Below are 68,416 nucleotides of genomic sequence, written 5' to 3'. Positions count from 1 at the left end.
TTTGTTGCTCCTAGATTGATTTTGATGATTACAAAGCAGATTGAAGGGATACAATCAATTGAAAAAGTCCTTATGCTCTTCAAGGGCAAAATCGTAATTTCACTAAAATCCTGATTTGATAGTACCATTTGGTAGAACAAATGATTTGAAATCTATTGGTGAAAATTTCATTGTGTTTGGACTAATATTTTTGAAGTTATGAAGGTTTGAAGTGCATGAGTCGACTCATGAGTCAACTCATGGCACTATGAGCTGAATGGCACGAAAAAATTCCCATGGCACGCTGGATTTTTGGCTTGGCACGACCTGTGAGTCGACTCATGAGTCGACCCACAAGGCATGAGTCGACTCATGAGTCGACCTCTGCTGATTTGAGCCGAAAAATCCAGAAATCAGATCTTCTGGTCTGTTGCAACAGAAGTCGACTCATGAGTCGACTCCTGAAGCATGAGTCGACTCATGAGTCGACCCCTGCGACGGGAAATGTCAGCAACGGCTATTTTTTTGCCCGTTTTAATTGCCATTTATGCTTCCTAAAAATCCTCTAACGGCTCTTTATCTGCCTAAATTGTTTTCTCTTGCTTCTAATGCTACAAAATGCTTTAAATGATGAAAGAAATTGCAGATTAAATAGCGGATCAAACGTGAAATCAAATGAGAAGAGAAAAAGAAGAAAAAGAGAAGAACAGAAGAGAGGATCCGAAATTTGCAAGAAAAAGCCTGAGATCAAGAAATATCCATAGAAAAAGAGAGAGGATCCACAATATACCAGAGAGATTGTGAAAGAGAAAAGAAAGATCTTTCAAGGAGAGAATTCTTCACGCCTATCGTTTCAACCTTGATCTAGAGATCGTTCAAAGCTTTCAAAGATCTTCAATCAACAATCAACCTCTTCTCAAGCGTTCAACCGTTCATTCATCTTGAGAAAATCTGAAAAAGGGGTTCTTCATTTGAGTAAAGTTTTTATTGTTATATTTGCTCATTTAAGGAGCTGTTTTTGTATTCATCTGTGCTCTAAATATTCTTACTCTTTGTGAGTTTTTGCTCTTGTTTTTGGAGGATTTCCAAAACAAGGAAAGGTTGATCCGAACCTGAAATCGGAGTGTTTTGGGTTGGCTTGTACCCGGGAAACAAGTGTTCTAGCTTGGGATAGCTAGGGTCGGAGTTTCCGACGTCCTGTATTCTAGCTTGGGATAGCTAGTGTCGGAGTTTCCGACGTTTTGTATTCGGGTTGAATACAAAGGATAGTGGATTAAAATTCCCAAGTGGGATCTTGGGGAGTGGACGTAGGTGCAAGGTTAGCACCGAACCACTATAAATCCTTGTGTTTGTGGTGTGCTTTATCGCTTTATCTTATTTCTTTATTATATCCTTGCAATACTGCTTTAGTTAATTAATATTGATTTAAAGCCATTGTTTTGTTCTTCATAAGTCATTTGTTGGGCTTAAAATTTTTAGAAACCCAATTCACCCCCCCTCTTGGGTTGCATAGCTGGGCAACAAGTGGTATCAGAGCCAGTGCTCTAGCCCTTCTTTGATCTAACAATCAAAGAGCCAAAGATCTATGGCAACCCATGTTGGAACTTCTCAAGCTGAGGGGCAATCAACAAACCGACCTCCACTTTTCAATGGGTCTAATTACACCTATTGGAAAGCTCGGATGAAGATTTTCATACAAGCACTCGACTATGATATGTGGAGTATCATAGTGAATGGTCCTCACACACCCACCAAGATTATAGATGGTGAGGAGTCAACCAAACCCGAGAAAGAATGGGATGAGGTTGACAAGAAATTGGCACAATTAAATGCCAAAGCTATGAACGTTCTTTATTGTGCACTAGATGCTAGTGAATTTAATCGCATTTCTACTTGTGCATCTGCTAAAGAAATATGGAATAGGTTAGAAGTCACCCATGAGGGAACAAATCAAGTAAAAGAGTCTAAAATAAACATGCTTGTACATAAATATGAATTGTTCAAAATAGAGCATGATGAGTCCATAACTGCTATGTTTACTCGTTTTACTGATATAATCAATGGTTTAAAGAGTCTTGGCAAATCTTATACTAACAGTGAACTTGTAAGGAAGATTCTCAGGTCACTGCCAAGAACTTGGGAAGCCAAGGTGACTGCCATCCAAGAAGCAAAGGACTTGAACACTCTACCTCTAGAAGAGCTTCTTGGATCCTTGATGACTCATGAACTTAGCATGATGCAACATCAAGAGGATGAAATCAAAAAGAAAAGAACCATTGCCCTCAAATCCACAACTTCACCTGATTATGAAACAGATGACTCTGAAGATGAAGATCAGGATAAGGAGATGACTCTCATCACCCGGAAATTCAAGAAGTTTCTAAGAAAAAGGAAACAGGGGATGAGAAAGAAATTTACAAAAGGGGATCAAAGCATAGAAAAGGAGAAAGATCAAACCCCTATATGCTACGAGTGCAAGAAGCCAGGACATTTCAGATCCGAATGTCCTCTATTGAAGAAAGGTCCAAAGAAATTCAAAAAGAAGGCAATGATGGCGACCTGGAGTGCGAGTGATGACTCAAGCTCCGACGAGGAAACCTCAACCGAACAAGCCAATCTGTGCCTGATGGCACATGAAAATGAGGTAACTTCTGAATCCACTAGTGAATTTACTTTTGAAGAATTGCATGAAGCTTTCTATGATTCAATTGATGAATTAAAGAAACTAGGGAAGAAAAACAAAGAGCTGAAATTGAAAAATCAGTCCTTAGTGAAACAAGCTGAAATTCTTTCAATTGAAAAATTCACATTGATTCAAGAAAATCAAAACTTTAAGGATGAAATTAACAGACTGAAATCTATAGTAGATAAGTTCACCTTAAGTTCAAACAAGCTAAATATGATCCTTGATAATCAGAAAGCTATATATGATAAGGCTGGACTTGGTTACAAACCCCTGAAGAAACAAAAATTTTTGAAGGATATTTATGCAAATTATTCATACAAAAAACCTACAAATATTACTTGTTTTAAATGTGGAAGAATAGGACATAAATCATACACATGTCTTATTAACAAATATGCAAACACAAAGAAAATATGGGTTCCAAAAGGAACCATTCTGACTAACCTGAAAGGACCCAAGAAAGCTTGGGTACCTAAGACAGAAACTTGATCTGTGCTTGCAGGTGTGTCTAGCATCCCAAGAAGGAAACAGGAAATGGTATCTTGACAGCGGATGCTCGAGACACATGACTGGTGATGAATCACAATTCATCACGTTTGATGCTAAGGATGGAGGGATGGTCACCTTTGGAGATAATGGCAAAGGAAAGATCATCGGGATAGGTAACATTGGTATCACTCCCTCCAAATACATTGAGAATGTTTTACTTGTTAAAGGTTTAAAGCATAACTTACTTAGCATTAGTCAATTCTGTGATAAAGGGTATAAAGTAAGTTTTGAATCATCTGTATGCATTGTGACGAGTCCTATTAACGATGGCATTAAATTTATAGGACATAGGCATGGCAATGTTTATATGGTAGACTTGAATAATTTAACTAAATTAGACATGCAATGCCTAGTTTCCTTAAATGCTAAAATAAATGAGACTAGTTGGCTGTGGCATCGTAGACTTGCACATATTAGCATGCATTCTCTTTCAAAATTAATCAAAAAGGATTTAGTTCTCGGTTTGCCAAAATTGAATTTTGAAAAGGATAGAATCTGTGATGCATGCCAATTAGGTAAACAAACTAGAGTATCATTCAAATCCAAAAACACTATTTCAACTTCTAGACCTTTAGAGCTCTTACATATGGATTTATTTGGACCAACTAAAACCACTAGTCTAGGAGGAAAACGATATGGATTTGTAATAATTGATGATTACTCTCGTTTTACTTGGGTTTTCTTTTTAGCTCACAAAAATGAAACTTTTCAAATTTTCACGAAATTTCATCGAAAAGTCACTAATGAAAAAGGGTTTTCAATTCAAAATATTAGAAGTGATCATGGAACAGAATTTGAAAATCATGAGTTTGAAAATTTTTGTGATGAAAATGGAATTGGCCACAACTTCTCTGCTCCTAGGACACCCCAACAAAATGGGGTAGTTGAAAGGAAAAATAGAACCTTAGAAGAAATGGCCCGTACCATGCTCTGTGAAAGCAACCTTCCAAAATATTTTTGGGCAGAAGCTATTAACACAGCATGTTACATTTTAAATCGTGCTTTAATAAGACAATTTTTAAAGAAAACCCCCTATGAACTTTGGAAAGGAAGAAAACCAAATATTGCCTATTTTCATGTTTTTGGTTGCCGATGTTTTGTATTAAATAATGGCAAAGAAAAACTTGGTAAATTTGATGCAAAATCAGATGAAGCAATCCTTCTAGGTTACTCCTCCACTAGTAAAGCATTTAGAGTGTTCAACAAAAGAACCTTAGTAGTTGAGGAGTCCATACATGTTGTCTTTGATGAATCTAACGATCTTCCTTCAAGGAAGAATAAGGGTGTTGATGATGCAGATCCACTAATAGAAGGTATGAAGGAGATCACTCTAAAAGATTCAGCAACTCCAGAAGACAAGGATCAAGAAGATGAACAAAATGAGAAAGGTGAAGAAATTCAAGAACAACCTCAAGGTACAAATGACTTACCCAAGGAATGGAGGTATGTTCACAACCACCCTAAGGAATTAATTATCGGTGATCCTATGCATGGGGTAAAAACACGTTCTTCACTTAGAGATGTACTTAATCATTGTGCTTTTGTATCTCAACTTGAACCTAAAACTTTTGAAGAAGCTGAAAATGATCATAACTGGATTAATGCTATGCAAGAAGAACTCAGTCAATTTGAAAGAAATAATGTTTGGACCTTAGTGAAAAGACCTAAAGATTATTCAATAATTGGCACAAAATGGGTCTTTAGAAACAAATTAGATGAGCATGGAAATGTAATTAGAAATAAAGCAAGACTGGTTGCTAAGGGATATAATCAAGAAGAAGGAATTGATTTTGATGAAACCTTTGCACCTGTTGCTAGATTAGAAGCCATTAGACTTCTACTTGCTTATGCTTGCTTTATGAAATTCAAACTATTTCAAATGGATGTTAAAAGTGCATTTTTAAATGGATATATTTCTGAAGAAGTATATGTAGAACAACCCCCTGGATTTGAAAATCATGCTTTTCCCAATCATGTCTTCAGATTAAATAAAGCTTTATATGGTCTAAAACAAGCACCTAGAGCATGGTATGAAAGGCTAAGCAAATTTCTACTAAATAATGGTTTCTCAAGAGGCAATGTGGATACAACTCTATTTATTAAAAGAAACCAAAATGATATGCTAATTATACAAATTTATGTTGATGACATAATTTTTGGGTCTACTAATGAATCCCTTTGTCAAGACTTTGCTAAGCTTATGCAGGGAGAGTTCGAGATGAGCATGATGGAAGAACTCACCTTCTTCCTCGGACTCCAAATCAAACAATCAAAAGAGGGAATCTCCATCACCCAAAGCAAGTACACCAAGGAACTACTCAAAAGATTTGGAATGGAGAACTGCAAACCAATTGGCACACCAATGAGTCCCTCATGTAAGCTTGACAAGGATGATGAAGGTAAAAGCGTAGACTTAAAATACTATAGAGGTATGATTGGCTCATTATTATATTTAACTGCAAGTAGGCCTGATATCATGTTTAGTGTTTGCTTATGTGCAAGATACCAATCTAATCCTAAGGAATCTCATTTGAATGCTGTTAAAAGAATCCTTAGATACTTAAATGGTACACAAACTATAGGGTTATGGTACTCTAAGGACTCACAAATTAATTTGTTAGGATATTCTGATGCTGATTTTGCTGGATGTAAATTAGATAGAAAAAGCACAAGTGGAACTTGCCAATTTCTTGGAGTTAACCTAATCTCATGGTTTAGCAAGAAACAAAATTCGGTGGCACTGTCTACGGCTGAGGCCGAATACATTGCAGCCGGAAGTTGTTGTGCTCAAATCTTGTGGATTAAGCAACAACTCGAAGATTTTGGAATCAAACTTAATGAAACACCAATAAAATGTGATAATACAAGTGCTATAAATCTATCTAAAAATCCAATACAACATTCAAGATCTAAACATATTGAGATAAGACATCATTTTATAAGAGAACATGTTCAAAACAAAAATATAATTCTTGAATATGTTTGCACTGAAAATCAATTAGCTGATATCTTTACAAAGGCCCTTAGTGAGGAAAGATTCTGTGAAATTAGGAGAAATCTAGGAATTCTAGATCCATTTGTCTGAAATTTCTCAATTTCCAAAGAATAGATGTCAAAAACTCTTAGAGCTCAATTTTCAACATCTATCCTGGTTCCAAAAGCTTAGTTTTATCACTCTAAAAACTTATCATTGAGCAAAATTCTTTCTCCCAAAATTTTGAATTTTTCTGGAATTTATTTGCATTTTTCCTGATTTTCTGAACTTCATGAGTCGACCCCCATGAGTCGACTCAATGGCAAACTTGTAAATCCCACCAACTTCCATCGGGTTCATTGTTTTTAAAACGGAAAACCTTGTTTATGAGACGACTCATCTTCTCGTCGTCTTCCTTCCGAAAGCCGTCCCCTCCAAACTTCTGTTTTGCTCCAAATCCAAGGAACAATTCTGAGGCAATTCTCCCTCATCCTCTCCACCAAAAATCGCCTCCTTGAAAAGGATTTTTCTGTGCTTTCTCGCAGTGTTAGGCGCGGGTGGAACGTGCCCTAGAACTTCACCGTTCATTCAAAATCTACTTCTTTTCTCCACCAAAATTCTTCTTTACTCTTTTGTGATCCCTCCTCCACTGAATTCAAGTCTTCTTGTCTGCTACCTTATTGGATATGGCTCCAAAGATGAAACTTCCCCAAAGAAGGAAATCAATCCGAGAGCCTGAGGAAATTGTCCGAAAGAAAAGGCATGCTCAGTCTTCCACTGTTCCCAATCCAGTTTCAGTACCTGCTCAAGGTCCCTCTCAACCCTCCATAAGCCCCAGTGTAAATCTTCTTTCTGATAGAAAAGTAGAAACCGGGAAAAATATAGATTTTCGGTTCTTTGAGAAAGAAGGCTTTACTTTTGCTACCAAGATCAAAAATCAAGGATGGGAACTTTATTGCTCTCTTAAGGAAGTCACCTATGTTGATCTAGTCAGAGAGTTCTACCAGAACCTAAATTATGGAAACGGGTCTGTGACTTCAACTGTAAAGGAGATTGACATCTGTTTGGATTCTAGGATATTGGGAGAGATACTTCAGTTGCCTAGTGAAGGATACTCATATATGGAACTCCCAATTAAAGAAGAAGGGATCAGAATTATCTTAGGAGAAGATTTTTCAGGAAGTTTAAACAGATTGGAAGCAAAGCTACTGTCCATTGAGATGAGGGTCCTGCATCAGATTGTGACAAAACTATTCTTTCCTAGGAGTGGTAGACATGACTTACTATCTGGCAGAGATGTATGTGTCATGTTTCATATCATCACTCAGACCCCCCTAAACCTCCCTACACATATGATAGAGGCCATGAGAGAAACTTTGAACAGATCCAAGGCACACTTGCCTTATGGTATGGCCCTTACTAGAGTTTTTAGGAGGTTTGGAGTTAGCTGTGAGGGGGAGACACCTACCAAGCTCTCACATGTGGACACTTTCAACCAACACAGCCTACACCGAATGGGAATTACAAAGACTGTTGGTGGTTGGATCAAGGGCTCTGAAGAAAGAGCTGAGGAGAGAGCTGAGGAAAGAGCTGAAGACAGAACTGAAGGCAGAGTAGAAGAAGAAGGTCCATCTTCTCCTGTACATGATTTCAGGGCAGCTTCACCAGATACCCAGTTCATTCATGATACTGAGGCTGGCCCTTCTGAGTTTACTAGGATGCCCACACCAGTGTATCAGCCAGAGAGCAGAGCACCTCCATCAGAGTTCAGACTGGCTGATGATCAGATCGAGCATATATCTCAGCGTGTGGCTTCTTTGTTGTCTAGCCAGTGGAGTAGTACTTCTTTTGCACCTGGAGCTACTTCTTCTGATCAGACCATTACTCCCCACATCTCCACTATATTTCAGATGATTTCAGATCAGTCCGTCAGGATACAGCAGCTTGAGGATACAGTCTGGAGACTAACTGGCAGAGTTCTTGACTTGCAGGGGCAAGTCCTTGCATTGGCCCATCCCCAGCCACAGGAGTCTACTATTGAGGTCACAGACCTCACTGCAGAGGCTGGCAGGCTCAGAGGAGCATTAGAAGGTGGATATGAGCTACTGAGGAAAGAGATCAGAGGATCGAGTGAGCATGCTACCACTCAGTTCACTGCTCTACTTCAATCTGTTTCCAGAGCACTGAACGTACTTGATTCTATTAGACTCACCCTTTCTGTTCAGTCCCTAGCATCTCAGCGTTCTCAGCCACCCAGTTCATCTCGTTCTCCTGCTCGTGCCAGAGGCAGACGGGGTAGAGGACGCACTTCTGATCCATCATCCCCTCACCCTATATCTGATGACTCTGATCATTGACTTATCTAGATCTTAGGAGTTAGTATCTTGTTCTAGGATCTATACCTTGGGGCCATGTATTGACATTTAGCTGGTTGAATTCTATGTATTGAAACAATTATGATTTTAATGGAATCATCTTTTACCTATATTTCTACCTCTTTGTAATGATTATATTTTGGTTATATTTCAATCTCTGATACATCAATTGAAATATTATCTTCTCCTTGTTGTTGTTTGCTATTGATAATTGCTATATTAAGGGGGAGCAAACATCTGTGAAAAACTCTAAAGAGGAAGAAATTAAAGAATTTTTTTTCAGAAAAGGAAAAGAAAGAGTTAACTATGTTTGATGATGTCAAAAAGGGGGAGAAATTAAAATTAAACAAAAATTGAAATTAGACAAAAAGCAAAACCCTAAATTATGAGAAAAAGGGGGAGAAATTAAATTAAAACAAATATTGAAGAAATTAAACAAATATTAGAGAAATTAGACAAAAACAAGGATTGAAAGATTAAACAAAACTTTGAGAAATTTTGGTATCGAAATTTGGTATCAGACAGAGAAATTTGGTATCAGACAGAACTTTAATCCATCAAAAGCAAAATCATGAGTACAATGCAAATAAGTATTTTTTTATATATGCTCTGATATTCAAACTTGCTTTTGAAATTTTACTCACCTTGAGACATCAATAAGAAATTTGTTTTACTCTAATTCATCCTACAATTTCTTTCAACTTGATCTGATACATGATAACATTTGATCCGATACAGTGTGAAGGTTTCTCTAAAATATTATAACATTTGCTCGGATACTGAATGAAATTTTCTCTGATACATTAAAAAAAAATTTTTTTTTGCTCTGATACATTATAAAATCTTTTCTGATATCATTGTAAAAATTATTTTTGCTCTGATACATAGAAAAAGTTATTTATCTTCTCTTGCTCTGAAATATCTTGAACTCAAAATGATCTAATACCCTTTTCAAATCTTTAAGAAAATGGACAAACTATTTTTGCATTTATATTACATGCCAAAAGAATCATACTCTTTTCAAGCATATACACCCATAATGGATTCTTTTGAAATTAATGCATTAACATAAATATTTTTGTTCATATGTTTTGTCATCATCAAAAAGGGGGAGATTGTTGCTCCTAGATTGATTTTGATGATTACAAAGCAGATTGAAGGGATACAATCAATTGAAAAAGTCCTTATGCTCTTCAAGGGCAAAATCGTAATTTCACTAAAATCCTGATTTGATAGTATCATTTGGTAGAACAAATGATTTGAAATCTATTGGTGAAAATTTCATTGTGTTTGGACTAATATTTTTGAAGTTATGAAGGTTTGAAGTGCATGAGTCGACTCATGAGTCAACTCATGGCACTATGAGCTGAATGGCACGAAAAAATTCCCATGGCACGCTGGATTTTTGGCTTGGCACGACCTGTGAGTCGACTCATGAGTCGACCCACAAGGCATGAGTCGACTCATGAGTCGACCTCTGCTGATTTGAGCCGAAAAATCCAGAAATCAGATCTTCTGGTCTGTTGCAACAGAAGTCGACTCATGAGTCGACTCCTGAAGTATGAGTCGACTCATGAGTCGACCCCTGCGACGGGAAATGTCAGCAACGGCTATTTTTTTGCCCGTTTTAATTGTCATTTATGCTTCCTAAAAATCCTCTAACGGCTCTTTATCTGCCTAAATTGTTTTCTCTTGCTTCTAATGCTACAAAATGCTTTAAATGATGAAAGAAATTGCAGATTAAATAGCGGATCAAACGTGAAATCAAATGAGAAGAGAAAAAGAAGAAAAAGAGAAGAACAGAAGAGAGGATCCGAAATTTGCAAGAAAAAGCCTGAGATCAAAGAAATATCCATAGAAAAAGAGAGAGGATCCACAATATACCAGAGAGATTGTGAAAGAGAAAAGAAAGATCTTTCAAGGAGAGAATTCTTCACGCCTATCGTTTCAACCTTGATCTAGAGATCGTTCAAAGCTTTCAAAAGATCTTCAATCAACAATCAACCTCTTCTCAAGCGTTCAACCGTTCATTCATCTTGAGAAAATCTGAAAAAGGGGTTCTTCATTTGAGTAAAGTTTTTATTGTTATATTTGCTCATTTAAGGAGCTGTTTTTGTATTCATCTGTGCTCTAAATATTCTTACTCTTTGTGAGTTTTTGCTCTTGTTTTTGGAGGATTTCCAAAACAAGGAAAGGTTGATCCGAACCTGAAATCGGAGTGTTTTGGGTTGGCTTGTACCCGGGAAACAAGTGTTCTAGCTTGGGATAGCTAGGGTCGGAGTTTCCGACGTCCTGTATTCTAGCTTGGGATAGCTAGTGTCGGAGTTTCCGACGTTTTGTATTCGGGTTGAATACAAAGGATAGTGGATTAAAATTCCCAAGTGGGATCTTGGGGAGTGGACGTAGGTGCAAGGTTAGCACCGAACCACTATAAATCCTTGTGTTTGTGGTGTGCTTTATCGCTTTATCTTATTTCTTTATTATATCCTTGCAATACTGCTTTAGTTAATTAATATTGATTTAAAGCCATTGTTTTGTTCTTCATAAGTCATTTGTTGGGCTTAAAATTTTTAGAAACCCAATTCACCCCCCCTCTTGGGTTGCATAGCTGGGCAACAGTCTTCTTCTTTCATCACAAGATACACCTCTAGTTGTATATTGTTGTGGGTTAAACATTTACACATTACAATATTTATTAACTGATTGTTGCATTATCCTGTACTTCTGCATTTACTAGAATGGCAACAATAGAAACAGGAATGAAAAGGCAATGAACCACTAGAAAACCTTTAAGGGTGCACTTGGTTAGTGACCAAAATTGGAATTGGAATTGGAATTAGAATCCGAATGGATTGGAATGGGAATCGGAATGGCTATATTCCTTTACACATTTGGTTTATAACCAAAATTAAAATCGGAATCAGAATGGGATTTCAACACCAAAGTAAAGTAAGGATTGGGTTTTGGAGGATTGGGGTATCCTATTCCCTCCTAGAATCAAAATGGGAATCAGATAGCCCCCAACCAAATGGCTTAAATAGGAGTCACTCATTCCCATTGCCGTTTCAAAGTCCAAGTTGCCCCAACTAAATATGCCCTAAAAGTAATGCTACAGGACTAATTCTTGTACCAAAAATCTTCCCTTCACTGCTGTAATGCCACATGGTTCAGTAGAGGTTTGTGGTATAAGACACCAATCTTCTCGTATCACATGGCATATCAGAAGTTTAAGGGAAATTTTTGGTAGGAGGATTGGAACCATATATCAACTTTTAATATTCAGCTCCCCATTAAACAATTTTTTCTCAGTTCCTATCATTAGTGAAGAATTTTCCTGGTAAGATCAAGGAGATCAGCTGCAATGATCAAAAAGGTTATTGATATCCTAAATTGGAAGAAATATATACATCAACATTTTTCATTTAACAATTCAAACAAATTTCATCACTTCCCAAAAAAGACATCAATGTGGTGTACTATCACTTTAAGGAACCATGAGAAGTTAATTGCGATAATGACAGCACTAAATCCTTAAATAACATATACTGCCTTAAAATTATAGATGGCTAGAACAAGGTCAATATTTTTGTGGTCTAATAACAATCCGTTTTTTGTAACTAGCCTTTGAATATTTCCTTGATTATTTTACGCAATATGCTGCAATGGGTTAAATCAAGGATATAATACAATTTATAAAGCAAACTTTAAGTTTCACATGCACAAAATGTGCTCATAAGTATGCAAAGACAATCTATTAGCCATAGAGTAGAACTACTAGTTTGAAATTTTTTTATTGAACTCAAGTACTATGAATATCATACATTTCTCATACAAAGCACAACATAGTACATCCATATCAAAATGCAACAAGAGCTAATTTATCAGTCTAGTTGATGTAATGCCGCACCTTCCTAACTGGATGACAGCATGGTGCAGTTGAATCCATCATGAACAAGTTTGTTGATCGCATCCCTGAGTCTAATGTAATCATCTTCCACATTATAGACCTGATGAGAAATTCTCACATACCCAGTCACAGAACTGCTCTGATCCGGATTGTCGTTCTCACCATCCTTTGGAGACTGATGATATACAGGAACCTCAACATGGAATTGATCCCTCAAGAGGCTCCTAAACTTCTGAGCATCCTTCTCACTTGAAATTCCCAAGCATCCTGGTAGACCAACCATGATCATACTTGGGCACATATCCGGGGGTGACCCAAGACAAGTGCCCCATGACTTGGCCAGCAACTTCCCCATCTCCACTACCTTATCATGATTCCTCTTCCAAATTCCTTCAATTCCTCCTTCAAACCTACTAATGAAATCCATCACTGATGGCACTACGAGCTGGGCGCTGTAATCCCGGGTGCCAATCCACCCGCTCTCCATTGGGAGTCCATTCCCATACTCATGTGAGACCACCGGGTGGTGCAAGTCAGACGAGGCCAAGCACTTCTTGGAGTACAAGAATGCAACCGATGGCGGGCAAAAGAACCACTTGTGGAGGTTGCTGGTGTAGAAATCAGCCCCAATGTCCTTCATGTCGACCTCGACGCTCCCAATTGCATGCGCAGCATCGACAAACACCTTGTCTACACCTTCCTCCCGGCAAATCTTGATCAATTCTTTAACAGGGATGAGGACGCTCGGCATCGCGGTAATGTGGTCGATTACAGCCAGCCGGACGTTCCGACCGTTGAACTTCCCAAGCTCCAACGCCTTCCGGAATTCTTGAACGATCTCTTCGTTGGAGGTCACAGGGAAGGGGAGGGGAGCCTCGATAACATGGCCGCCGGCACGGGTAACGTAGGCCTGGATGGACTTCTTGACGGCGCCGTAGGCGTAGTGGAGCATGACGACGGCGTCGCCCTTCTTGAAATGGCCCTCAGTGAAGGCCCACGAAACGTGCTGGAGGACGATGGAGGCGGCAGTGGTGGCGTTGTCCACGAGGGAGACCTCCTCGACGTCGTCGGCGTTGATGAGGTCTTTGATGATGGCGCGGGAGCGGAGGAGAGAGGGCTGGAGGCGGTTGAAGTAGAAGTCGTCGGGCTGGCAGAGGAAAAGACGCTGCCATCGGAGCTGGGCGTCGAGGACGGAGGCCGGGCAGCTGCCGAAGCTGCCGTTATTGATGCGGGCGACGGCGGGGTCGTGATGGGAAAACTCGTCGCGGATCTCGGCGGCGGAGATGTGGGATGGCGACGGCCGCGGCCGCTTCGGGAGGGGGCCGTTGGTGTCGTCGCCGCAGCCGTCGCCGTCATGACGGCCGTTCTCGGCGTGATGATCATGGTGGGGATCCATCGGTTGGGGGAAGAGGTTTAGGTTTTCCGGGTGGTGAAAATAGCAATGAAGCAACTAGGGTTAGAGTTACAGTCAGGGTTCTTGGGGCAAGCCGGGTGGAGGGAAAGGCAAGCGGTGACGGGACTCCGGCAATTAGTTATCAAGACGGTGAACTTTCCCTATGTATTAGATAATGGTATTATCAGATAACGGTATTATTGTTTTACTTCTGCGTTTTTACTGTTACATTTACAGTATTACACTGCATCTGGTCTTTTTCATTGGTAGAATGTTGCTGGTCAACAGGCTCAGGGTTACAGTTTCTTGTCTTCTTGCTGGCAAAAAGATTTTTCTGAGGAAAAAGATAATGTCCATTATGGTACCACATTATAACAGTTTTAATGGTCATTATGCTATCACGTGCTATGCAATTTATATTTATTTAACAATATTAATAAATGGCAGGAAATAACAGCTTTTTATGTCCGAGCCATTGTTCATTTAAATAAAAATTATATCTTAAATGGTATATTTTTCAGAAAAATCTAAAATTGGTATTTGATAATGTTTTATCTAAATGCCAAGTGAAGATCAAATTTTTAAATAATGAAATTATAAAAACCGTTCAAATGGTTTTGAGGGACGAGGTCCGGCTCCCGTAGGAGTCCGGGCGAAGCCTGCAGGTGAAGTCGTGGGTGGAGTCCGACTTCCGTAGGAGTCCAGACGAAGTCCTCCTGCAATTAAAGTCAGGAGCGAAGTCCAGCTCCCGTAGGAGTCCGGACGGAGTTTACCTACAACCGGAGTTGGAGACGAGGTCCGGCTCCCGTAGGAGCTCGAGCGAAGCCTGCAGGTGAAGTCGTGGGCGGAGTCCGGCTCCCGTAGGAGTCTGGACGAAGTCCTCCTGCAATTAAAGTCAGGGGCGAAGTCTGGCTCCCGTAGGAGTCCGGACGGAGTTTACCTACAGCAGGAGTTGGGGGCGAGGTCCGGCTCCCGTAGGAGCCCGGGCGAAGCCTGCAGGTGAAGTCATGGGTGGAGTCCAAATCCCGTAGAAGTCTGGACGAAGTCCTCCTGCAATTAAAGTCAGGGGTGAAGTCCGGCTCCCGTAGGAGTCCGAACGGAGTTTACCTACAGTCGGAGTTGGGGGCGAGGTCCGACTCCCGTAGGAGTCCGGGCGAAGCCTGCAGGTGAAGTCGTGGGTAGAGTCCGGCTCCCGTAGGAGTCCGGACGAAGTCCTCCTGCAATTAAAGTCAGGGGCGAAGTTCGGCTCCCGTAGGAGTCCGGACGGAGTTTACCTACAACCGGAGTTAGGGGTGAGGTCCGGCTCCCGTAGGAGCCCGGGCAAAGCCTGCAGGTGAAGTCGTGGGCGGAGTCCGGCTCCCGTAGGAGTCTGGACGAAGTCCTCCTGCAATTAAAGTCAGGGGCGAAGTCTGGCTCCCGTAGGAGTCCGGATGGAGTTTACCTACAGCCGGAGTTGGGGGCGAGGTCCGGCTCCCGTAGGAGTCCGGGCGAAGCCTGCAGGTGAAGTCGTGGGCGGAGTCTGACTCCCGTAGGAGTCTGGGCGAAGTCTGCTCGTAGTTGGAGTCGTGGGCGGAGTCCGGCTCCTGTAGGAGTCCAGACGAAGTCCTCCTGCAATTAAAGTCAGGCGAAGTCCGGCTCCCGTAGGAGTTCGGACGGAGTTTACCTACAGCCGGAGTTGGGGACGAGGTCCGACTTCTGTAGGAGTCCGGGAGAAGCCTGCAGGTGAAGTCGTGGGTGGAGTCCAGCTTCCGTAGGTGTCCGAACGAAGTCTGCCTGCAGTTGGAGTCGTGGGCGGAGTTCGGCTCCCGTAGGAGTCCGAACGGAGTTTACCTACAGCCGGAGTTGGGGACGAGGTTCGGCTCCCATAGGAGTCCGGATGACACAAAGAATCCGATCGATGCTGGAGCCCTGTCCGTCGGCAAAACTCGAGAGTGTTGCGGAGGCTCGACCGCTTGGGAGGTTTGAAGAGACGCTGCCAGAGGTCGGAAGTTGGTTGGATCCCCGGAGGGTCACTCCTGTCACGAACTTCGGCTGAGGGGGTATTTTATACCCAACACCAGTCCCCCTACTTTCGAGTTCGAATTTCGAATGAAGAAAGTACAGAGAAGTTTTTACAACCGAAGTTGTCCCCTTGAATCCTGTGCACGATCGCCCCCAGATATTTTGGCATTAAATACGCGCGTGCTGGAGTCTTTTCGAATCGGGGCGATTTGAAGGGACCTTTCAGAATTTCCGCTGGTACGTTGGCCCAGGTACGGTGCAGTAATGGCTCCGTCAGCTGTCAGCCGCTTTTAGCCGCCTGTCGTGATGAGTGGGACACGTGTCGAGCGCGAGTCGGCCTTAGGGGATTCGCGATCATTATGGCGCCGGATCCCAGGGTCTATTTAAACCCGCCCTTCCACCTTTAGGGGCCCTATTCTGCTTGAGAATTCTATCGGTGTCCGTCTTTTCTTCGAGAGCCCTGACCCTCCTTGGTGTCTTCCTTGGCCCTAGGCGTCCTTCGAGTCGTCCCTGTCCTCACCCCTCTCCGTCCTTCAGAGCGATCTAGGTTAGTCCTGGAGCGTCTGTTTTTCTTCTTGCCATTTAGGGGTCTTTTCTCCCTCATTTTTCTTCTGTCGCGTTCCTCTGATTTGGTCTCCCGCAACCTCTCGCCCCTTGTCCCGCCTGATTTCTCTGGGTTCTTTAGGGTCTTCGTTTGAAATCATTCGAGATGTCTTCTGGCACCTCCGCCCCTAGCGATTCCGGGAGTTCTTCCGCCTCAACCCCCCTGGACCCCCACTCTGTAGATGAACCCACATCTGGAGCTGGGCTTCGCCTGATTTTTGCGTCGGGTGCCATTCCCTGCTCCCTGACTCCGGATGAACTCCTATTGATAAGGGTTCAGTATGGAGTTCCTCCGGAGTACGATCTGGAGCTTCCTGGCCCCTTTGACCGGGCTAGCACTCCTCCACCCGATCGTTTCTATCTGTACCAGGAGGCCTTCCGTGCCGGACTCCGACTTCTGCTTCCGCCCTTTGTCGTCGCCCTTTTTCGCTTCTTAGATATCTCTTTAGCTTCAGTTGCTCCGAATTCCTTTAGGTTTTTGATAGGGTTCCTCTCCCTTTGCCACGTAGTTGAAGTTCAGCCATCCCTTTCTTTGTTTAGGCATTTCTACACCTTCAAGCGTCACCCTTCGATGAAGGACTGGTGGTATCTCTCCCCCTAGTTTGGCAAGAAGAGATTGCTGAAAGGTGCTCCTTCTTTAATTCACAACTGGAAGGGGAAGTACCTCTTCATCCACTGTCCGACCTTGAAGCTTGGACTACCCCCTTGGGGCTCTCTGAGGGATTCTGTTCGTCAGACTCTCAGCCTGGGGGAGGACGACCTCCAGGCCGCCCAGAAGCTCCTTGCCTATTCCGCTCCTTCCCTTCCCAGCCTTCTGAAGGAGCAATTTTTGTTCAACATTGGCCTGAGTCCCTAGGATCCTGTGAGTATTCCATCTTTTCTTTCCTCTTCTTTTCTCCCGTCCTTCTTCTTTTTCTTTCTCTTTTTTTTTTTTTTGCATGCCACTTCTTCTTCTTTTTTTACCTCATCACTGATTTTTATTATTATTATTTTTTTTTAGGAATGGACGCCGAAGCAGCACGGATGCTCGCCAGGGGCCTCAAGGCCCACAAAAGAAAAGGTGCCGCGGCCTCCGGATCAGCAAAGAAGGCCAGAGTGGAGGAGACATGCTCGGTCGTGCCTGTCCAGGTGGCCCCCGCGATCGACGTTCCTTCGGACGTCGAACCACCGGCTCTCCGGGCCTCTTCAAGGAGCTCTCCCGCTGAGGTTCCCGCCTCAGGGGACCGCATCGAGGTGGTGCCCGGGGCCGAGAGAGGGAGGAGAAGGAAGTTAGTGGCCCGCAGGGTAAGTAGCCGCCGAACCGCCGTTGAAGAGTCCCTTGGTTCCGAGGGAGAGCAGGGGGAGAATCCCTTTAATGACAGGGATCTGATAAAGCGGTTGATTGACGGCTGCATCCTGCCCGAGGTCGTCGAGAGGATTGATCGCGCCGATCCCGAACAGCGGGTTTGGGACTCTTTGGGGTCCTTTCTCGAGGTAAACTGATTCACCCTCCCCTTTCCTTCGTTTAATTAGCTTCTTGTTCCTTCGTTCTGACCTCCTAGTCGACCTTGCAGATCGGATGCCAGCTCCTTGCCAATATCGAGGCGACGAACCGGGCGAGGAGGGACGCCATCCAGGCTGAGAAGAGTCATCGGGCTGGAATCGCTCGTCTCGAGGAGAAGGCAGCCGAGGTAGTCGCCCTCCAAGAGGCCCTGGAGAGAGAAAAACAGGCCCGGGAGGAAGAGAAGCAGACCTCGGAGGAAACGGTGAGGAAGGCGAAGGCCGAGGTTGCCAACTTGGCAGAGCAGATTTCAGTCCTAGTCTCGGAGGTCAGGGCTCTTGCAGTGGAGGAGTTCAAGGCCTCTGCAGAGATGAGGGACCTGAACGTCAGGTTCGGCCAAGAAGCATTCATCAAGGGATTTGAGCTCTGCCAGGAGAAGGTGGCCAGAAAATTTTTTGAGCTCGATCTCAGCTTCTTGGGCGAGGAATCTGAAGATGAGGCCGGTCCCTCTCCTACTGCTACTGCTGCCGCAGCCCCCCTCCCAGGGACACCGAGCTCCCCAACCCTTGCATCTGAGGTCTGAGACCTCCGACCTTGTATCTTTCTTTTACTGTAATTTTTTCTTTCCTTTTTGTCTTTAAGAAACATTCGATCAATAAAGTTGAATTTCTCATCGTGGATGGCTTCTCTTGTCCTCCTTCCTCTTTCTTTTTTGTTTTTCTTTCTGTAATGAGACGCGCCTTGACGCTTTTGTCTTCCGATGGCAGTGTCCTGCCGAAGTGCTTCCCCTACCACAAGGAATTCTGCTGAAGTCCACAATCCAGCGGCTGAAGAAGGAAGTCCTTCATTTGACAAAAAGGTTGAAGAAGATGGAAGGCGAGCTTCGCAGGTTGAGGGAGAGTCACTCTGAAGCCACCCGCTTCTGGAACCTCCATGTGAAGGGGATCATGGAGTACAGTCGGAGAAAGGCGAACATCGAGAAGGAGCTTGAGGAACACAAGAAGCACGCCAGCGATCAAATTTGGGCTCAAGCTGCCAAGATCAGTGCTCTTAGAGTGGAGCTGTCGACTGCCCAGGAGAAGATTGGTCAGTTGGAAGGAAGTTCATCCCGGCTTTTGACTCGGGCCGACAGCGATCGGGAGTGGTCGAAGAAGGTCTCCGACCTTCAGCAACAGCTCCAAGATGTCGAGGTGAGCTATGATGCGTACCGGGCCGACTGGCAAGCAGGTAGACAAGTACAAGGGGAGGCTCAGGATGGCGTCCGACGAGGTGGCCTGCCTTTGAAGGCAGCTAGCTGAGGGGGCTCAATCTGCTTCCGCTCGGGATTCCGACGAACTCCAATCCCTGAGGAGGACCGCAGAAGAACTATTCGTCACTCTTGGGGAGGGGAAGGTCGAGCTGCAACAATTGAAGATCCAACTGGTATGCGAGCAGCAGGCCGTCAAGGATACGGAGGCGGAATCTGAGGTCCTGAGAAAAAGGCGTCGAGAGGCGAAGAGCGAAAGCCAGCGATTTCATTGAAGATATATGGAGATATTAATGAGAGAGAGAAAATTGGAAGCAGAAGTCGAACGTTTAAGGCGTTCCCTGGCAAGGGTCGAAGCCGAAAGTCCGAGGTCGGAGGAAGCCGGGTCCCCTTAGGGCTCTTTTTGTCCTTTGTTCCTCTAAGTGTCTTCTTTTGTCGCTTGTCTGTTTGTCGTCGCCGTTGTTGCCATCGTTGTTGTTTTTGTTGTTTTGTTTTTGTTCTTTTAGCCTTCTGGGCTTTGTAGTATATATTTCGTGAATGAAATGAAAAGGAGATTTTATATTACCTCATCCACGTATTGTATTAAATTATCGTTCGTCGAACTTCTCTTGTCTTTTGACTTGTTCGACGTCGATGTCGTTTGGAGGTGCCCAGTCATCACCACGCTGATTTGCTTTTCTTGTCATCCATGGTCGTAGGCTCGAGCTCGGTGGTCCGAACTTCGTATTACCTCGAAGGAGTCATTATTTTCTTGACCTGTATCGAGAGCCTTCTTAGAGATCGGGAATGTTTGGCAGAAATTTTTCATCTTTGTTGAGATGAGGTTTCCTAAGTCCTTGGCGTGGTTTGTTTTTCATCTGTTGCCGATGTAATTCGTCGCTTTCCTTTTTAATTTTTCTCCTTTTTTCTGAGTGAGGGTCCTCCCCTTGCTTTTCGTGGGGTTGTGTAGAAGCGTAGAGGTGCCACTGAGGGGACTTTCCCCTTCATCCGATCTTATTGGGCAACTGGGTTTTTGTCATCGTCAGGATGAGGTTCTCCTTCTGTTCCTGACGTAGTCGATCTCAGCTCAGGTTAGGATGAGGTTCTCTTCCTGTTCCTAATGAGGCTGTGGGGGCACATAAGGGTCGTTGCAAGGGCCTCTCCCCCCATCCGGTCTAAAAGAATCGGGCCTTCGACTTTGCTCATGTTAGGACGAGGTTCTCCTCCTGTTCCTAACATGGCTGTGGGGGCACATTAGGGCATTGTAGGGCCTCTCTCCCCATCCGGTCTAAAAGAATCGGGCCTTTGACTTTGCTCATGTTAGGACGAGGTTCTCCTCCTATTCCTAACATGGCTGTGGGGGCACATTAGGACGTTGTAGGGCCTCTCCCCCCATTCGATCTAAAAGAACTGGACCTTTGACTTTGCTCATGTTAGGATGAGGTTCTCCTCCTGTTCCTAACATGGCTGTGGGGGCACATTTGGGCGTTGTAGGGCCTCTCCCCCCATATGGTCTAAAAGAACCAGGCCTTCATTTTGCCCATGTTAGGATGAGGTTCTCCTCCTGTTCCTAACATGGCCATGGGGGCACCTAAAGGCCGTTATATGGGCCTATCCCCCAATCCGATCTTAAAATAATCGGATTTTCATTTTGCCCATATTAGGACAGGTTCTCTTCCTGTTCCTAACATGGCCATGGGGGCACCTAAGGGCCGTTATATGGGCCTCTCCTCCAATCCGATCTTAAAATAATCGGACTTTCATTTTGCCCATGTTAGGACGAGGTTCTCCTCTTGTTCCTAACATGACTTTGTTTTGATTGTTTGAAGGGGTTATCCCCAGTCGTAACAAGTCCATGCAAAAAGGGAAAGACATGCAAAGTCGAAAGGAATTTTGATTCAAAGCAAAGTCGTTAGTAATACATTTACAGATTTTTCAAGTCCTATGATCGTGAAAGGTCTGCTCCTCCTCGAGGTCCTCGGTGACGAAGTTGATGATCCCGATTGGAGGCCGATCTCCGGGCTGCTCTTCCCTTCTCGACGGTTCAGGTGGCGGCAGGGCCCTTGGCCGATCTTCTCTACCCTCAGACCGGTGCCGAATGAACCTATCGAGTCGACCTTGCCGGATGAGCTCCTCGATCTCGTCTCGAAGCTGGATGCATTCCTTTGTGTCGTGGCTGTGGTCGCAAGGTAGAGGCAGAACTTGTTAGGATTGCGCTTCCCGGGGTGTGTGCGCATCCTCTCTAGCCTAGGGAGCTGCTCTCTGACCTCCATCAGTACCTGGGCTTTCGATGCGTTGAGGGGGGCATAGTTGCGGAACCTTCTTGGGGGAGAGCCCCACCGAGCTCGGCGTTCCGGGCTTCCCTGCCTGCGCGCTCGTGGAGGAGTCTGGGCGCGCTTGTGCCCGGGAGGAGTTCAAGAACGGGGCCAAGCTTCTCTCGCCCCTTTTTCGACTGCGGGCTTACTCGAGTCTCCCGCCTGCCGCTCTCTCACGGTCTTCTTATCCTTCATCTTGAAGGCTTCTTTCGCTCGGGCATATCCTTCGGCCCGAGCCAACAGGTCAACAAAATCTCTGGGGTACTTCTCCTCCAGGGAGAACAAAAGGTCATTCTTCTGAAGGCCGCCCTTCAGAGCAGCCATTGCTACCGACTGGTCCAAGTTCCGGACCTCCAGCGTGGCGACATTGAAACAGTTGATGTAGGCCCGAATGGACTCCCCCTTCCTCTGCTTGATGTTGATAAGGGACTCCGAGCCCTTTCGGGGACGCCGGCTGCTAACGAAATGAGCCATAAACTGGTGGCTCATCTGATCAAAGGAAAAGATGGTACTCGGCTTCAGTGCTGAGTACCAATTTCTCGCCGCTCCCTTCAAGGTGGATGGGAAGGCTCGGCATAAGTGGCGTCGGGCGTGCCATGAAGCAGCATCATTATCCGGAAGGCCTTCAGGTGGTCAACTGGGTCCGAAGTCCCGTCGTAGCTTTCGAATTGAGAGAGCTTGAAGTTTGGCGGGATTGGCTCCTACATGATCATTTGAGAAAAGGGAGGGTCAGTACAAATGTCCTCACCATAAGCGGGGGGAGCGTGGCGGAGTTCTTCGATCCGCCGGTTCATCTCCTGAAGCCTCCGGTCCAGGAAATCCTCTCGACTACGGGTCTCGAGGGTCTTCTAGCAGGATGGAGGTAGAGATCTTCCAGGGGTGGAATCGTGGTCCGATTGAGGGCTCTCCACCCTTGGGTTCGTCATTCCGGGAAAGACTGGGCGGCTGGCCCAAGTGGCCCATCCCACCATCGGATTTTGGAGTTCTGGCGATGCTCTTTCCGGTCGCACTGATGCCTGCGGCTGCTGCTGCTGTTGCATGGCCTGCACAACTTTAGTGAGGCCTCTGACCTGCTGCACCAGTAGGTCGAATTGCTTCGTGCCAACCATCGTTGTCGGAGGATCGGGTAGAGGCTGGGAGACTGGAGGTGAGGTCGGAGCCTGAGATCTGGCCGCGGAGGCCGTGGATCACCGTGTGGATGCTTTGTGGGGTGGCATCGGGCGAAGATCAAGTAGGGGAAGGAGGAGTGGATGTCGGAGAAGATGACCAGAGATGGTCCCATTGAGCGCTCCTTTAAGAACAAGGATACTGCAAAGGTTCAGCCCCTTCCTCTAGCATCAATCCTGTTGGTGCAAAAATCCACCTGCGTCGGAGAAACTGGAGTCGAGGGAGTCGCGGTCGCCGTCGGGACCTGCAAAAGAAGTCTAAACCGGAGGTGGGGTTGCTTCGGCAAGACCCTCTGATGCTCAAGTCAGTTCTTTGCCTCAACAAGAATGGAGTGCTCGAACGAAAATTTTAGCAAAGTTTTGGGATGGAAAATAGAGCTTAGAGAATAACGTATCTGAGGTCCCCCCTTTTATAGGCGGAGGGAGCAATAGACTGATAGCGATGTCTGTAACCGTCTAACAGTGGGCTGCTTAGAGTCAGGAGGAGTTTGTTGTGAAGAGTAGTGGAGTGGAATCGTGGCTACCACCGGGACATGCCACGTGGAGTCTGTCGTAAGGAGTGGAGCGGCGTCCGTTGTCGCGACTTGCCAGAGGATGGAAGAATCGCACGGTATTCATCGCAGAAAGTGGAGCAGGATCGTGGCCATCATTGCGGTCGGCCAGAGAGTGATGGAGCCATGCGGAATCCGTTGCAGGGAGTGGAGCAGAGTCGTGGCCGTTACTGCAGTCCGCTAGGGAGTGATGGGGCCGCGTGGAATCCATCGCAGGAAGTGGAGCAGGGTCGTGGCCGTTGCTGCAGCCCGCCAGGGGGTCCAGGCCTGTCGGCCGAAGTTCGGCGGGGGTGTCGGGCGGAGAGAGGTGGTTAGCTACCCGTTTGGGAGGAGCTCGGAGTTCGGCTCCCGTAGGAGCCCGGACGAAGTCTTCCTTCAATCGAAGTCGGGGATGAGGTCCGGCTCTCGTAGGAGTCCGGGCGAAGCCTGCAGGTGAAGTCATGGGCGGAGTCCGGCTCTCGTAGGAGTCCGGATGAAGTCCTCCTGCAATTAAAGTCAGGGACGAAGTCTGGCTCCCGTAGGAGTCCGGACGGAGTTTACCTACAGCCAGAGTTGGGGACGAGGTCTGGCTCCCATAGGAGCCTGGGCGAAGCTTGCAGGTGAAGTCGTGGGCGAAGTCCGGCTCCCGTTGGAGTCCGGATGAAGTCCTCCTGCAATTAAAGTCAGGGGCGAAGTCCAGCTCCCGTAGGAGTTCGGACGGAGTTTACCAACAGCCGGAGTTGGGGGCGAGGTCCGGCTCTCGTAGGAGCCCGGACGAAGCCTGCAGGTGAAGTCGTGGGCGGAGTCCGACTCCTGTAGGAGTCCGGACGAAGTCCTCCTGCAATTAAAGTCAGGGGCGAAGTCCGGCTCCCGTAGGAGTCCGGACGAAGTTTACCTACAGCCGAAGTTGGGGGTGAGGTCCGGCTCCCGTAGGAGTCCGAGCGAAGCCTGTAGGTGAAGTCGTGGGCGGAGTCCGATTCCCGTAGGAGTCCGGACGAAGTCCTCCTGCAATTAAAGTCAGGGGCGAAGTCCGACTCCCGTAGAAGTCCGGACGGAGTTTACCTACAGCCAGAGTTGGGGGCGAGGTCTGGCTCCCATAAGAGCCCGGGCGAAGCCTGCAGGTGAAGTCGTGGGTGGAGTCCGACTCCCGTAGGAGTCTGGATAAGGTATTCCTGCAATTAAAGTCAGGGGCGAAGTCCGGCTCCCATAGGAGTCTGGACGAAGTTTACCTACAGCCGGAGTTGGGGGCGAGGTCCGGCTCCCGTAGGAGTCCGGGCGAAGCCTGCAGGTGAAGTTGTGGGTGGAGTCCAGCTCCCGTAGGAGTCTGGGCGAAGTTTGCCTGTAGTTGGAGTCATGGGTGGAGTCCGGCTCCCGTAGGAGTCCGGACGAAGTCCTCCTGCAATTAAAGTCAGGCGAAGTCCGGCTCCCGTAGGAGTCCGGGCGAAGCCTGCAGGTGAAGTCGTAGGCGGAGTCCGGCTCCCGTAGGAGTCCGGACGAAGTCTGCCTGTAGTTGGAGTCGTGGGCGGAGTCCGGCTCCCGTAGGAGTTCGGATGGAGTTTACCTACAGCCGGAGTTGGGGATGAGGTCTGGCTCCCGTAGGAGTCTGGACGTCGTGAAGAATCCGATCGACGCTGGAGCCCTGTCCGTCGGCAAAACTCGGGAGTGTTGCGGAGGCTCGACCATCTGGGAGGTTTGAAGATATTGCTCCTAGATTGATTTTGATGATTACAAAGCAGATTGAAGGGATACAAATATTTTTATTTGAAAAAGTCTTTATGCTCTTCAGAGGCAAAATCGTAATTTTACTAAAATCCTGATTTGATAGTATCATTTGGTAGAACAAATGATTTGTAATCTATTGGTGAAAATTTCATTATTTTTGGACTTATATTTTTGAAGTTATGAATGTTTGAAGTGCATGAGTCGACTCATGAGTCAACTCATGGCAAAATGAGCTGCTTGGCATGCTAAAATTTCCCTTGGCACGCTGGTTTTTTGGCTTGGCACGACCTGTGAGTCGGCTCATGAGTCGACCCACAAGGCATGAGTCGACTCATGAGTCGACTTCTGCTGTTTTGGGCCAAAATATCCAGAAACCCAAATCTCTGGTCTTTGCAATAGAGGTCGACTCATGAGTCGACCCCTGAAGCATGAGTCGACTCATGAGTCGACCCCTGCGACGGGAATTGTCCGCAACGGCTAGTTTTTTGCCCGTTTTAGTTGCCTTTAATGCTCACTTTAAATGCTCTAATGGCTCTTTTTCTACCTAAAATATTTTCTCTTGTTTCTTAAAGCTATAAAAGGTTTCAAAAGGTGGAAAACAAAAAGGGGATCTACAATATACACGAGAGATACAGGGGATCCACAATATACACGAGAGATACAAGAGATCAACAATACACACAAGAGACATACGAGAGATTTTTCAAGAGGGCATTCAAGAGTATTCAAAGAGAGGGTTTCTCAAGCCAACTTTTCAACCTTGATCAAGAGCTCTTTCAAAGCCTTCAAGAAGCCTTCAATCAAAGCTTACCTATTCCTCAAGCATTCATTCAACTCTTCATGCACCTTGAGGAAATCCAAAAGGGGATTCTTCATTTGAGTAAAGTGTATTTAATGTTATATTCGCTCATTTAAGGAGCTATTCTTGTACTTATTTGTGCTCTAAACTGTCTTACTCTTTGTGAGTAATTGTTCTTGTTTTTGGAGGGTTTCCAAAATAAGGGAAGGTTGATCCGAACCTGAAATCGGAGTGTATTGGGTTGGCTTGTACCCGAAAAATAAGTGGACTAGCTTGGGATAGCTAGTGTCAGAGTTTCCGACGTTTGTATTCGGGTTGAATACAAGTATAGTGGATTGGAATTCCCAAGTAGGAGCTTGGGGAGTGGATGTAGGTGCAAGGTTGGCACCGAACCACTATAAATCCTTGTGTTTGTGGTGTACTTTATTATTTCTCTTTATTTCTTTATTATATCCTTGCATTCTTGCTTTAGGTAATTAATCTTGAACTAAAGTCTTTCTCCTCATTCATCAAGCTTTTAACAAATACTTTTCATAAGTAATTAGTTAAGCTTAAATTTTTTAAAAATCCAATTCACCCCCCCTCTTGGGTTGCATAGCTGGGCAACAAGTGGTATCAGAGCCCGGTGCTCTAGCCCTTCTTTGATCTAACAATCAAAGAGCCAAAGATCTATGGCAACCCATGTCGGTACTTCTCTAGCCGAGGGGCAATCTACCAACCGACCTCCACTTTTCAATGGGTCTAATTACACCTATTGGAAAGCTCGGATGAAGATATTCATACAAGCACTCGACTATGATATATGAAGTATCATAGTGAACGATCCTCACACACCCACCAAGATTATAGATGGTGAGGAGTCAACCAAATTCGAGAAAGAATGGGATGAGGTTGATAAGAAATTGGCACAATTAAATGCTAAAGCTATGAATATTCTTTATTGTGCACTTGATGCAAATGAATTTAATCGCATTTCTACTTGTGCATCTGCTAAAGAAATATGGGATATGTTAGAAGTAACCCATGAGGGAACAAATCAAGTAAAAGAGTCTAAAATAAACATGCTTGTGCATAAATATGAATTATTTAAAATGGAGCATGATGAGTCCATAACTGCTATGTTTATTCGTTTTACTGATATAATTAATGGTTTGAAGAGTCTTGGCAAATCTTATACTAACAGTGAGCTTGTAAGGAAGATTCTCAGGTCATTTCCAAGAACTTGGGAAGCCAAGGTGACTGCCATCCAAGAAGCAAAGGACTTGAACACTCTACCTCTAGAAGAGCTTCTTGGATCCTTGATGACTCATGAACTTAGCATGAAGCAACATCAAGAGGATGAAGTCAAAAAGAAAAGAACCATTGCCCTCAAATCCACAGCTTCGCCTGATGATGAAACGGATGACACTGAAGATGAAGAACAGGATGAAGAGATGGCACTCATCACCCGGAGATTTAAGAAGTTTCTAAGAAAAAGGAAACAGGAGATGAGAAAGAAGTCATTCACAAAAGGGGAACAAAGCAAAGAGAAAGAGAAAGATCAACCCCTTATATGCTACGAGTGCAAGAAGCCGAGACATTTCAAATCCGAATGTCCACAACTGAAGAAAGGTCCCAAAAAGTTCAAAAAGAAAGCAATGATGGCGACTTGGAGTGCGAGTGATGACTCAAGCTTCGATGAGAAAACCTCAACAGAACAAGCCAACCTGTGCCTTATGGCACACGAAAATGAGGTGTGTCTGGCATCCCAAGGAGGAAACAGGAAATGGTATCTTGACAGTGGATGCTCGAGACACATGACTGGTGATGAATCACAATTCATCACGCTTGATGCTAAGGATGGAGGGATGGTCACCTTTGGAGATAATGACAAAGAAAAGATCATCGGGATAGGTAACATTGGTATCACTCCCTCCAAATACATTGAAAATATTTTGTTAGTTAAAGGTTTAAAGCATAACTTACTTAGCATTAGTCAATTTTGTGATAAAGAGTATAAAGTTATTTTTGAATCATCTGTTTGCATTGTGACTAGTCCTATTAACGATGGCATTAAATTTATAGGACATAGGCATGGCAATATTTATATGGTAGATTTGAATGATTTAGCCAAATTAGACATGCAATGCCTAGTATCCTTGAATGATTAAGTTAATGAGACTAGTTGGCTGTGGCATCGTAGACTTGCACATATTAGCATGCATTCTCTTTCAAAATTAATTAAGAAAGAATTAGTTCTTGGTTTGCCAAAACTGAATTTTGAAAAGGATAAAATTTGTGATGCATGCCAATTAGGTAAACAAACTAGAGTTTCATTTAAATCCAAAAATATTGTTTCAACTTCTAGACCTTTAGAGCTCTTGCATATGGACTTATTTGGACCAACTAGAACCACTAGTTTAGGAGGAAAACGATATGGTTTTGTAATTATAGATGATTACTCTCGTTTTACTTGGGTTTTCTTTTTGGCACACAAAGATGAAACTTTTCATATTTTCACTAAATTTCACCGAAAAGTCACTAATGAAAAAGGGTTTTCAATTCAAAATATTAGAAGTGATCATGGAACTGAATTTGAAAATCAAGACTTTGAAAATTTTTATGATAAAAATGTAATTGACCATAACTTCTCTGCTCCTAGGACACCCCAATAGAATGGGGTAGTTGAAAGGAAAAACAGAACCTTAGAGGAAATGGCCCGTACCATGCTTTGTGAAAGCAATCTTCCAAGATATTTTTGGGCGGAAGCAATTAACACAGCATGTTACATTTTAAATCGTGCTTTGATTAGATAATTTTTAAAGAAAACCCCCTATGAACTTTGGAAAGGAAGAAAATCAAATATTGCATATTTTCATGTTTTTGGTTGTCGATGTTTTGTATTAAATAATGGCAAAGAAAGACTTGATAAATTTGATGCAAAATCAGATGAAGCAATCTTTCTAGGTTACTTCTCCACTAGTAAAGCATTTAGAGTTTTCAACAAAAGAACTTTAGTAGTTGAGGAGTCCATACATGTTGTTTTTGATGAATCTAACGATCTTCCTTCAAGGAAGAATGAGGGTGTTGATGATGCAGATCCACTAATAGAAGGTATGAAGGAGATCACTCTGAAAGATTCAGCAACTCCAGAAGACAAGGATCAAGAAGACAAACAAGATGAGAGAGGTGAAGAAATTCAAGAACAACCTCAAGGTACAAATGACCTACCCAAGGAATGGAGGTATGTTCACAACCACCCTAAGGAGTTAATTATTGGTGATCCTATGCATGGGATAAAAATCCGTTCTTCACTTAGAGATGTAGTTAATCATTGTGCTTTTGTATCTCATCTTGAACCTAAAACTTTTGAAGAAGCTGAAAATAATCATAATTGGATTAATGCAATGCAAGAGGAACTTAATCAATTTGAAAGAAATAATGTTTGGACCTTAGTATCAAGACCTAAAAATTATTCAATAATTGGCACAAAATGGGTCTTTAGAAACAAATTAGATGAGCATGGTAATGTAATTAGAAATAAAACAAGACTGGTTGCTAAGGGATATAATCAAGAAGAAGGAATTGATTTTGATGAAACTTTTGCACCTGTTGCTAGATTAGAAGCTATTAGACTTCTACTTGCATATGCTTGCTTTATGAAATTCAAATTATTTCAAATGGATGTTAAAAGTGTATTTTTAAATGGATATATTGCTGAAGAAGTATATGTAGAACAACCCCCTGGATTTGAAAATCATGCTTTTCCTAATCATGTCTTTAGATTAAATAAAACTTTATATGGATTAAAACAAGCACCTAGAGCATGGTATGATAGGCTAAGCAAATTTTTACTAAATAATGGTTTTTCAAGAGGTAATGTAGATACAACCCTCTTTATTAAAAGAAATCAAAATGATATGCTAGTTATACAAATTTATGTTGATGACATAATTTTTGGGTCTACTAATGAATCCCTTTGTCAAGACTTTGCTAAGCTTATGCAGGGGGAGTTCGAGATGAGCATGATGGGAGAACTCACCTTCTTCCTCGGATTCCAAATCAAACAATCAAAAGAGGGAATCTCCATCACCCAAAGCAAGTACACCAAGGAACTACTCAAAAGATTTGGAATGGAGAACTGCAAACCAATTGGCACACCAATGAGTCCCTCATGTAAGCTTGACAAGGATGATGAAGGTAAATGTGTAGACTTAAAATACTATAGAGGTATGATTGGCTCATTATTATATTTAACTGCAAGTAGGCCTGATATCATGTTTAGTGTTTGTTTATGTGCTAGATATCAATCTAATCCTAAAGAATCTCATTTGAATGTTATTAAAAGAATCCTTAGATACTTAAATGGTACTCAAACTCTAGGGTTATGGTACTCTAAGGACTCACAAATTGATTTATTAGGATATTCAGATGCTGATTTTGCTGGATGTAAATTAGATAGAAAAAGCACAAGTGGAACTTGCCAATTTTTTGGAGTTAACCTAATCTCATGGTTTAGCAAGAAATAAAATTCGGTGGCACTGTCTACGGCTGAGGCCGAATACATTGCAGCCGGAAGTTGTTGTGCTCAAATCTTGTGGATTAAGCAACAACTCGAAGACTTTGGAATCAAACTTAATGAAACACCAATAAGATGTGACAACACAAGTGCCATAAATCTATCTAAAAATCCAATTCAACACTCAAGATCCAAACATATTGAAATAAGACATCATTTTATAAGAGAACATGTTCAAAACAAAAATATAATTCTTGAATATGTTTGCACTGAAAATCAATTAGCTGATATCTTTACAAAGGCCCTTAGTAAGGATAGATTCTGTGAAATTAGGAAAAATCTAGGAATTCTAGATCCATATGCCTAAATTTTTTTCAATTTCCAAGAATTGATGTCAAAAATTCTTAGAGCTCAATTTTCAACATCTATCCTGGTCCCAAAAGCTTAAGTTTATCATTCTAAAAACTTATCTTTGAGCAAAACTCCTTCTCCCAAAATTTCAAATTTTTTTGGAATTTATTCACATTTTTTCTGAATTTCTGAACTTCATGAGTCGACCCCCATGAGTCGACTCAATGGCAAACTTGTTATTTCCTCAAACTTCCCACGGGCTCATTGTTTTTATAAGGGATCCTGTTCGTGAGCCGACTCATCCTTTCATCTTCCTCCTTTCAAAAGCCGACTTCTCCATTTCCTTTTGCTCCAAATCCAAGGATCTAGCTCGAGGCACTTCTCCCTCCTCCTCTCCACCAAAAATCGCCACCTTGGAAAGGGATTTTTGTGCTTTCTCCCATTGTTTGGCACGGTTGGAGCGTGCCCTAGCACTCCACCGTTCTTCCCAAATCTACCTCTTTTCTCCACCAAAATCCCTCTTCACTCTCTTGTGATCCCTCCTCCACTCATTCACTTGTTTCTCCAAGTCTCCTTGCCTGCTACTGTAGTGAATATGGCTCCGAAGATGAAGCTTCCCCAAAGAAGAAAGTCAGTCCGTGAGCTTGAAGAAAATGTTCGAAAGAAAAGGCAAGCTGCTCAGTCTTCCACTGCTCCCACTCCAGCTTCAGTATCTGCTCAAGGTCCCCCTCAATCCTCCCTAAGCCCCAGTAAGAATCCTCTATCTGATAGAAAAGTTGAAACCGGGAAGAATATAGATTTTCGATTCTTTGAAAAAGAGGGTTTTACATTTGCAACTAAGATTAAAAATCAAGGATGGGGTTTCTACTGCTCCCTTAAGGAAGTCACCTATGTTGACCTAGTTAGAGAATTCTACCAGAATCTACATTATGGAAATGGGTCAGTGACTTCAACAGTCAAGGGTATTGATATTTGCTTGGATTCTAGTATATTGAGAGAAATACTTCATTTGCCTAGTGAGGGTTACTCTTATATGGAACTCTCAGTAAAAGAAGAGGGGATCAGTGTTATTCTAGGGGGAACTTATTCAGGGAGTTTAAATAAATTGGAAGCAAAGATTTTGTCTATTGAGATGAGGATCCTACATCAGATGGTAATGAAGCTCTTCTTTCCTAGGAGTGGTAGGCATGATTTACTTTCCAGCAGAGATGTATGTATCATGTTTCATGTCATCACTCAGACCCCCCTGAACCTCCCTGCACTTATGATAGAGGCCATGAGAGAGACTTTGAACAGATCCAAGGCATACTTACCTTTTGGTATGGCCCTTACTCGAGTATTTAGGAGGTTTGAAGTTAGCTGTGAGGGGGAGGCATCTACTAAGCTCTCTCATGTGGACACTTTCAACCAACACACCCTGCACCGAATGGGATTTACAAAGACTGATGGTGGTTGGATCAAGGGATCTGAGGAGAGAGCTGAGGAGAGAGCTGGGGAGAGAACTGAAGATAGAGCTGAAGACAGAGTTGAAGACAGAGTAGAAGAAGAAGGTCCATCATCTCCTATCCATGACTTCAGGGCAGCATCACCAAATATCCAGTTCATTCCTGATACAGAGGCTGGCCCTTCAGAGTTTACTAGGATGCCCACACCAGTGTATCAGCCAGAGAGCAGAGCACCTCAATCAGAGTTCAGACTGGCTGACGATCAGATCGAGCAGATATCACAGCGTGTGGCCTCTGTGCTATCTAGTCAGTGGAGCAGTACTACTTTTGCACCAGGAACCACTTCTTCTGATCAGACCATGACTCCCCACATATCCACTGTGTTTCAGATGATATCAGATCAGTCCATCCAGATTCAGCAGCTTGAGGACACCGTCTGGAGACTGACTGGCAGAGTTCTTGACTTGCAGGGGCAAGTCCTTGCTTTGGCCCATCCTCAGCCACAGGAGTCCACTATTGAGGTCACAGACCTCACTGCAGAGGCTGGCAGGCTCAGAGGAGCACTGGAGGGTGGATATGAGTTACTGAGGAGAGAGATCCGAGGATCGAGTGAGCATGCATCCACTCAGTTCACTGCTCTACTTCAGTCTGTTTCCAGAGCACTGAACGTACTTGATTCCATCAGACTCATCCTTTCTGTTCAGTCCTTAGCCTCTCAGCGTTCTCAGCCACCCAGTTCATCTCGCTCTCCTGCTCATGCCAAAGGCAGACGGGATAGAGGACGCACTTCTGATCGAGATCCATCAGCTTCTCATCCCACATCTGATGACTCTGATCCATGACTTGTCTTGATCATTACTAGATCCTAGGTGTTAGTGTCTTGTTCTAGGATCTGTATTTTGGGGCCATGTATTGACAATTAGCTGGTTGACTTTTATATTATGAACTATGTATTGAAATAATTATGGTTTTATGGTATCATCTTTTACTTATATTTCTACCTTTTGTAATGATGTCGATCATATTTTGATTATATATATTCTCCTTGTTGAAATATGTCTTCTCTTTGTTGTTGTTTGCTGTTAATAATTGCTGTATTAAGGGGGAGCAAATATCTGTGATAAACTCTAAAGGGGGAGAAATTAAAGAATGTTTCAGAAAAAGGAGGAGTTAACCATGTTTGATGATGTCAAAAAGGAGAAGAAATTAAACAAAAAAAAAAATCCATCAAAAGCAAAACCATAAATTATGAGCAATTAAAGAAAAAGCAACCTATCAAAAGCAAAACTACAAATTATGAGAAATTAATGAATGAATTGGAGAATTTAAAGAACAATATCAAAAGTACAATGCTAAGTACAATGCAAATAAGTAACTTTTAAATTACTTCTTTACATATGCTCTGATTTGCTTTAAAAATTTAAATATGCTCTGATATACTTCAAAATTCCAACTTGCTCTGATACATCTTTTGAAATTTTATTTACCTTGATACATCTTAAGAAATTCAACTTGCCTTGATACATCTTAAGAAATTTAACTTACTCTTATACATCTTAAAATTTTTAACTTGCTCTGATACATTGTAAAATTTTTTTCTGATAACATTGTAAAATTGTTTTTCTTGCTCTGATACATTGCAAAATTTATTTTTCTCTTGCTCTGATACATCTTAAACTCAAAATGATCTAATACACTTTCCAAATCAACTCTTAAACATGCTTTGGCACACATAATTATTTTTTTATATCAAAAGCAATTAAAGCACATAATTATTTTTTGCTCTGATGCTAAAACTAAAATCAAATGAGAATGAGCAAATTTTCAAAATACAGCTTGATCTGATAACAAAAATAAGTTTTCTGCTCTAACACCAAAATCACATAATCCAATGAGCATATCTTCAAATCTTTAAGCAAATGGGCAAACTATTCTTGCATATGACCATTTATATCACATGCCAAAAGAATCATACTCTTTTCAAGCATATAAATCTATAATGCATTCACATAAATGCTTTTGTTCAAGTATTTTGTCATCATCAAAAAAGGGGAGATTGTTGCTCCTAGATTGATTTTGATGATTACAAAGCAGATTGAAGGGATACAAATATTTTTATTTGAAAAAGTCTTTATGCTCTTCAGGGGTAAAATTATAATTTTACTAAAATTCTGATTTGATAGTATCATTTGGTAGAACAAATGATTTGTAATCTATTGGTGAAAATTTTATTGTTTTTGGATTTATATTTTTGAAGTTATGAATGTTTGAAGTGCATGAGTCGACTCATGAGTCAACTCATGGCAAAATGAGCTGCTTGGCACGCTAAAATTTCCCTTGGCACGCTGGTTTTTTGGCTTGGCACGACCTGTGAGTCGGCTCATGAGTCGACCCACAAGGCATGAGTCGACTCATGAGTCGACTTCTGCTGTTTTGGGCCAAAATATCCAGAAACCCAAATCTCTGGTCTTTGCAACAGAGGTCGACTCATGAGTCGACCCCTGAAGCATGAGTCAACTCATGAGTCGACCCCTGCGACGGGAATTGTCCGCAACGGCTAGTTTTTTGCCCGTTTTAGTTGCCTTTAATGCTCACTTTAAATGCTCTAACGGCTCTTTTTCTGCCTAAAATATTTTTCCTTATTTCTTAAAGCTATAAAAGGTTTCAAAAGGTGGAAAATAAAAAGAGGATCTACAATATACACGAGAGATACAGGGGATCCACAATATACACGAGAGATACAAGAGATCAACAATACACACAAGAGACATACGAGAGATTTTTCAAGAGGGCATTCAAGAGTATTCAAAGAGAGGGTTTCTCAAGCCAACTTTTCAACCTTGATCAAGAGCTCTTTCAAAGCCTTCAAGAAGCCTTCAATCAAAGCTCACCTATTCCTCAAGCATTCATTCAACTTTTCATCCACCTTGAGAAAATCCAAAAGGGGATTCTTCATTTGAGTAAAGTGCATTTAATGTTATATTCGCTCATTTAAGGAGCTATTCTTGTACTTATTTATGCTCTAAACTGTCTTACTCTTTGTGAGTAATTATTCTTGTTTTTGGAGGGTTTCCAAAACAAAGAAAGGTTGATTTGAACCTGAAATCGGAGTGTATTGGGTTGGCTTGTACCCGAGAAACAAGTGGACTAGCTTGGGATAGCTAGTGTCGGAGTTTCCGATATTTGTATTCGGGTTGAATACAAGTATAGTGGATTGGAATTCCCAAGTAGGAGCTTGGGGAGTGGATGTAGGTGCAAGGTTGGCACCGAACCACTATAAATCTTTGTGTTTATGGTGTGCTTTATTGTTTCTCTTTATTTCTTTATTATATCCTTGCATTCTTGCTTTAGGTAATTAATCTTGAACTAAAGTCTTTCTCCTCATTCATCAAGCTTTTAACAAATACTTTTCATAAGTAATTAGTTAAGCTTAAATTTTTTAAAAACCCAATTCACCCCCCTCTTGGGTTGCATAGCTGGGCAACAGAAGAGATGCTGTCGGAGGTCGGAAGTTGGTTGGATCCCCGGAGGGTCACTCCTGTCACGAACTTTGGCTGGGGGGGTATTTTATACCCAACACCAGCAATGCAATATGAGAGGGAAGATGAATTGGGTTCTTAAGAAAAATTTATAATTATTTGCATTGAAAAAATAACTTGTAAGGTAGGAGTAAAGAGAACTAAGATAAGTATGTATAGGTATGAACTTAAAAAATATATATATAGTAGATAAGAAAGTCACAAACACAAAGTTATATAGTATTTTGGTACCAAAGTCAGTACTTATGTCCACTTCCTAAAATACCTTTTTTGAAAATTTCATGATAATATATTTTAGGATTATAGCTCGATTGTTTGTCTCAGGCTCACAATCAAATCTAGTTGATTTTCTCTGAAAATCAACCAAAACTAACTCAATCATAGCCTTTTATAGGATTGATTATCCTTTACAATCTAATTTCAAGTTTGGATAAACCTTTTCCTCATGTTTCAAGTCTCTTGAGACTTATAACATACAAAAACAAAAAACTCTAATCAATAAAATAATAGAGTACAAAGCTCCTTGATGAGTAAAAGAAATGTTGTTGAAGCACAAGAAAGCTAAGGAAGCCCTTCTTTAATGCTTGGTTGTCTTACTTGAATGCTCAATCAATTGCTTTCTCAAGATTGTGCAAATGTGTACTTGGAGTTCTCTCTTGAAAATCAATTAATAGCACTTAATATTCTTTTTCTTGTATCTTTCAATATGTCTTGAAAGCATCTATACTATAGGAGCCGTTGGAAAATTATTTCTATCCATTGAAGGGATGAGAATAGTTGTTAGAGTGAATTTTCATTCTACATCCATAGAAAACCTAGTAGTTTGAACTATCAAATTGACCTAGCTGAATCACCGACTTAATATGGATCACTTTAGCTGCTAAAGATATTCAAAAAGATTACTAGACTCAATATGGATTACTTTGGCCACTACGAGTAGAGCTAAATAAGGTCCAAGAATAAGATCTACTCCATCAAGAAGCTAAATCACATGCCAAACTTCAGGACGTCATAATTTGATCAAATAATGCCATATTGAGATAACATTTTTTCAAAGTTATATTGGGTATCCTTACGAGAATAATAACTTTAGGCAAATCTCAAGAGGATTGAATTAGACCAAAATTTTATCATTTGGGTCTCAAAATAGGTTGATCATATCAAAACTTTTCTTTTTAGAAAAAACTTTGATCGGAGGTTATCTTTCAATCCATAAAGAATTAGGTAGAGCAATAGAAAACAAAATTGATGTAGAAGTAGAGATATATCTTCTATAAAATCTTAATATTTTTTAAATTATATATATATATATATATATATATATATATATATATATATATATATATATATATATATATATATATAATTTGTTAGAGATTTAGTCTTATTCGAAGAAGGAAGAAGAGTCTGATATAAATTGTGTAAGAACTAACCTCACTATTATAAATAGGGGCTATGTATCTTACTTTGTATTGGTGGAAAATCAATGAAAGAAACTTAAGCCCTACTTTAGCAATTCTTCTCTCTTCTTTTAATTTTCTTTTGAAAGATTCGAGTTGAATATATTGAAAAAAATCTTCTTTCTTACAAATTGCATCACAGGGGTCAACTCATTATCTTCAAGGATCGACTAGTGGAATGCTTGGGCCAACTCTTGTACCGTTCGAGCGGACTTTAGAAGTGACTATTTTTCACTATATTTTGTCTTTCACCTAAGACCATTTTGGGATTCACTTAGCTGATCCTACGATCAGCTCATAAGTAGTAGAGATCAAATCAAGAAAAAACTCTTTTTCAATCTATTTTATTTCACTTCGAGATTGTTCTAGGTTTGATTTGTGCATTGCTACATCCACACAATCTTCTCCAATGTGCATTGCTGAGTCCAACTCAAGTGGTGCAGGGATCGACTCCTTAAACCATTCAAAATCATGGCTTTTGGCCTAAGGCTATGGTCATTGAAGGGTCAGCTCCACTTATCTTGGGATCGACTCTACTTAAAAACATCAATAAAACTAATAAAATCTTCTCCAACATGGGCACTTTGATTTAATTGCTCCTCTCACTAATCAAGTTATTTAGGAATTATTGTTGCCTCCTACACACATCCTTAAGTACTACAAAAGTACATGATAAATATGCCTATACTCAAGTATTTTTTATTCATCAAAATCAAACCTTTGGGACAATAGTTGGCCCAACCTAAGCTTTAGCCTGTGGCAGACATACTATCATTTTGGTTGATGGCTATAATAGATAAATCTCCTCAGATTCCAAACATCTAAGGATAGCAAAGTGTTAGAATTTCGTGTAGTGACATATATGTGTGTTTCAAATTTTTTTTTTTCTAAACAATACAGCAGAATAGAAGATTAAAATATCTTTTAATCTAAATCATACAGGCATAGAATATAGAATATAAAGATCTACTTCATATACTGAAATTGAACACATGTTGAATTTTATGCTGAAATTAAATATATGATCAAATCACATGTCTATTTCGTAATTTTTTTCTTCGAATCTAGATCTGAAAGAGAGTAAATTCTTTCTTAGCCATGTAAGTATTTGATCTTTATGGATATCCACTCAGGATTATTCTAAAATAGTCCTTTTTTATGTTGATCTTTCTTCTCCAAGAGCAATCATCCTGCAAACCTGAATGAAGTCTGGATCACGATTAGCTCTTTGATCTTTTTCTTGATTTTTTTTTCTCTTCTTTTCTTATTCTTCTTTCATTGATTATGAAGCAACCAAGGTTTAAAAATTCAGCAAGCAAGGAGGACGTCCAAACTCTTTTTGGGTATGGAGATGGAGGATGCCCAACACCTTGGGCATTGGAACTAAAAGGGAGAAGAGAGGGAGAGGCGTGGGGACTTTATAGGAGGCATGGGGTTGCTAGAATTTTGATGTTTAGAGCCTTAGAGAAGGCCCCTTTAAATAGGTAAAAGATTTAAATCCTATTCAAAACTAAATAGCCTCTTAATATAAGTTTTATTTACATTAGGAATCCTTGTATCCTTAGATATTTGACTCCCTTTAGGAGATCCATGAGGTGCCAACTATTGGAGCCTTTTCACCTATTTTTTTACACACCATATAAAGCTTAGGGGATGCCTCATGTTGGTCCCACATGCCCTCATCCAATTGGGCACACCTAACTTGATCAAATCAAGTGACGTCTTATGCAAACAATCAAAAAATTTGATTAAGAGTTTGAACCTTTAATGCATATGATCCAAAATCCTAGGCTCCCAATAATTGAAGCCCAATAAATCTAATTCATTTAGATTATTAACAAGTAATTAACTTGAATTAATCTTATCAAATAAGAAATTCAAGTATAAAAAAAAAAATTGAGTTCAACCATATACTAGCAAGGTTATCCTGAACCCATAGGATTTTTTTAAACCCAATTGAGACTTTATAAGCTCAATTATTTATTTCAGATCTAATATCTTTATTATATGATTTCATAGGTTTAATTCTATCTAGTAGTGAGATATACTATGATCTCTATCATAGTATTATTGAAACTCTTTTTAATAGATCGAAAGATTCCACTCTAACTCATCAAGGATTGTCGATTCTGAGCAACCCTAGTGGGCTCTCACAATCCACCAGTGATACCTAACAGTATGTAGTGGTAATCCAATAGAATAAAAAAAAAATCTCAAGATATAGTTCACATGTGATTCAGTTTTAGTATTGTGAGTTCCGACTAGATGGCAAGTCATGGATAAATTATCAAATCTCATCATCAGTCATATGGTAGATTCGATTAGCTTAAGTCCAATTATGATTCTTATAGAAATTTTTTTTCATCAATCATACTGCAGTAGCCACAGACTCTCAGACTAAGCCTTTTAAATTTCATAGGACTACTCATTTCTATCAAGATCGATAGATTCCATCTACATGCACATCCTACTCCTACAGTGGACCAACTATCACCAACATCCACTACAAGGACTCATCAAAATCATATTTATATATCAGTCAAACTCTAGTAGCCATGTTATGAATAATTGTACCATCATATATCGAAGGATCATTCACATAACTACAGTATCGAGATGATCACTGATGATCAAGTAGAAATTCAAGTGATCTCTCATATGATCACGCTCAGTACTAATTATTCTCTAATAACTATCTGTACTCGTCGCTCAGTGTCTCTACACTATAGATCAGAGACTTATCTATCTTGAAGGAAGCGATCTGTGCATCATCTATCTGGATCGATCACTGTCCTCATGATGATACTACGATTGAAAGTATTTAAAAATTATATACATACCTCTAATTCTCAATACTTTAAGAATATATATCGAGATATTAATTTTATGGATGATTCAAGGATACATCATCCTTGAATGAAAATTAAACTTGCTCTTTTATTGATTAAATCAATATTTTAAGTATAAAATCATATCCTAAATTTATTACAATGTGTCAGTCGTATTAGCTTCTAAGACATATATCTAATAATCTCTCACTTGGACTAAAATTAATTAGCTACTAATCTAAATCCCATCTTCTCAAGGTGGACTTTCCTCTTTGGCTGGCTCAATTGGTTTATCAGTGGGTCTATCATATTGTCCGCGGAGTCTACTCTTTATACCTCGATATATTTCTTTTCGAGGTAGTCACATATGATATAGAACCATTGCTCGATATACTTTGATTTCTAATGTGACCTTGGCTCCTTAGCAAGTGCTATGACTCTATTATTATTGCAATAAAATGGTATGGCATCCGATGTCATAACCTCAAGCTCTACAACAAACTTCTTAAACCAGAAGCCTTCTTTTGCAGCATCCGAAGCAGCAACATCTTCAGCTTCTATGGTCGAATCTGCTAGATGGATTGCTTGAAACTCTTTCAACTGACTGCACCACCATTGCATGTGAACACATATTCTGACATAGACTTTTTATCATCAAGATCAGACATAAAGCTGAATCAGTATACTCCTCGACTCACAACTCAGAACCTCCTCCAAAGATTAAGAATAAATCTTTAATTCTTCTCAAGTACTTAAAGATGTGTTTCACAGCTATCCAGTACTCCTTACCTGGATTCGATTGATACTTGCTCTTGACACTCAAAAAATATCAGGTCATGTACACAGCATGGCATACATGAGGCTCTCTATGGCCGAGGCATAAGAAATCCTACTTATGTACTGAACTTCTTCAGATGTGGCTAGACACATCATCTTGAAAAAATGAATACCATGCATAAGAGGTAAAAGTTCTCTTTTAGAGTTTTTCATGTTGAACCACTTCAGTATTTTCTCTATGTACAACTTTTATTATAGGCCTAGTATCTTTTTAGATCTATCTCTATAGATTTTTATTCCAAGAATATAGGAAGCTTTCCCTAAATCTTTCATGGAGAATTTCTTGAACAACCATCTTTTGATCAAGGTCAGTATGGGAATATCATTCTTAAGAAGGAGAATATCATCTACATATAGTATGAAGAATGTTATTGCACTCCACTGACCCTCTTATATACACAAGGTTCCTCTTCATTTTTGATGAAACCTAATGATTTGATCGCATTATTAAAATAAAGATTCTAACTCTGAGAAGCTTGCTTGAATCTGTATATAGACCTTTACAGCTTGCAGACTCGTTGATCACCATCATCAGAAGTGAAACCCAAAGACTACTCTATATAGATATCTTTTTCAAGATATTCATTCAGAAAAATATTTTTTACATCCATCTATCCGATTTTATAATCATAATAAGCTACAACAGCAAGCAGAGTGTAGATGAATTTTAGCATGGCCATGGATGAGAATATTTTCTGATAGTCAATGCCTTCACGCTGACTATAACTTTTTACCACGAGCCTAGTTTTATAGGTCTCCACCTTACCATCTACACTTATTTTTTTTTGTAGATCCATTTCAACCAATAGGTACTATACTCTCGAATGGATTCACTAAGGTCCATACTTGGTTCAAGTGTATTGAGTTAATTTCTGACTTCATTGCATCTAACTATTTTTTGAAATCAATGTCAGAAATCACCTCGTCAAAGATATTAGGATCATTACCATGATCTTTATCTCCTATAAAAAATATTTTTTTACTTCCTCTGTAAGTATGCTCATATACCTTTCAGGAGGATAGAAGATCCTACTAAATCTACGAGGTGGTGGAGGAACATCAACTACTAGCTCATGAATAATGGGTTCTTGAGGATCCATAGCTCTTGGCTCTTCAGCGACCTTTTCTTCAAACTTAACTAATCTCCCACAGCCACCATCCTAGATAAAATAATTTTTTAAAAATATAGCATTCCGACTCACAATCACGTTATGATCTTATGAAAAGTAAAAGTAGTATCCCATTAATTTTTTTGGATATCCAATAAAATGAGCTATTATAGATCTATCTTCTAATTTATCAGCCATCTATCTCTTAATATCGATCGGATATCCCTAAGTATTAAGATAATCTAGATTTGACTTCTTACTATATCATATCTCATATGGTGTGATAGAAACAAATTTTGATGGAATCCAATTCAATAAATCAATTACAGTTAATAAGGCATGTCCTCAAAGATATAAGGATAAATCAGTGAAACTCATTATGGATCTCATCATATCTAATAAAATTCTATTCCTCCTTTCAGATATCCTATTGATCTGAGATGTTCCAGGAGGAGTCCATTGAGAGACTAAGCCATTGTCCTTAAGATATCTTAAAAATTTTCGACTAAGATATTCACCTCCTTGATCAGATCGAAGAACCTTAATAAATTTATCTATTTATTTTTTTACTTCATTTCTAAATTTTTTGAACTTTTCAAATGCTTCAGACTTGTGTTTTATCAGATGCACATATCCGTACCATGATAGATCATCGATAAAAATGATAAAATAGCTATAACCACTCCTGATTTGTATATTAAATGGACTACACACATCAGTATGTACTAGAATAAGTAACTCGATGGTCCTTTCCCCATATCCTATAAAAGATAATTTGACCATTTTTTCTCGAAGGCAAAATTCAGAAGCCGGATACGACTCTGAATCAAAAAAGACAAGAATCTTATCATTTTTTAGTTTGTTTATCCTATCTTCTTCAATATGATCTAGTCTATGATGCCACAAGTACTTTTGGTTAATATTATCTTTGGGTTTCTTTTGACTTACAGCACTCACTATTTGCTTGTTTAAATTTATATTTGCATCAATATGTAAGTGATAAAGACTATCAATTAAAAGACCATATGTAACTAATTTATTTTATAAATAAATAAAATATAAGTTTTTATTGAAATTAAAATTAAAACCATCTTGTGCTAGCACAAACACGATCAAATTATGACTAGATACAGAAATAAAATAACAGTCTTTCAAATCTAATCTAAATTCTGATGGTAATCGAAGAGGATAAGTGCCAACAGTTTTTGCAGCAACTTTTACTCCATTATCGATCTGAAGGATCATATCACTTTTTTTCAACCTCCTACTTTCTATTAGATCCTACATTGAAGTACATATATGAGCACTCGATCTAGAGTCCAATATCCAATTAGAAGTAGAAAAAATCATTAGGTTAGATTCAATTACGAGCATATTTTCTAAAGATTTATCATCCTTTTTGATCTTTAAGCTCTCCAGATAAAATGGACAGTTCCTCCTCCAATGGCTTTCAACATTACAGTGGAAATACTTTTTCTTTGCTTCAGTCTTCTTCGAAATGTTCTTTTTTGGCTTGCTCTCTTTCTTCTGCTTCTTCATAGATTTACTCTTCTTCTTCTAACCAGACTTTCTCTTAAATGAAGAAGTCTACTCCAGAGCAAGAACAGTATCCCTTAAACTTTTCAAGGTTCCTTCAGCAGTGATCAATATATCGACCAGTTTGGGTATAGTGCGATCCAATTTGTTCACATAAAAATTTACAATAAATTTACTATATGAACTCGTAAGGGATTGAAGGGTCAAATCTATCTGCAATTCTTTTTGCATATCAAGTTCAAGCTTCCCAAGCTCCTCAATGTTCTTGATTACTATCATATAGTACTCATGGACTGATTGCCCTTCACGCATCTTCAGATTGAAGAGTCTCTTGGATACTTCGAAGTACAGTATGCGGCTCTACTCACTATACAACTCTTATAGGTGAGTGATCATAGCTTTGGCAGTAGGCATACGCTCATGCTGGCACTGCAACTTGTTTGGTATAGAAGCCAGCACATAGCACTTAACCTGACTGTCTTCATCCATCCACTTTTCATATGATGTTCTTTGCTTAGCAATAGGATGGTTTGGTAACACTAGGGATTTTTGATCAAGTATATAACCTAATTTTTCAAAAATCAGGACAATCCTGAGATTTTTAAGTCAATCTTTAAAATAGATTCCGATCAAATGGTTGGATTCAAGGATGTGGGCTAGAGAGTTTGAAGCTGACATGATTTAACTGTGAGAGTAGAGATTCTAGTTAGACTTTTGCACTTTAAATTTATATTTATTCTATAGACTTTAAAAAGTAAATAATGACTCTCACTATTTTTTTGGATCCCTCTACTCTCTAGATGGAAGGCGAAAATCCTAACACGATAACTAGATTTCTAGTGGATGCTGTGGTCCCACCGATGTCATGTACCTCACCTTATAGTTATTGGTAATATGCATATTGATGCATGGACAACTCTTTGCTCAGATGCTTCTCTAAGCATGTTGCAGCAGCTTAGTCTTTAAGTTATGTAGGCTCACCTAATAGTTATTGATCATACTCCTTAGTTAAATCCGATCTACTATTCACAAGCAGATGCAAAACCGTCATTGGATCTCTTACCTAATAGTTATTGAGCCCAACCTCATCCTTATCCTGAAGCAACTGTTTGCTAATAAGGTAATTGTATGTTTTCGATGTAATTGAACCACTGTAATCAGTCAAGAATAATCAAAATCAGTACATGCCTGCACATCTACAATGGTAGAAGGCCTATGGACTTAATATTTATAAAGAGAATTAGATTTAGATCTCATCTAATCAGTCATCATATGATCAATCTAATTGGTATAGACTAAACCAAATCATCAAGCAATCTTATTCAAGACTCAATCTTCTAAATTGGCCAGATAAGTGGAGATTGATGGGGGTCCCCCTGTTGCTTTTCTTAGATACCAAAAAATTGATCAGATAAATGAATAAAACTAATTAAATAATCATATCTCAATTACTTACCTTAGACACCAATAGGTTAATTGGTCCAAATAGGTTATGTTAAGTGAATCAGGCTCAAGCCATCGAATCGAATTAAGTCTTTAGGTTAATTGATTCTACATATGAAATTTAATTGATTTGATCAATAATAAGTGCATAATCTTAAACTTAATTGACCTAACCCCAATCAATACTTGACTGGATTTGATCAATTACTTAATCAAATTAGACCCATTATGTTCAAATCAAAAACTTTAGATGCATTCTAATTACATGACCTAATTTTTGATTTACCCATAATCAAAACCCTTATGTACAAATATAAATTTTAAATTTTAAAACTAAATTTTAGATCTAAATTCTTTGTATAAAATATAAGTTTTAAATCATGAAACTAATTTTTAGATTTAACATACAAGTATATATCTCATATATATATATGTAAAATTCAAATCAAAATATGATATCATATATCTCATATGAAAATCATAAATCATATTAAAACTAATTTTTAGATCTAAATATATAATCATACATCTCATATATGAATCATAAATCAATCAAAATAATTTTTAGATTTATGTATGCATCTATATATCACATATACATGAACTAGAATTCTATCTAGAATAAATTTCAGATCTATGCATGCCTTCATATATTGAATATATGAATTAAAAATTAAATTTAAAATAAATTTTAGATTTAAAATAATTATCTATATATCTCATATATCAAAAAAAATTAGATTTTGAATTTTTTTCAAAAAAATATATATCAATTTTATACATATAAAACTTATGGCTCTGATACCACTATTGGAATTTTGTATAGAGCCACACATGTGTATTTCAATTTTTTTTTTAAATAATATAGCAGAATATAAGATTAAAATATCTTTTAATCTAAATTATGCATGTATAAAATATAGAATAAAAGAATCTATTTCATATACTGAAATTGAACACGTACTAAATTTTATGCTGAAATTAAATATGTGATTGAATCACATACCTATTTTGTAATTTTTTTTTTTGAATCTTGATTTGAAAGATAGTAGGTTCTTTCTTAGCCACACAAGTATCTGACTTCTATGGGTGTCCACTCAAGATTAGCTTGAAACAGCCATCTTTGGTGTTGATCTTTCACAAAATTGATCGAACTAGAGCTTTAGCCTTTGGCAATCATGCTACCACTTTGTTTGATGGCTATGGGAGATAGATCTCTTTACACCCTAAACTCTTAGCCTTGGCCCAACTAGTTCTCTATGTTGGGTAATCATGCTGCCTTCCTAGTTGGTCATTATGGGAGATGGATCTCCTCAGCCTCCATACTCTTTAAGGCCACTTGCCCAACCAAGTATTAGTCTTAAAATTGATTTTGATGATGTCAAAAATATTTGATTATACAAATCATGATTACTAATGATACTTTTAAGAGTGATTGTAGAATTTCTCATAATGATTAATAATTGAGTTCATCCAAGAATAAGTCCTCTCAAACTTAAGTGAATTTATGTTTTCAAATCAAAGATTCATATTTGAAAGTAAAGAAATTGAGTTTAGTATGAAAAGTTTTGGATGAATAGAAAGTCTAGTCTAAAAAGACCTCTCAACAAGCTCAACTCTATCCAAATTAATTTTAAGAAAATAATCCTAGTTAGAACATGTTTGAGCAAGAAAAGCTACTCAAAATTAATTTTGGTATGTTTAGCATACCTTTGAGTCGATCAAATAAGGAGCTTAGCAGATCTAGTCTTAGTTCAAGAAAAAGATACAAAGAGCTAAAATTTAAAAGAACTCCCTTAACTAATCAAGATTTTATTTTAGCAGATCAAAATAGGATCTTAGCCGACTCAAGTATTTGGATAGCTGACTCAATCTCAAACTCAGGATGAAGATAGAAAAGTAAAGAATTTAGAAATTTTCTTGAGTTGACCAAGCAAACAACAGAGCCAATCAAGACTGGAGCTTAGCCGACTCACAAAAAAAGATAATCGAATCAATCTCAAATGTAGAAGAACACAAAAAGTAGTATAATTTTATAAATTCTCTGAGTCGATCTAAAAAGTCAGTTAGCTGATCAAGTCATAAAGTTCACTAACTAAGAAGATATTTGAGCTGACCTAATTTTAGACGGACAAAATAGATAGAAATAAAATAATTTGCATTTATTTTTTGAGCCATCTCAAAAATCCAATTAGCTAACTCAGAATTTGAGGTTAGCCAACTAAGAGTTTGGGTGATCTGACTCAGAATTCTGACAAAATAATGGCTAGCTTTTCAAATTTTTTTAAACAGCAAAAACTTATTTATAATGACCATTTTCAAGCTTCCAACTATTAGGGCATTAATTATAGGTATTTTTGAGGCTATAAATAAAGAGATTTCAAATAAAAATAAGAGGATTAAGTTTTTAGAAGCATTATTGAGCTATTATTTAAACTATTGAGAGGAACTCAAGAGAGAAAGTGGAAGAAAATTAAAGAGTGCTTTTAATCCAATCTTTCCCACATTTATTCAGCTCAAAAGAGAGGAAGAGTGCATTGATTTAAGCCAACCACTTTTAAGCAAAAGTATTGAAACCTTCATCAATGCTTGAGAATCAATCTTCTCTCAAGCATTTAAGGAAGAAGTCAAGCAATCAAAGAGCTCAACTACTTTGCCTTCTTCAAGCATTTAAAAAGTTTTATTATTTTAAACTTTAAATTCTCATATATCTTTCCTAGTTTATTGTGACAAGTTTCTTGTGGTTGATCTAAGCCTTAAGTTAGATGTTATAAGGTTTTGGATGGTAAGATAGAAAAAACTAACTAGGTTGATTGTGAGTTCAGAAAATAATTGATTATAAGATTTTAGTTGATGAGTCAAAAAAACTAACTAGATTGAATTATGAGTTCATGAAAACAATCAGACTGTAATCTTAAAGGATTATAATTAAAATTTTTAAATGGATTGACATAGAGAGTGGACGTAGGTGCTAAGTTGAGCACCAAACCACAATAAATCTTGAGTATTTGTGATTGTACATTTGTGCATACTTCTTATCTTCTGCTGCATGTTTATTTTCTGCTAAGCACTCTACAAACACTTTAAAATCTATTATTGGGCATAAATTTAATAATTAATTTTTAAGAAACTTAATTCACCAGCTCCCCCTCTTAGGTCATCTCCTTTAGGAAACACCAAGTCTTCTAGGTCAATAAATATGCAAGCTTGGTGCTCCTCAGTCCCCACACTCTATAGGGTGATGAATTTGGCCGACCATCACCACTTTGCAAATTTTGTAATGGTGTTCTATCCAGATGTTCCAACTGGTATGTCCTATGACATACATCCTTGGTGACTTTATAGGTGTTAGAAAACCACTATGATTTTGTACATATAATTTAAAAATTTTTAAACATCTATGTAGCAAAAATAAATAAATTAAAATAATTTTAATTTATACACATACCAGATCTAATCTAAAAATTGTAATAAGAATCTAGATATAAACAAATAACTATGATCTGAAATCTGAAAAAGAAAAATAATCGTTAGCCAAAAATAAATTGGAGATCAGATCTCCATACCTCAGATCCTATGGATGTCCTGGGTTTTGATCGTAGCCACACACACATCCGATCTCTGCTGGTATCCACATGGAGCCATCTGATCGAAGCACCAAGATCATCGATGTGCTAGCACCTTGCAGATCTAGCACTTCATCTTTGGATCTAGATCTCTTCTTCTAGATCTTGAAGAAGGAGATCGCTGCACGAACTCTTTCACACATATCTGATGGGATCTGAACCAGATCACCATGAAGAGAAGAAGAACCCTTTTTCTTCTCTTCTTCTTTCTCTTATTAGATCTAATCTCCTATCAGATCTGGACGTTGGATGTGAAAGGAGAAAGAAGGGAGGCATTGGGAGGAATTTTGCGGTAAGAAAGAAGACCCTAACACCTTAGCTCATGCCACCCTTTTTCTCATCTTAATTTTTGTCACACCACCACAAAACCTTCACGTCCCCTTAAAGATAAGATCAGATCTTATCTAAATAAGGAAGAATGGTGTGTAATAAAAGGAATGAAAAATTTTGTGCGCCAAAGAGAAAATGTGAGATCTCTCACGTAAACAATTTTTAGCGCATGCCCATTCCTTCCAAGAATTTTTATCGCACAAAAATTTTTCCATGCCCCAACAAAATTAGATTAGGTAGTTCTATTGATAAGGCATCTGTTCAAATCAAATTTGGATAGATTTTCAAAAAGACAGAGAGTCCCAGAAGGATGGGGTGCCAACTATTGGCGCCCCTCCTCTCTTCATGCATGCAAGGAATAAGGGGCGAGTTTCAACATGCACCCTTCTCTTCTTGAAATGAATTTTTGAGGGAGAGTTCTAGAGGACCTGGACTCTCTGAGTCATAATTCATCTGATTCAAATAGGGCCTCAATCAGGTTCAAATCAAGTTCGAAATGAGCCGAATTTGAAAAGACTGTCAAGCATGATCCAATCAAGCTTGTAATCCAAATCTGATTTGGATAATTAAATCTAATTAATATTAAATTAAATTTGATTTAAATTAATTAAAACTTAATTTATAATTTAATCAATCTAAAAAAAATTATAATATTTATAATTAAGTCTCTGTGCTAACAATTAGCAGCTGTCAAAACTGTAACGCTTACAAATTAGCAGTTTTTAAAATTTAAACTATCAATCTGATTAATAATTCAAATATGATCTAAGCTATTGATCAAATCATACTTTTTTTATGTGTGACCCCTCAAGTTTTATTCTATCTGGTAGTGAGACATACCATGATCTCCATCACAGTATCATCGAAACTCTTTTCGATGGACTGAAATGATTCCAACTCACCTCAAAAAGATTGTTGATCCAAAAATGATCTTAGTGAGTTCTCATGATCCACTAGTGATGTCTAGCAATATGTAGTGACAACCTAGCAGAATAAAAAAATAAAACTCCTAGGTGCAGTTATGTGCGATACAATCCCTCTATCATGAGTTCTGACTTGATGGAGGTCATGGAGAACTTGTTAAACCCCATCGTTAGTCATATGCTAGATTGGCTCAACTCAAGTTCATTTGTGAATCCCGTGAAAATTCTTTTTCAGTATTCACACTTATTCTGATCAGAGATTTTTTAAACTCAGTCTTATGAATCGCATAGGACTTCTTCTTCTATTCTATCTAGTAGTGAGACATACCATGATTCCATCACAGTATCATCGAAACTCTTTTCGATGGACTGAAATGATTCCAAGTCACCTCAAAAAGATCGTTGATCCAAAAATGATCTTAGTGAGTTCTCACGATCCACCAGTGACATCTAGTAACATATAGTGATAATCCAGCAGAACGAAAAAAGAATCCCTAGATGCAGTTATCATGTGATACAATCTCTCTATTGTGAGTCCCAACTTGATGGAGGTCATGGAGAACTCGTCAAATCTCATCGTTAGTCGTATACTAGATTGGCTCAACTCAAGTTCATTTGGGAATCCAATGAAAACTCTTTTTCAGTATTCACACTTACTCTAACCAGAGATTTTTTGAACTCAATCTTATGAATCGCATAGGACTTCTCATTTTCTACCAAGATCAATAAATTTCATCTAGGTGCATCCTATTTCAAACAACAAATCTGAACCTACAATAGCTAACATACACAGCAAGGATCCGAATAGCTAGAGATCAAGGAAACATATAGTCAAACTATGTAGCCTCATTGCGAATAGCCAACACATCACAGGTCAAAGGGCCAATCACACCACTATAGCATCGAGAAGATCATTGACGAGTGAGTAGATATCTAAGTGATTTCTCATGTTGGTCACGCTCAGTATAAGTTATTCTCTAACAACCACCTGCACTGTCACCCCAGTGTCTCTACACCACAGACTCGAGACTCATCTGCCCTAAAGAGAGGTGATCCATGCACCGATCTTGAATGGGTTGATCACTATTTTTCATGATGATCCTTCGATCGGAAGTATTTAAAAATTAACTACTAATAATGTATGTCTCAAATTCTTAATGCCTTAAGAATATATAAAATTATTTTTATTATTTTTTAGGATAAATCATGGACACATAAGACATGATTGATTATAAAGACTACCCATCAAGTACAAAATATGCTCTAAAGAAAGATATGTGTCAGCCAAGATTGGCTTCTAGGACACACATCAAACAAACTTCCACTTGCACTAAAGTCAATCCGCCATATATCTGAGCCCCATCTTCTAAAGATAGGCTTCGGTGTTTAGCTAGCTAAGTGACTTGGGCCTACCACTATTATGTAGAGTCTACTCTCTATACCTCTATATATTTTTACTTGAGGTAATCACGTATATCTCTGTTCTATGTGCATGGACTTCTGATGAGATCTTGGCTCCTTAGCAAAGACTATGGATCATTATCTTTACAGTACAATGTCATAGCATCTAATGGTATGACGTCTAGTTCTACAACTATCATAAGAATCATAACACATCCTACACATCAATAGCATATTCAGCTTCCTTTGGTCGATTGCCTGGAACCCTTCCAACATATTGAACCAATCATAACTTAAGAATACATGCTGATATAGATATTTTACCATCTATATCAGTGTGTCCTTCCACTCTTAGCTCTAATCCTTCTTCAAAGATGAAGAATAATCTCTTAGTGCTTTCCAAGTACTTAAAGATATTTTTACAGCAATCCAATGCTCCTAGTCTAGATTCAACTAATATCTGCTCGTGACTTTCATAGTAAGATATACCAAGTCAAGTACATAGCTTGGCATACACTTATGCCTAAGAGGATAATGGATCCCTCTCAGAGATGTCAATGCTGAACCCTTTCAGCACCTATTCTATGTACTTGTCTGTGAAAAACAAACATCCTTTTAGAATCTATCTTTATAGACTTTTATTTTCAGAATGTTTGACTTAGGTCTTTGAAAAAAAAATTCTATATGTAATCACATCATAATCGATGTCAATATGGGGCCCTCCCATTGACCTTCATGTAACTACATGATTTCTCATATCACATCATTGTAGATTTTGGGATCATCCCTATGTTCTCAATCTCTCTCGAGAAATATTTTTTCTAAATCCTTTATAAAAATATCAAGTACCTTTCTAAAGGATGAGAGATCCTACTAGATCTATGAAGTGGAGGAGGTACTACATATACTGGCTCATCTTAAATAGGTTGTATAGGTCCTGTGACTTATTGTTCTTTAGAAATTTTTTTTTGAGTTCATCCTCCCACTGTTTCTAAGAAAATAGTATGATTGCTCACAATCACATTGTGAACCACTAAAAAGAGAAAGCGGTATCCCAAACCCTTTTGGGATATCCATAAACAAGCTTTTACAGACCTATCCTCTAACTTGTCCACCATATCATATCTCATATGGTATGGTGAAACAAATTTTAGAAAAAATCTAATTTAAATTTCAAAAATTAAATCTTATTTTTAAAGAAATAATAGTTAAATTAGTGATATTCATGATGGACTAGACCATATCACATATAATGCCATTGCTCCTCGCAGATACACCGTTGAGTTCAGGTGTACAAGAAGAATTCCATCATGAAATTATCCCATTCTCTTTAGATAATCGATAAATTTTTTATTCGGTATTGCATCCTCGATCTGATCGAAGTACCTTTAGAAGTTTTTTCGATATATCTCTTCTACTTCATATCTAAATTCTTTGAACCTTTCAAAGTCTTTCAGATTTGTATCTCATATACATACCTATACCATGACAGTTCATCGATAAAGATGATAAAGTAGTGATAATCTCCTAGTCTGGCTCATCAAATGGGCTATACACATCATATGTATACTAGGATAAGTATCTCAGTAGTCCTTATCTCTTTGACCCATAAATGATAGCTTGATCATTAATCCTTAAAGAGATGATTCACACACTAGATATGACTCAACAGTCAATAAGCCCAAAGATCTATTTTCTTCAGTCGGCAAATCATTTCTTCTCATACATAACTTAGCCAAAAGAACCATTTGTATACTTCAGGTTATTTGGTTCTAGATCTCTTAGACTCCATGGTATTCACTATTTGCTCAAATAAGTTCACAAATGTATCACCATGCAAATGATAATGAACTAAATCTAAATGGTAATCATCAAGATTAGGTGCTCACGGTCTTAGTGCAATGTTTGCACCATTGCCGACTCAAAAGAGTCACTTCATCTTCTCTCAGTCCTCTTCCTTCCTTAGACCTTATATTAAAGTGCATAACATGCACTAAAGTCTAGTGAAAAAAAAAATTGTAAGATCAATTTTGAACAATTTGACATACTTTCCAAAGACATGTTAATGTTTCTTTAAGTTCTCTAGGTATATACCTTTGAACTTTTCAAGATTTCTTAATTACCAGCATATTGACCAATTTAGCTAAGGTGCTATCATATTTATTCATATGATAGTTTCATAAACTATCCATATAAATTAAAAATTATAGGATCAAATCCATTAGTAATTTTTTATGCATGGTCATGTCGAGCCTTTCAAGCTCTTCAATGTCCTTGATCATCGATCATGGATAAATTGCCCATCATGTATCTCATGCACTGTGCGACTCTGACATCTCACAACCATTATAGATGAATCAACATATCATTGGCAATCTATATGTCCTTATGCATATATTAAATTTTATTAACTATGAAGTCCAATTTATAGCACTTAACCTAATTGTCAATGTTCAACCATTTGTCAAGTATAGCTCATTGACTATGGATTAGACAAGCTACTGACATTGGGTTAATCTGATCAAGAACATGGCTTAATTTCTGAAAGCTAAAAACTATAAGCCAGAATATGTAATTTATTTCGGTTAAGTGATTGATATCTAGGATTTGAGCTAGAGAGTTGGAAGTTGAAGACTTGATCATAGAGAGTAAAGATTTAATTAGATGATTGTACTTGTAATAGTTTGTTCTAGAGATTTAAAAAATAAACAAAATGCTCTCACTAATTTTTTGAGTCTCTCACCTCCTCAGATGGAGAAACAAAAATCCTAACGTAATAATCGGTTCTAGTGGGTGCTGTGGTCTCATTGATGTACGGTACCTCATCTAATAGTTACTGATGACACGTATACTAATACGTGGATAACTTTTTATCCAGATGCTTCTCCAAGCATGTTGCAGTGACTTACACTACAACAAAACAGGTTATTAGCGATAAAAAAATTTCATCATTAATAATCTATTTTCATCGCTAATAACTATTAGCGATGAAATTTTTATCGCTAATATTTGATCATAAATAATCACATCGTTGATAATATTTTATGATAAAAAATATTTCATCACTAATAACAGTTATTTGTGATGAATAATTTTCATCCTTAAAAAATTTTTGATGAAAAATTTTAATCATAAAAAAAATATTTACGATGAATTATAACATCACTAATAAATAAAAAATTAATAATGATAAAAATATTTTTGTTGTTATTAATTTAATTAAATTTTTTTTGAAACAAAATTTTTAAAAATTTTTAGCGATAAAAAATTTTGCATCACAAATAACATCTTTTGTAATGAAATTTTTTTATCACTATTAATTTAATAACAAATTTTTTAAAAATCAAATTTAAATAATATTAATGACGTAAAACTTACATCATAAATACAATAATTTTTGATAAAAAATTCTATCACTAATAATTATTTATGATGAATAAATTTTCATCACTATTAATTTTATATAAAATTTTAATAATTTTATATTTATTAAAAAATTAAATTATCATACTAAAATATTTTTGGTAACCAATATTTTATCAAAAATAATTCCATCGCTAATAATTTAGATATATTTTTTTAAAAAACTATTTTATGAATATATATTTTTAATTTATATTTATAATATTTTTTTATAAATTAAAAATTAAAAATTAAAAAAATAAATTTACATAATAAATTTATAAATAAATTTTATTATTTTATTATATTAAATTAAAATTATAAAAAAATTGAAATAAAAATAAAAAACTACATGAAGAAGCTGTCAAGTGTCGGTATCTGGAGAACAAGCTACGAAAGGAGAGAGCTCAAAAGTGCTCAAACCGACCTGCTACTATCTCATCAGCTGTATCATTTGCTCCATCTACGCCATCTACTCTATCATCTAGATCTGGAGTTGCTAATACTCATCGACACGTGCAGCCAACTCTTGAGCTTGCTGCTCAATCTACTATTGATCCTCGACAGTCTACCTCTGCATCTCCGTCAGTCGAGCCTCGCAGGTAGAATGGATGTCAATCCTAGACAAGTGTAAGGATGAGAGAGCAGTGATCTCATATCCTAAATTTCTAACATAATAAGATCTCATACCAAGCACCTGATCACAAATCTCATCATCTGTGGGTGCGATCGAGCCTTCAGGGGTAGGCTGGGATCTCATGTCTATCATATGGTTCTGAAAATTAAAGTAATAGCTATTTTAATTTTATAATAAAAATTAGATTGTGAATAAAAAAATAATTAAAAAAACTTACAAAGAGCTCCTAGCTCTCCATCGTCCACTCGCTTGACCATCGCTGGTGGGTCTACTGGTAGATATCGATCCTACCAGGAAGCTCGCCACTCTCAGCATCTTTCTATAATTTGAAAATAATTAATTAAAAAAAATTTAAATAACTAAAGAATTATATGCTAATTAAAAATTAAAAATTACCTACCATGTGCTCTATGTGATGAGCGAATGACCTCGAACCCCCACAATACGGTACAATCTGTCTCGCCTGATTCATGGTATTCTGGGCATATCTTCTCTATACAGTTACCAGTCAAATTAGTAGATAATAAATTTAATTTAAGAATAAATGATTCAATCATTAAACTCTAAAAAAAGAAGTTTAAATGTGTAACCTGATATGTTGGATCCTCGTAATATCGATATATGACAGTCCAATCATCCATAGTGATGCTGTCATAGGGCTGCTGCCATGCTGCCTCCTTTTCATGATCCTGCACCATATGGTACCAATGCTGATGCATGTGATGGTGATAATCTTTGAAATGCAACGATAAATGAGTGTCCATGGCTCGCCGCATGCAATTCTCCTCAAAATCAATGATGTCGAATACACCATGCCAATAACAAATATTAGAAGAATACTATGCAAATTAATTATTCATAATATAATTTATTTTACCTATAAATAGGTGTAGAAAATCTCTCTCTGAGTCGGTAGAACATGATGTCAATCGAAAAGCATTACGGGGGCATAGCTATGGCATATGATGCCCAACTTAATTTGCCACGGCTCACACCATCCCCTAATGGGCCTAGTGTAGCTGGATGGTATCTCGATACGGAGGTGCTATCCCAGGTGCTCGTGTCTCCAACGCTCTAGAGCAAGGTTCTTCAATGAACCTCGCCCTCGCCTCACTACCGATGAAGACTGGTCTGAAACAATAATAAATAAATTATTAGTATAATAGCTATCCAAATAAAAGAATCAAATTTTATTATATAAAAAATATAATAATACCACTCAGACCCGTCTCACTTGGACCCACCTCATTGGGACCCACCTCACTGGGACTTGCCAGTGCAAGATCCTCTGGCAATAGAGCCGATGCGGCAACAGAGATCGGTGAAGGCACCTCAATCTCCGAGGTAGACTGTGAACGCAAATATCGTCATCTATCTCCTGATGCCATATCTATAATTTTTGATATATAAATGAATATAATATTAAATAATAATAATAATAAATAAATTATATTCTAATGAATACAATTATATCACATACCATTATTGTAAGAGAAAATTGAATAAAGAATATAGATCTACACATCAATATTCATATTTTCTTCGATGTGTAGATCCTTCTTTGAATCACAATAATCGATATATGTGTCGTCTTCTATCTCATCATTATTTATGAATTGATCATCGTCCTTCGACTCATCAAGATTAAATATAAAATTAGCTTCAACTTCGTTGGATGGTAGATCAGCCCTATTCAAAGGTACCGTTACAAGTTTTTCATCAACAAAAAGCTCAGCTAATGTTTGTTCTTCTTGCTGAAAAGCTTTCTCTTCATATAAATTCAAATTTTTATCCATCTCTAATCCAGTTGGTATGTCGTATATCCCTCTAGGTATTATTTTTTGTACAACATATCAATTACTTCGATACTTTAGATCCTTCAAATATATTACTTGTTTCGCTTGAGTTGCTAATATATATGGCTCATTTTGGTACTATATTCATACAAAATTTACACTAATAAAGTGTGGATCGATATGAATATCGATCTTTTTATTATTAATATCCCACCATTCACACTGAAACAAGAATATAGAATTACTGGACCCATACTTTAGTTCTATAATATCTACTAGTACACCATAATATTCAATCTCTTCTTCTACTTCATATCTTATTGTAGCAATCTCACTATTCTGGATCCGTCGTTGCATTTGAAGCTTTCTTGTGTGAAATCTCATTCCTCCAATGATACAGGATGCGTAGTGATTAATCCTTTGATCAGGACCACATGCTAAATCATACAACTCATCGATCGCACTAACTTCTTTATTGAAATACTTATATTTTATCTACACCATAACATAAAAAATTATGTTGGTTCAAATAATATTATTTATAATTAAATAAATAATGTATTACTAATGCAACTTACAAGATCATCAAACTATTTTATAATTTTTTTCTTATATCGATCATCAACATCCATATTATTCTCTCTACATAGTATACTCTTGTGCTCACTGTAATAAGTTATGATTTTTAATTTTATATTGACATAAAAAAATTACTTAGAACATTAAACAGTATGCTAAGATGGTACTTACTCAATGAAATCTTCAATTTCTTCACAATTATTTAGAATATAAAAGTATGCCTTGGATAGCTCGTTCACGTCCATAAATTTATATCTCCTTACACCAAGAGGTCAAACCGTTTGTTTAAATATAGACAACATCGGTTCATTATCATCCTATTCATGGTCTACATTACGATCTGTACAATTGAATCTTATTTTGATATCATCAAGATACATCGAGCAGAATATGACACACTCTGTAGCTACATATGCTTCCGCTATAGACCTTTCAGACCTTGCTTTATTGCGCACATACTTTTTTAGGATACACAAAAATCTATAAATAAAAATAAATTTAAATTTTAAAAATATATTTATATCTTATAATTGATATGATAAAATATGTATAATTTCTTTATCTTTCAATAGGATACATCCATCGATAATGTCCGATCCGACCAAACAAGCTTCCTTTGGAAGATGAACAGTCGATGCACCATAACATCAAAAAATGATGATGAATTTTTTTTTTAACTTACAAAGAATGAGTACGATATTCTTCTCAGATCTCTCAAGTAAGTTAATCTTCAATTTTTGACAACACAGTTCTTGGAAGAACACTCCCAGCTTAATCAGTGCAGTTTAAACATTACCACCCAAATAGCCACGTATGACCATAGGAAGCAAATATTGTATTATTATATGGGAGTCATAATTTTTCATACCACAAATATTACCATCGTTATTCTCAACACACCATGATATGTTTGAAGCATATGCATAAAAAATTTTTATGATTTTGAACCATCCACAAAATTTTTCTTTTCCTCACCAAACAGTGAATAACATGCAAGTGGTATAAAAAATCTCTCACCTCGATGAACTAAATGTAACTCCGATCAGATTTTTATTTTCTATAAATCAAGGCGAGCTTTTGTACCATCTTTTATTTTTTCTAAGATGTTCAATACAGTACTGATGATATTATCACAAATATTCTTCTCAATGTGCATTACATCCAGATTATGATAAAGTAGTAACTGCTTCCAATACGGTAGTTTGAAAAAGATGCTTCGTTTCATCCAATTTAGCTCAGCTTCAGTATGCTTCCGCTTGCAAGTATCCAATATTTTTTCAAATTGGACATTTTCAGTGACTTCAAGTTATTTTAAAATTTTTGCTCTACTTAACTCCTTAGGTGGTAAATACCGATCGGACTTACCATCAAAATATTAGTTATAACGGATCCTCCAAAAATAATTATCAGGGAGAAACCGTCGATGACCCACGAAGCATATTTTTCGTCCATACTTTAAATATAAGGAGGATGCATCCCTATTGCAATTGGACATGCCAGATATCTTTTGATGCTCCATCCAGATAAGTTTTCATATGTAAAAAAATTATTTATGGTCTATAGAATCGAAGCATGCAACTTAAAATTACTTCGACTCATAGAATCATATGTCTGTACCTCATTTTTCTATAGCTCCTTCAGATCATCGATTAAAGGTCGTAGATATACATCAATTTCATTACCTGATGCTTTCAGACCCAGAATCAACAGTGACATAAAAATAAATGGTTCTTTCATGCACTTTCAAAGTGACACATTATATACAATTAGCATCACAGGCCATATGCTATAAGAGGTACTTAGATTGCTAAAGGGATTAAATTCATCTGTCACTAGACCAAGTGGGATATTGTGTGGGCCAGTAGGAATCATATTTAGGGTTTCAGGGTCAGATCTTGAAACTTTTTCAAGATCATACAGCGGAAGACTAAAATAAATCAAAATTTATTTTCTAAGATCAAAAAATCCCTAGATCTAAGATTCTATTACATGATTATTATATAGCATTAAATCAGAAATTAAAATATATAAATATAGCATGAACTACATGTTGATCATATCAACATGTTTCTATACTACATCTAATGTATGTATTAAACAATAGATCAGATCTATTACCTTGCAAGTTAGACGTTCTAACCTTATTGATCTGGGCTTGAGGATGATGTTGCAAGCCGCACACGCATTCGGCCTCTAGGAGTCGTCCACACGAGCTCACGAATCTCGATCAGAAGTCCTGCTTCAGAAAATCAGCACAGTATGCTAGTACTGCGCTGATCCTTCTTTGATGGTTGATCAGGTGCCTCCTTCTTCTTGATTTGGACTCTTCCAAAGATGAAAAGTAGAAGGAGGGGTTTCAGATCTGAGATGCTCTCAGGAAACTCAAGATGGAGAGAGGAAAGATATGAAAACAAAAATCCTAGAAGAAGACCCTCTTCTTCTTCACATTTTTCTCTCTAGACACCCAAACTTGCATCTTTTATATCTCCACGAACCAAAGGTATTTCTCTTTGATTTTTGGTTGGCACAAAGGTCTTTCAAATCTCTGACTTTTTCTAAAATTTCATGAAGAAACTCATCTTATATAGAGAGATATGATAGAGTCCTTATCTAGGTCAAACACCTAGTCAAGGCTTATCCAAACATGGCAAGTTAAGGGACGCCCAACTCTTGAGCACCTCCTTCATATTTTTATGCATGGATCATTAGAAAAGGGTGCACAATGTATATCCTAAAATCCATAAAAATTCTAAAAAAAATTTGGATAAATTCGGTGCAAAATTGAAAGAGTTTTGGATTTCTAAAACTCTATCTCATAGAATTCGAAATCCAAACTTATTCCTTTTAGATTTGATCCAAACCACCTTCCATATAAGAAAGAAGAGAGGAGACCTTTTGTGAACGTGGGAGAGATCTGGGAGAGGGCTTTTGTCACACAAAATAAGTGAAGATTGGCGTTGAATAAGAGAGAGGGCGTGGAGAAGGCTTATGTGGCGCAAGGTGGAATCCTAGTCTTACTAGGATTCTATCTTATGACTTGTTTTAATTTGGTTTCCCAAACCAAATAAAACCAAAATTAGATTAACCTAATTAAAATAGGTCTTAACCCAATTAAGAACCTAATTTAATCAGATTAAATTAGATTTAAATCTGATTTAATTTTTTAATCAAATTAGAAATTAGATTGATCCAAGTCCTAGTTGAACTAGGACTAGTTTTTTCTTGCACTTGGCTTATCCAATAAACCAATTGGACTTGATCCAATCAAGCCCAAACCAAATCTAATTAAATCATATTTAATTAGACTTAATATCAGCCCATTGGCTTAATCAAATTAAGCCAATCAGCAATCGAATTGCTAATAGATCCTCCTGCAACACTTGCACTGGGTTAAATGTCAATCGTATTGATCATTTAACCCTAGAACGATTTTTAATCGTTGATCAACCATCCGATCGGATCATGAACTCTAATGTGTGTGACCTCATAGGTCCGAACCTAAGCCGATAGCATAGAAACAAATTTCTATACCAATCGAAGTGACCATCTAGCAATGGTACCCGACGATCGGATAGGTCGAATGTGTAGAACAACATCCTTAGAACCCATGTGGATATAGTTTTCATATAATTCATCCCCTTGACCAAAATGATCATAGGACACCTCAGAGTTCAACTGTCAACTCTGATCAGGTTGTCCACATTGTATTTCAAAATATCAAATCCATCTGATGGATTACCCTGGCCAAGGTTTTGCTAAATTGAAATACAGCGACTCATTCTTCTCCAACTCTTGGAGTGGTCAATCCCATCTCGATCACACTCTGACTTCGCAAGTACTTGACTGTGCCCAGAAGCCTTCCGTCCCTGAATTAGAAATTCAGTTAGTCCAGTACCAAAGCACAGTGAGTTGCTTGTAAGTCACTGAGGCGATCTCAAGTCTAAGGGACACTTATACCTATATCCCATCAGAGACATTCTCGACAGCAGAATACTCTGGAGTTGGTCACGTTCAATGATGATGTACCCTTACATCTCACCTGTATGCCATACCAGTGTCTCCACACTCTTTGGTTAAGAGGACAACCAACCCATATGGTCTACAGCGACCTATGCTCGATAGAAGCTGTTGTCCTTATTAACAGCCTATCATTTGGTCGTGAACTGTTTTAAAGACTAATCGATAAATCCTCTCTTTATCGAACTTAAATAGTCCTAAGGACTTCATCATAACAACGGAGTTCATTAGAAGATGAAAGCTTATGATGAAGATTCCAAATATATTTTATTTATTAACAAATCAATTACAATACTTGGTTGCTCAACCGTCAACAGCTTGACAATTGGCTTTTTGGGACACATTTCCCAACAACTCCCACTTGTCCTAAAGCCACTCGGCACAGTATCTAATACTCATCTTCGACTTGTGGTTGTCGAACTCCTTTATTGCCAGGGCTTTAGTGAAGGGGTCGGCTAGGTTCTCCTTTCCATCGATCTTCTGAAGGTCGACATCACCTCGATCCACGATCTCTCGGACCAGGTGGAAGCGACGCAAGATGTGCTTCGTCCACTGATGTGCTTTGGGTTCCTTCACCTAAGCTATGGCACTAGTGCTGTCACAGTAGAGCAGGACTGGACCATCGAGGGAGGGTGCTACTCTGAGCTCGGTGATGAATTTCTTTAGCCACACAGCTTCCTTCGTGGCATCCGATGCTGCGATGTACTCTGCTTCACAAACAGAGTCTGCCACAGTATGCTGTTTGGAACTCTTCCAGCAGATGGCTCCACCATTCAGAGTAAAGATATAACCCGACACACTCCTGCTGTCATCATGGTCAGATTGGAAGCTGGAGTCTGTGAACCCCACAAGTTTCAGATCTGACTCGCCATAAACCAACCATTGGTCCTTAGTATTTCTCAAATACTTAAGGATGGCTTTAACCACTTTCCAGTGGTTTTCTCCAGGATCAGATTGGTATCTACTCACTACTCCTAGTGAGTATGCCACATCTGGTCTTGTACATGTCATGGCATACATGATAGATCCCACGGCTGAAGCATATGGGACTCTACTCATACGCTTTCTCTCTTCAGGAGTTGTCGGACAATCCTTCTTAGAGAGAGAAATTTCATGGCCTATCGGTAGATAGCCCTTCTTGAAATTCTCCATGCTGAACCTCTTCAGCACAGTGTCTATGTACATGGACTGGGATAACCCAAGCATCCTTTTAGATCTATCCCTATAGATCTTCATCCCTAGGATGTAGGATGCTTCACCCAAGTCCTTCATGGAGAACTGTGATGACAACCAAACTTTTATTCCCTGTAGTGCGGGGATGTCATTCTCGATTAAGAGAATGTCATCCACGTACAAGACAAAAAATACTACAACTGGACCATTTGCTCATTTATAGATGCAGGGCTCTTCTCCATTCTTAATGAAGCCATACGTTTTGATCACCTTATCAAAATGCATGTTCCAACTCCGAGAAGCTTGCTTCAATCCATAAATGGATCTCTGAAGCTTGCACACCTTGGACTCATCTGTGGATGTAAACCCCTCAGGTTGTATCATATACACCTCTTCAGTCAACTCTCCATTCAGGAAAGCTGTCTTTACATCCATCTGCCAGATCTCATAATCCAGATGGGCAGCTATTGCAAGCATTATCCAAATGGATTTGAGCATTGCCACAGGGAAAAATGTCTCGTCATAGTCAATACCATAACGTTGACGATACCCCTTGGCGACCAGACGGGCTTTATAGGTCTCCACCTTTCCGTCTGCGCCCCTCTTCCTTTTGAAGATCCATTTACACCCAATGGGTTTAACCCCTTCAGGTGGGTCAACCAATGTCCATACATCGTTGACCTTCATGGACTCCATTTCGAATTTCATGGCTTCAAGCCATTTCTCGAAATCAGGTCTTTGCATTGCATCCATATAGGTGATCGGATCCTCATTATTCTCATCAAGTTCGATGGGATCACCGTCCCAGACCAAGAAACCGTAGTATCTGTCCGGTTGACGTGGTACTCTACCAGATCGCCTTAATAGTGCAGGTACATTGGGCTCCGGATATGATCTAATCATATCAGACTCAGGTTCAGCTATTGGTGTCGGTCCTTCTACCTGTTGAACTTCATCAAGTTCAATCTTAGAGGCAACAGTTCCTTCACCAAGGAACTCCTTTTCTAAAAAGATTGCCTTAAGGCTGACGAACACCTTTTGTTCATCAGTATGGTTGAAAAAAATATCCTTTTGTCTCTTTGGGGTACCCTATGAATGAGCATTTGTCAGACCTAGGTCCAAGTTTGTCTGTGACTAATCGTTTGACATAGGTCGGGCACCCCCAGACCCTAAGGTGTGAAAGTGCTGGCTTACGTCCCGTCCATATCTCATATGGAGTCTTAATTACAGACTTACTTGGAACCCTATTTAACAGATAACAGGCCGATTCGAGTGTATATCCCCAGAAGGATATCGGCAAGCTAGCAAAACCCATCATGGATCGGACCATGTCTAACAGAGTCCGATTCCTCCTTTCAGACACACCATTATGCTGTGGTGTTCCTGGAGGAGTCCATTAGGAGAGAATCCCATTCTCTCTTAGATATGTGAGAAACTCATTAGAAAGGTATTCTCCTCCTCGATCAGATCGAAGAGTTTTAATACTTTTCCCAGTTTGTTTTTCTACTTCACTTCGAAATCGTTTGAACATTTCAAATGAATCCGACTTATGTTTCATCAGATAGACATATCCATATCGGGATAGGTCATCCGTGAAAGTTATGAAGTAGAAATATCCACCTCTAGCACTGGTGCTCATGGGCTCGCATACATCAGTATGTACTAGGCCCAAGAGCTCAGTAGCTCTCTCACCTTTTTCAGTAAAAGGTGACTTGGTTATTTTATCAAGAAGACAGAACTCACAGGTTGGAAGTGATTCACAATCACTAACTTCGAGGATTCCCTCTTGAGTCAACCTGTTTATTCTGTTCTTGTTTATATGACCTAGCCTACAGTGCCATAAGTAGATATCTGACACACTATCTAATCTAGGGTGTTTGCCAGTTGAATAGACTCTTATCAGGCTTGATCTTTTTGGTCTGGCTCTGCACTGATGTCCCAGCCTGAACTTACACCTTCTTCATTTTCTTCTTCTTGTTCTTCTTCCCTTTCTTAAAGGGTCGAGAACCAGAAGATGAACCTCCCACTAAGTTCACCGACTCCTTATGGAGTTGGTGATCTTTCTCAAAGTTCTGAAGTAACCCCAGTAATCCGTGGTAGTTTACTTCAGGCTTTGTCATTCTATAATGAGTGAGGAATGGGAGATAAGACTTGGACAGCGAGTTCAGTATTGCATCTTTCCCAAGCTGCTCATGCAAGAGAAAGCCGAGCTTGCTCAATCATTCCATCAGCTCGATCATGTACAATACATGATCAGTGATAGAGGCACCATCCCGCATTTTGGCGTTGAAGATGGCACAACTAGTCTTGTGCCTCTCCACGTCATCGGGTGTGCCAAAGGCATCCTCCAACACTTGAAGCATGTCCTTTGGCTGAGCCGTCTCAAATCTGTGACTGAACTCGTCGCTCATAGCAGCCAGCATGATACAGCGTACCGTGGTCCGATCACTGAGCCACTTCTGGTAAGTGTCTCTGACTGTTCCATGTGCATTGACAGCTGGCTCCTCAGGTGCAGGATCCATTATCACATATAGGATCCGTTCATGCTCCAGGACTATCTTCAACTTTCGGTACCAGCTACCAAAATTGGATCCCACCAACTTATCATTGTCCAACAATGATCGGAGCGATAGGGAAGTGGCCATATCTGCACAAAAGAGAACCATAACCTAATTAGTAATTGATTCATTAAACCTAAAGATTTGGACTTTAATCAAAAGGTTTCTCCCACTATTTTATTCGAATTGGTAGCCTCTACCTCCAACTCGAGGAATTACCCTAATTCTTTAGTGGGTACTAGAATCCACTTAGACTGCACACAAGCCCAACTTTGGTTGGTCAATCCATGTACATCTAAGGGCAGGTTCATAACCAATTTTTCTCTAAATAATTTCTAGTAATTTTAATTTTGCCCCAGAAACCTAATCAGTAGGCTTTGGCCTCCACTGTAAGGATCCGGTTAGGTCCAACCATTAACATGAGCATACTTGGTGTATCTAACCAACGAATGATTAAGCCCAACTTTGGTTGGCTCACCTAACCACCATTAGAGAGACACTTCCAAGTCGTCATATGATGAGTGATAATTCTATTAGTCAACAAGCACCAGGCCTTTGGGTCTGCAATGATTATTGAGTTAATGGACTCATTATCAAACACCTTAATGGGAGGCTATGACTCAATTATCTCCATAACTTTATCATTTTAAGGACCTAATAATTTTAAAGGATTTAAATAATTTAGAGGATGAGGTCAGATGAACTAGCTTATCATGATCCTCCCACTGGCTTCACCAAGTCAGCTTAAGGGAGATCATTAAAAGGGCTGGTCTAGGAGCACCTAAATCAGTCACACTGATTTACCTAGCTGACATGGGTCAACTCGAATAGTCAAGTGATCCGATCAAAACATAATTTCACCAAGAGGCCAGGTAAGTTCGATCAGTGGGAGGGTCTGCCAAAGCTTGCCTTAGACACCATCAGAAATGGCCAGGTAAGCGGGCTCCCAATTAAAAACCACCGGTCTGGTTTACCTTAGACACCAACTAGTTTAATTAGTTTCGATTAGATCAACCTAACAGTTCGTACTAGATCGCTTAGCCAAGAATCAAGTCCATTTGGTTCTCGTTAAAGACATGGACTTGACCAACTACAACTATTGTAATTGATTTAGAGAATCCTTGACCTAATCTAAGATAACAATTGATTAGATTTAGTCAATTCTATAATTAAGTCCATCTTTAATCTAACCATAGGTCTAACCCAATTAATGGACCTAATTCCCACTAACCCATTAACCCAATGTGTTATGATTTGTGTCTTAGGTTCTTCAATTCACAATCCTAGAACCTATTCAAACAACTTCTTAATTCTTAATTAAGTTTTGGGCTGAGGGTTGGGTTTGGCTTTTCAAAAAATAATTTTCATATTTATAAAATAATTTTACAATATGATTCTACCAACCATATTGCATGTTTGATTCATAATCAAGATGCAAGTGAAATAAACATGAAACTACTTTAGATCTAATCTAAACAGGTTCATGTAATTGAAACAATTTCAACTTTAAACAATTTCTTTGCATAAAAATTATTAACAAAGAGATTTTATTTCAGATTTAAATATCTTTTAAATCTAATAAATCATAAATTTAATCTAGATCATATCTAACAAATTTATGATTAAAGCTAGATCTACACAAACTAGGACAACCTTTGCACTGTAAGGGGTAAACCTTACAGCAGGACAACCTTGCAGTTTGTGATTGATCTAAAATTTTAATTTTAGATTTAATAATCAGATTATAAATTAGATCTAATCTAAAAAATAATCTAAGTATGTATAAATAATCATGTAATAAAGAACCTAGGCTCTGATACCAATTGTAGGAACCATATCCAGGGTTTCAGGGTTAGATCTTGAAACTTTTTCAAGATCATACAGCGGAAGACTAAAATAAATCAAAATTTATTTTCTAAGATCAGAAAATCTCTAGATCTAAGATTCTATTACATGATTATTACATAGCATTAAATCAAAAATTAAAATATATAAATATAGCATGAACTACATGTTGATCATACCAACATGTTTCTATACTACATCTAATGTATGTATTAAACAATAGATCAGATCTATTACCTTGCAAGTTAGACGTTCTAACCTTGTTGATCTGGGCTTGAGGATGATGTTGCAAGCCGCACATGCGTCCGGCCTCTAGGAGTCGTCCACACGAGCCCACGAATCTCGATCAGAAGTCCTGCTTCACGAAATCAGCACAGTATGCTAGTACTGCGCTGATCCTTCTTTGATGGTTGATCAGGTGCCTCCTTCTTCTTGATTTGGACTCTTCCAAAGATGGAAAGTAGAAGGAGGGGTTTCAGATCTGAGACGCTCTCAGGAAACTCAAGATGGAGAGAGAAAATATATGAAAACAAAAACCCTAGAAGAAGACCCTCTTCTTCTTCACGTTTTTCTCTCTAGACACTGAAACTTGCGTCTTTTATATCTCCACGACCCAAAGGTATTTCTCTCTGATTTTTGGATGGCACAAAGGTATCTCAAATCTATGACCTTTTATAAAATTTTATGAAGAAACTCATCTTATATAGAGAGATATGATAGAGTCCTTGTCTAGGTCAAACACCTAGTCAAGGCTTATCCAAACATGGCAAGTTAAGGGACGCCCAACTCTTGAGCACCTCCTTCATATTTTTATGCATGGATCATCAGAAAAGGGTGCACAATGTATACCCTAAAAGCCATGAAAATTTTTAAAAAAAATTTGGATAAATTCGGTGCAAAATTGAAAGAGTTTTGGATTTCTAAAACTCTATCTCATAGAATTTGAAATCCAAACTTATTCCTTTTAGATTTGATCCAAACCACCTTCCATGTAAGAAAGAAGAGAGGAGACCTTTTGTGAACGTGGGAGAGATCTGGGAGAGGGCTTTTGTCGCACAAAATAAGTGGAGATTGGCATTGAATAAGAGAGAGGGCATGGAGAAGGCTTATGTGGCGCAAGGTGGAATCCTAGTCTTACTAGGATTCTGTCTTATGACTTGTTTTAATTTGGTTTTCCAAACTAAATCAAACCAAAATTAGATCAACCTAATTAAAATAGGTCTTAACCCAATTAAGAACCTAATTTAATCAGATTAAATTAGATTTAAATCTGATTTAATTTTCTAATCAAATTAGAAATTAGATTGACCCAAGTCCTAGTTGAACTAGGACTAGTTTTTCCTTGCACTTGGCTTATCCAATAAACCAATTGGACTTGA

General features: G+C 38.8%; 1 protein-coding gene across 1 annotated transcript; it reads right to left on the bottom strand.

The window, feature by feature from the left end:
- Positions 1-12,329: 12,329 nt before the first annotated feature.
- On the bottom strand, positions 12,330-14,010 carry LOC105035494 (putative L-cysteine desulfhydrase 1). Its single transcript, XM_073248751.1, has one exon. It carries the CDS (start codon positions 13,864-13,866, stop codon positions 12,475-12,477), a length of 1,392 nt encoding a protein of 463 aa, XP_073104852.1. The 5' UTR covers positions 13,867-14,010; the 3' UTR covers positions 12,330-12,474.
- Positions 14,011-68,416: the final 54,406 nt, after the last annotated feature.

This window comes from Elaeis guineensis, chromosome 14, assembly GCF_000442705.2.
Source record: "Elaeis guineensis isolate ETL-2024a chromosome 14, EG11, whole genome shotgun sequence".
In the NCBI taxonomy this organism is placed as follows: Eukaryota; Viridiplantae; Streptophyta; class Magnoliopsida; order Arecales; family Arecaceae; genus Elaeis; species Elaeis guineensis.
Note: the sequence above shows the minus strand (reverse complement) of the source record. Positions and strands in the feature narration are given on the sequence as shown.

What these genes read in the sequence shown, in the direction of transcription:
- LOC105035494 (XM_073248751.1), bottom strand. Translation starts at nt 13,866, where the DNA reads ATGGATCCCCACCATGATCATCACGCCGAGAACGGCCGTCATGACGGC.